This window comes from Mesocricetus auratus, unplaced genomic scaffold (genome assembly GCF_017639785.1).
Source record: "Mesocricetus auratus isolate SY011 unplaced genomic scaffold, BCM_Maur_2.0 Super-Scaffold_100007, whole genome shotgun sequence".
Classification (NCBI taxonomy): Eukaryota; Metazoa; Chordata; class Mammalia; order Rodentia; family Cricetidae; genus Mesocricetus; species Mesocricetus auratus.
In genome coordinates, this window is record NW_024429191.1 from 77,163,095 (window position 1) to 77,224,575 (window position 61,481).

A 61,481-nucleotide genomic window follows, 5' to 3' on the forward strand; every position below is an offset into this window, starting at 1 on the left:
ACTGAACCCAGGTCCTCTGGAAAAGCAACAGCCAATGCTCTTAACTGCTGATCCATCTCTCCAACCACATGCTCTATTTATTTGAGAGAGGGTTAAATGTGGAAGGGGACAGAAAAAGTAGTGAAAAAATAAGTATATGAAGTGACTTGGGATTGCTGAAGCTGAGGAAGAGCCGAGTGAAGGGAGAGACAATGAGTTGACACTGTGATGGTGGCTGGCCATGGGGCTGGCCTACTATAGGAGGGGCATCTCTCTCACAGCAGTAGGAAGGGCTGTGTGCTCTTTACTCAAAGATGCTGGGGAAACCTATTGTAACTAGTCTGATGTTGTGAGAGACATTGGTGTCCCCAAATCTCTCAGATAGTTTGTGTTATAAGGAGGCTGCAGACTCATGGGAGAAATTGATAAAGAAACCAATAACTAGAAATCAGTATGTGCTAGTGAAAAGTTGTGACAATCCAGAGGAGAAATCCCCATATAAAGCTGGATGGTTCCATATGCCCACTCAGTGTTCGAGGGAGAGAGACTAGCCAGGTGGTCAAGAGGGACATGGGGAGGAGGAGCAGGCAAATGTAGCCTTGGGGATAAATATCATATCACAGATCCCATTCATTTCATGTTATTTACATACACACACACAGGCACACACACACTCACTCACGCATATGTAATATATACAGGTACACAGGTTAACTCACACATGTTACATATACTACTACACACATACACACACAAACTCATGAACCTACAACAGGCACACATTGCACACACACATGAACTCACGCACATTCTGCTATGATCCTACGCTAGGTAGAGAAGTGGCAGCTGGAGGTGTTGGGTGGTTTGAGAATCCTATATTGTCATCTTCCGTGGTGGGAATTTAGGTCTTTCATATCTTCAACAGATAAAATAAGAAAGAGCAATGGAAATACCTGTTTTCTTAAATACAGCGTTAAAGCTTATCTTTTGACAATTTCATGGGTATTCTATGTATTTTGACCATCTCTATATCCAATTCTTTTCACTCCTCCAACATATTCCCCTTCCTGACTTCATCTCCTCCTCCTGAGTCTCACCCGTGTACCCCTATGTGTATGGTTGTGCACTGGAGCATGGATGATTTACAAGTGGCTACACCCCTAAGGACACACGTGAAAGGGCTGGTGAGGGCACACTTTTTTTTTTTTTGGTTTTTGAGACAGGTTCCTCTGTCCACCTGCCTCTGCCTCCCGAGTGCTGGGATTAAAGGTGCGAGCCACCAACGCCCAGCTTGAGGGCACACTTTTATGAGCAGTGAGGCCTAGCTCTGACAGTAAAGGACATTTGGATGATAGCTGGGAAGGAAGAGCCATGAAGTCTGGGGTCAGAGAAGTTCCTGGTGCAAAGTCTGGAGTATGAGTGTGTGGGTGCAGCACCCTGGCCCATTGCTGGAGCTAAGGGGAAGTAGGTGGGGTGGGAGAGGAGGAAGGCAGAAGCAGGAACTGCAGGCAGGTGTGTCCTATAACAGCTGTGGAGTTTATTCTGCGTGACCTTAGAACCTATTAACCTTTGTCCATGAAGAAATTCACCAGCCCAGAGACCACGCATGATAGGTGCAGGTTTAAAATCCACAGACTAAGTAATGCACCCCCTTTTCAAATATATCATTAAAAAATTTCAGCCATTGAAAGGCGTACAGTGGTATCAGTGGCAAAATACACACAGACTTGAAAGAAAATGAAAACTAAAGGGCGAGTAGCGATGACTTTGGGTGAGAACACAATGCCTCCCAAGTCTAGGCAGGATTTTAGATCTGCTCCCTAGATAGGAATTCCTGACTGGTGCTGGTTTTTGGTAAAGCAGGAGACTCGGGAAACCTAGCTGCTTTTCCTTCTTGTACCTGCTGTGCACAAATCTCTTCCGTCTGGCCCCTGATCATTAGAATTTCTTGGCAACACTGGGCACTGGCTCACATCTACTAATCCTAATACCTGGGAGGCTGAGGCAGGAAGATAGTATGTTTGAGGTCAATTTGGGCTATGTAGAGAGGCTTTGTCTAAAGAAATTCTTAGTTCTTCAAAAAGGCATTAATCAGAATTTATTATTAATTTTATTGTTTGATAATTCCATAATGTACTTGGATTACTCTCTCTAAATTTTCTTATACACCTTCCATCCCTACCAACAATACCTCCTATCCCTACCAGTCATTTTCAAGCTTTATGGTTTTGTATTTTAGTTCAACCAGGATCATGTTTGTAACCCTTGGAAGGAAAGTACCCACTGGGCACACTGATAGGTACACAACTGAAGGCAGTGATTTCTCTCCTCCCCAAACTAACAGGAGCATGCAGTTCAACAGTGAGGGGAAGGACCTCCCTCACCCAGTCCCTCCTCCATCCATGCTTGACTGTTTCCAGGTCTAGTGCAAGCATCCATAGCTGCTAGGAGCTCATGACTGCAGTGGCTGAGTCATACTCAGAAGCTAACATTCTGCAGCTCTTTTCTCTATCTTCTGGCTTTTAGGTCCTCTCTACCCCCTCTCCTGAGTCTTGGAATGGGTGGTGGACGTGTCTTGATTAGGGCTGAGCACTCGTTTGTCACTTATTCTCAGCATCTCGTGCATCCGTGAGTTTCTGCATTTCCTATTGTTTACTAGGAAGAAAGGTTTCTCCGATTTTTGTCTATGGACATAAATATAGATATAAATATAAATATAAATATAAAACATAGATATTTAGGTGTTAACTCAATACTGATGGGGAAGTCCTTCTGTGTATATGTTTGTCTTATTGGTTGATAAATAAAGCACTGTTGGCCAATAGGGGAAGCAAGATAGATGGGACTAGGAGTCAAGGAGGATTCTGGGAAATGTAGCCAAGAGTAGAGAGTTGTCATGTGATCCCAGGAAGAGAGAACACATCAGGATGGCGCCCTTGGAAAGATAAGTCCTTATAGAAATATACATATTAGTAGTCATGGGTTAATACTTAAGACACAACTAGCCAATAAGAAGCTCTGGGTATTGGCTGATAACACTGTAACTAACAGAGTCTCTGTGTGTTATTTGGGGTTGATGGAGCTCTAGGATCAGGCTGGCGGGAAGAATCTCATTACACAATACCATCAATTTAGCTAAGTGACAGCCTTCTGTTCCTTCCTAGGACCTAAATTCTCCCCTTCCATGGATGGGTTTTTGGCCAGATTTACAGAACCAGGCAGGAATTATTGTCTATGTAGCAGATCTAAAATCCCGTGAAAGAACAGTGGATTATCCTCTTAACAGCCATGTACTATTGAGCTTGTCTACCCTTCTACTTGGCAGATTAGTCTCTTGAACTGCAGGGCTCACAGTCGAGTCAGAGCATTGATTTCTCCCCTAGTAGCAAAGTATCCCTGGGGACTAGGAAAGTAACAAGTGGGGAGGAAGCTTGCAGCTTAGTTTCAGATGATTTCTCTGCATCATGCATCCTTTCTGTGTGGTGTATTCTGCAATAAGGCAACCAAGAAGAACGGTAAAAAGCATATACTGTTTTGGTGGTCTCTGAGATCTCCTTGATCAACAACTTATACAGAAATATTCCATCATTGGCATTGGGGCTTTTGTTGAGTATCCCAGAGAAATTTAAAAAAAAAATCAAGGAGACATTAATGGTAAATACTCTGACTTGGTCATTATGTATTAAATACACATTCTGTACACAAGAAATGTGTACAATTGAAATCATAAGAAAAAAGAGTCTATAAGAAAAAAGGTTTATGTCAGTTACATAACGTTCACTTCAATTAAAAAATAATCAGTCTCTCCAGGTGTCACGATGCACATTTGTAACCCTAGAATTTGGAGATGGAGGCAGGAGGGTTTAGAACTAAAGGCTATCTGGGGTCACACGGAGAGACGTTGTCTCAATAAACCCAACCCCCAAGTCAGTAACACTGGGTTAAAGGAAGGATGAGCAGAGACAAAAGGAGGTGGAGGAGAATAATGGCACAGGCCACGTCTGCCAGATGTCACAAGAGATTGTCATTTAATATTGGTGTAGCTTTCACAGTCCTTACAAGAACGCCTTGTCAAGTCTTCCCTCCCATTGAAGGTCCGATCTTGTGTCCCCTGAGTCATTTTATGGCACACTGATCCTGGTGTGAGGGTGTGCTGGACAACAACATAATGTCTATGCTTCCTTTGTGAATGGACTGGAGCCTTTTATGAACAGCTTTACCTGGCTCCGTGCTTCTTAGGTTCTGCCACAGGAAGTTGGAGGATGGACCTTTGTCCACGTAGGTGTTGACTGAGTAAGAGTATAAAGTGTAATAACCGGCGAAGGCGTATTGGTGATGCCCCTTCATCTTACAAATGGAATACTACCGGCTTCTAAAGGAACACAGCTTGGCACTTTCAGAGTGTACCCCATAATTACAGGCTAGCTAAAGATTGGGTTAATATTTTACATTACAATAAAGGGGCTCTAGAGGGTCTTGGAGTACTATGGAGCCTGTGAACACAGAGTCAAAGGTGTGTGTGTGTGTGTGTGTGAGAGAGAGAGGGGGGGGTGGGAGGGAGGGAGGGAGATGAGGGAGGGAGAGAGGGGAGGTAAGGGAGGTAGGGAGGGAGGTGAGGAGCTTTATTGATTTGTCTTAAAGAAGTCTCCCTCCCCAATAAAAGTCTTTTCTCTGGAGCTGGGGAGATGGTTTAGTGGTCGTGTTTGCTTCGCAAGCATGAGGACCCGAGTTCTATCTCCAGCACCCATCTTTAAAAATCAAGTTATGGTGTTACGTGCATGTACTCCCACCAGTGCTTTGGGTGTGGAGACAGGCCCATCCCTTTGGCTTGCTGGCCAACCAGCCTAGCCTAATGGCAAGCTGTATGCCAGTAAGAGATGCCAACTCAAACAAAAAGGAGCCTGAGGAATGACGCTCTCCATGTGCATACACATATACATGTATGTGTATTCTCCAACATCCTGGTATCTGCGCACACACACACACACATTGCACACACACAAAAGAAAAGAAAATCTTTTCTGTTTTTGTGATAGCTGTTACCAATTAAAATCTATCTTGCCAAAGTCCCAGCAGGGAGAAGGGGAAGTGAGTACAAGTTCTAACCAAGAAGCTATTTGTAATTGATACTTGTAGGCAGTGGAAAAAGTCAGTTTTCTCCAATGGAGTGATACTGGGTATACCAAGCACACTCCAGGGCAGGGCTCATGCTCAGGTGTAGTTGGCCAACACAAAGTCAGTGCCATGGTATTTTTATTTTTATTTTATCTATTTACTTACCAATTTATTTATTTACCTACTTTAAGAGAGAAAGGACATAATGTTGGCAGAGTAGGGAGGCAGGAAGGTCTGGGATATTTTGGGAGAGCACAAAACAATATGGTCAAAATACATTGTATGAAAAAGCCAAACACACACAGAAAAAAAAATGTGTCTTATGCACACACACACAAATAAAATGTGTCTTGTTAAGCTCCTTTCTTTAGATAAGACATTTGATTGCTTGTTTTTGTGGACAAAACACAAAACAATGATTCATATCAGATTTGTTTTGGGAAAGAATAGATCTTGGAACAAGAGACTAAGGGCCCCGCTGTTTCTGTGAATCCTTTGGGCTTTCAAGTCCTAAGTCCTGGTTTTGATATGTGCTTAGCTCTGGCTCCCTCTGCTGGCTCCACGCTTCTCTGCTTTGCTTTGGTAGCTGGTAGGTCTCAGTCCTCGGATTCCCTTCTCTTGCAGCCTTATGTTACACTATCCTTAGACTCATTAGGAATCCCTCACCCATTGATTCTCAGCTGTCAACCACACGGGATTCTCTTGGGTAGTTCAGTGAGATGCTTCAGGCTGAAGTCATGCCAGTCACGGACTGTCTGCTACTTCTGCATAGGACGATGAATTTAGTCAGTTTTCAGACCTGAGGAAGGAGGAACCATGCTACTTTGTGGCCCAGAACCCAGGAACTGTGGTCTTAAGTCACTGTAGACATTTTAAACAAACACATCACAGTATTGGATCCATTCAAGGCATGGATTCCATTTCTCCTCCCCATCTTGTCCTCTGATTAGTCTAGGCTAGCCTCCAACATCAGGCCAAGCTTATTAAGAGTGTGAGCTATTGCTGTCCTCTTTTCATTATCTTAGTGTTGCAATTTAAATGTTTCCTGGGATGGACAGTCCTCTGAAAACGGGCCAATGGGAATATGTTTGATGTAGGCCACTAGGATCATGAAAGCCAGAGACACATGGATTTTGTTGCAGAGCTCAGGCACACGGATGAGCCCAAGTCTTAGTTTTCCTTTTCAGCAATATTGGTTTTTGGGTTCTCCCACTTTGAAATCAGAAGTCCCTGTAGTGCTGTTTAAGGACTGTGCCTATTCTCACTAGGCCTCAGAGGCCACTGACCTGTGTAGCACACTCACCATAGAGTCCTTATAGCTCCAGGCACCTGTGTTTCATCTCTGCCTGTTAGCAAACATCTTTGTTCTGTTTGCTCTCAGAGAGTGAAGGAACAGTAAGAGCATGGCTTTAAACTTTCCTTTCCAGGGCCGGGTGGCAGTGGCGTGTGCCTTTAATCCCAGCACCCAGCACTGGGGAGGCAAAGACAGGAGATCTCAGTGAGTTCAAGGTCAGTCAACTCCCCAAAAAGAGTTTCATGAGTTACTCATGCAAGAAGAAAATAAACCCATGGAGCTGAATGGACCAGTGTGCATGCGTGCGTGCGTGTATGTGTGTGTAAGTGACTGCAAGTTGCTGGCTTATTCTCCAGTCAGATGGGTTCAGAGGATACCCTTTACACATTGTGAGTCCAGAGGTTCTGTGTCTCATACCCTTTGCTTTCAGGCACTGTGTCCACCAGGGAATAAGGGAAGCCTGCGCCTGACTTCACGCCTTCTCACTGTCCTGTGCTGTGCTTTGTTGATGAACTAACTATTCTGAGTGGAGCCTTATGAAATTGTCCTCATTATGGCTCAAGGGGATGGACTATTTGCCAAATCATAGGGTTCCATTCATTTTGGCAAAGACCTTTGGCCAGAATTTCAGTTCAAATGTATTTTTTCATTGTCATAGGACTTTATGTTTCATGAGGTGGTGCCATGCTGGCTTGAACGATATAACAGGAGGCCTGGTGATGCCCTGGTGGCCATTCTTCACCATCATGCAATGGTACAAGATGCTTAAATTTATTTTTTAAAATTTATTTATTTAATTTAAAAACAATCTTATTTTATGTAGCAATCCCAGTCCCCTCTCCTTCCCATCCTCCCCCAAGGATCCCTCCATTTCACCCCCATCTACTCCCCAGGGAAGTTGAGGCCTTCCATGGGGGATCATCAAAATCTGTCACATCATTTGGGGGAGGCCCTCCTCCGTGTATCTGGGCTTAGAGATTATCCCTCCATGGAAAGTGGTCTCCCAAAGTCCATTTGTGCACTAGGGATATATACTGGTTCCACTGTCAGAGGTCCCATAGACTGCCCAATTGGCACCCACATTCAGAGGGCTTGGCTATGTTCAATGCTGGTTCCCTAGCTTTACAACTGAGGTACTTTTGCTTTCACTTGGTCAGGTCAGCTGTTTCTGTGGATTTCTTCAGCATGGTCTTGACTCCTTTGCTTATCCCTCCTCCCTCTCCACAACTAGGTGTGTCTGCTTCTGCTTCCATCAGTTACTGGATGAAGGCTCTAGGATGCTATTTAAGGTAGTCATCAATCTCATAGGGGAAGGGAATTTAAGGTAGCCTCTCCACTATTGCTTAGATTCTTAGTTGGGGTCATCCTTGTGGATCTTTGGACATTTCTTTAAATGGATTTTTGGATTTTTCTTTAAATCTATAATGGCTCTCTCTATTAAGGTATCTCTTTTCTTGCTGTCCTTTGTTCTTTCCCGGACTCAATTTTCCTGATCCCTCATGTCCTCCTCTCCCTCCTCGTTTTTCCTACTTCTCTCCTTTGCTGCCCCCACCCCGCCCTGTGCTCCCAATTTGTTCAGAAACTCTTGTCTCTTTCCTCTTCTCAGGGGGACCATGTATGTGTCTCTTACGGTCCTCCTTGTTTCCTAGCTTCTCTGGAAGTGTGGATTGTAGGCTGGTAGTCCTTTGTTCTATGTCTGATACAAGATGCTTAATTTTCAATTCAGTGTAATCCCTTGGGTAGAGAATGTGTTTTATGGTCTTTTATGTGATGACATAGATACTGATCTTCAAATTTGCAATTTGATTGAAAAGATGTGCACTGCCTCTGTAACCAGCAGGGGTCACTCTTACTCTTTCTCTCTAACAGAGGCTAACCTGAATCAACCCCTTGCAGGCTCCTGGGTGAAAAACAAATCCAGTTTCTGACTCACCTCTTAACCTTTTAACTCTGCTCAAATTAACGTCTTGCGAAAAAAACCATGATGAGCAACAGTTGACCATGCATCCGGAAAAGAGTCGGAGGAACTGCAAGTTTGAAAAGAAAACTGTAAACGACCTCTTTTGACTTATTTAAATCTTTTTGTCACCTGTCAGCAGCAGGGATGGGAAGTGGAGTGAAGAGACCGGATCAGACGTTTTTCAATCTTTTAAGTGATTGCACCAATTCTAAACCCTTCAGGTTGTTTGGAAAGCACCTTTGCTCCATTTAGTAGGCTGTGAATGATCAAAGCCCTCCCTGCTTTACTAAGAGATGGTCCACTTTTCCCAGGGCCTAATTATTCCTGATACAATTTTAATCCAGTTTGTCCTGTTCTTCCATCCACAGCAGAAGTCAGGTATCTTTTTTCTGCAAAAGTTAAGGCCTGGTGGTAATTTTTCTTTTACATATGTATATATATATATATATATATATATATATATATATATATATACATATATATGTGTGTGTGTGTACGTACATACATACATACATACATTTGAAACAGCATTTAACTCTGTAGCTCAATCTGGCCTGGAACTCACAATGTCACTTTGTAGCCCAGGCTAGCCTCGGATTCATAGTGATTCTTATGTCTCAGCCTCCTGAAGACAGGGATTGTAGGCATGAGCCACCACACCTGGTCCCTGGTGGTAAATACTATTTAAAAATCTCTGGGGTCAAAGAAACAGTGCTGTAACTAGACCTTTGCAGGACCTGTCAGGGATAATTTGTAGACAAATGGGTGTCACTGCATCTTAACAAACTTTATGACTATTTTGGCCACTCTCTGACCTATGGATGTTCAAACCAGTTAGTATCTTCTATCTAGCTATTAATTTGCTCTCATTGTAAGTGGAAACTCTGTGTGCTGGAGAGATGGCTCAGAGGTTAAGAGCACAGGCTGCTCTTCCAGAGGTCCTGAGTTCAGTGCCCAGTAACCACATGGTGGCTCCCAACCATCTGTAATGTAAATGGAAACTCTGTTCTAATTGAGAAGCTAGTGATCAGATCCCTCTAGTTCAGCCCTTGTCCTGGTGCCAAGTTCCCCTTATAACACCCCATCAAGAGTCATTCCTTGGCTTAGCAGTCACTGAGCTCTGTCTTCCTTACATGAAGGCACGAAGGACGATAAAGGTCCTTGAGCACAGGAAGCCTTAGGAGCCAGTGCTGCTGGGGTTGTGAACTTGTAATCTTCTCATTCGTCACATCATTTATCCACTTTGGAGAAGAAAGATGCTGCAGTATAAAAAAAACAGGCACTGACTGGCCTGAAATATCCCTGGAAAATCTGGTGTGAGATTTCTCTAGGAGTCTGGTCCAAGAACAGTTTTTTCCCATTTTTAAATTTAAATGAGAAAAAGCTTGTTTTACATGTCAATCCCAGTTCCCTTTCTCTCCCCTTCTCCTTTGTCCCCTACCAATGCCCTCTTCCAACCCCTTTCAGCTCCACAGGGAGAGTGAGGCCTTCCATGGGGGATTGCCAAAGTCTGTCATATCATTTGGAGCAGGGCCTAGGAACCACCCCCCAACCCTGTGTCTAGGCTGAAAGAGTATCCCTCTATGTGAGTGGGCTCCCAAAGTCCATTCGTACACAAGGAATAAATACTGATCCACTATCAGAGGCCCCATAGATTTCCCAGACCTCCAAACTGACATCCATGTTCAGGTCTGGAACAGCCCTATGCTGGTTTCCCAGCTATCAGTCAAGGGTCCATGAGCTCCCCCTTGTTCAGGTCAGCTGTTTCTGTGGGTTTCTCCAGCCTGGTCTTGACCCCTTTGCTCATCACTCCTCCCTCTCTGCAACTGGAGTCCAGGAGTTCAACTCAGTGTTTAACTGTGGGTATCTGCTTCTGAATGATCAGCTACTAGATGAAGGCTCTAGGGTGGCATATAAAGTAGTCATCAATCTCATTATCAGAGAAGGACATTTAAGGTAGCCTCTCCACTATTGCTTAGATTCTTAGTTGAGTCATCCTTGTAGATCTCTGGACATTTTCCTAGTGCCAGGTTTCTCTTTAAACCTATAATTTCTCCCTTTATAATGGTATCTCTTTTCTTTTGCCTTTTGATCTGTTGAAAGAAGCACATGAACCCTGGATGCCTCTGAGACATAAATGCCAGGTGGAAATGTTCTCTGACAAAGGGGTCTTACAGGGAGCTAGCACTTAGAGAAGAAGTGGCTGTTGGGGTCCTGGGGAACCTTTCTGTGCACTGCTTAACTTCGGTGAACCTGCCTTTCTTTTGCACTCTGCCTCCAAGCAGCCTGTTTCTTTTCCAGTTGAGTGGGAAACTAGCCACAGCAATGGTCGCCTGCATTTTAGATCTCTCTTTCCCCCCTTTGGGAACTTCTCAATTCCCTCTCTGATGTTGGCAGCAGCACGTTGTACATTCCTTCCCTTCTAGGGAGAAGGACACTGTCTTGGGGCTGACTATAGAGGGAAGAAAATGAGAAGTAACCAAGAGAAAGAAAAACTCTGAAGGCAGCAGATGAGATTTTTGTCTCCTTTGGTGATTTCATGCAAATATCAGACTATTGAAAGTACCAAGGTCAGGAAGAGAGTATCCTAGGGGCCCTTGATCCCATCCTCTGCTATAGGACCCCAGAAACATGTCACCAGATCACTGAATTTTTTTTTGAAGGAAAGTTAGTGACTTTATTTTGTATAAATGAGAGATAGCACGCAATTTAGGTTTAAGCACTGTTATTTAGAAAGAGAGATCCCTAAAATAAAGGACAGAGCATACCCAAGTATGGTGTGACCCTCTCAGGAGAGTCAGTCTTAGGTGTCTTTACAATGGCTATATAATGTGACAATACGGAATAAAAATGAAGCCAAGTTTTAGAGTTACAAAAAGAGATAGGAGTTGGTTTGTTTATGTCCTTTATCTCAAGGGATTTTATTTTATAAATGGAATTGTAAGGTAGTTTTATGCCACATTGTTGCTGAATTTTCTTGTCCTGCCATGTCCTGCTGCTTCAGCCCCAAATAAACACACAGATGCTGTATTAGTTATAAAACTGTTGGCCAATATCTAGGGCTTCTTACTGGCTAGCTCTGTATTAATTATTAACCCATTTATATTAATCTAAGTATTTTCGCATGGTCTTGGCTTACCAGAGAATGCTGGGACCTGCTACTCCTTTGGTGGCTACATGGCGACCCTCCTGTTTTTTCTCTGCCTACCTTTCTCAGAATTCTCCTGGTCTCCTAGTCCCACCTATCTTCTTGCCTCTAATGGCTATTGGACGAACAGTCTTTTATTCATCAACCAATAAGAGAAAAACATACAAAACACCACATGTTGTTTGGGATAAGAGCAATGCTAACATAGTTAAAAACAAGGTTTTAAACAATCTGGCTTTTCATTTCCTTATTTGAAATTTGTTTTTTAAATTTCTGTTTGATATATCTTTAGGAAGACTAGAATTATCTCTGCATAAGTCGGGCATTATCAGTTTTTTTAAACATAATTATTTGGCATTTAATTTTTAAAATCTTTATTTATTTATTGTATTTTTAGAAACACTCTTATTTACATATCCATCCCCCCCAATTGCCTCGCCCTCCTATCCTCCCATGCTTCCCACTGACCCCCAACCCACCCACTCCCCACACCCCAGGGATAGTGAGACCCTCTACGGTGGATCATCAAAGTCCATCACATCATTTGGGGGAGGGCCCAGGCCCTCCTTTCCGTATCTGGGCTGTAATAGTATCCTTCCATAAGGAAAGTGCTCCCAAAGTCCATTTGTGACCTAGGAATAAACCCTGGCTCCATTGTTAGAGGTTCCATAGACTGCCTTGGCCTCCTAGCGGGCACCCACATTCAGAGGGCTTGGTTTGGTCCATTGCTGGTTCCCCCGCTTTACGACTAGGGTCTGCGTGCTCTCATTAGGTCAGGTCAACTGTTTCTGCGGGTATCTCCAGTTTTGTCTTCAGTTTTGTTCAAGGTTTTTTTTTTGGTGTGACTTTCAGCCAATGGGAAACGGGACTATATTTCAAGGGGGAGGGGCTTCTTTTCCTTCTCTTGTAACCTTAATTTGTCCTGTTTTTCCACCCTGTTTCTGACCATATCCAATTTTTATTTACTACTTAATTAGGTTTTAAAACAGCGGCTCTTGTGGTCTTGGAACAATAGCATCTTAAGCAGTATGCTAGGAAGGATCTGGCGCTAGTTCACCAGTAGCAGGTACTATGGAAAAAAAATGGTCCTTTCTAAAGGTTCAGACAGCTCTGAGTCCGACCTTTATATACTTCTGGTGGAGTCCTTCAGATCCCTACCAGGAAGACACGAAGGTGGACAGAGCCATAGGCTTCCAGCCCCATACTCCTACACTGTGAATCCCTTCACTTTGGTGTCTGTGGGTCCTTCTCACCGAGGCTTTGGACACTGGACGGGGTTTTCACTTGTTGGGAGGCACACGTTCCTGGCTCTGTTCGGCCATTGGGTGATGACTGAGCAGGAGCTGCTTGAAGATGTGGTTTTAGCCCTTTGCTGTGGTGGAGATGGTTAGCAGGCAGTGACTTGTTAACCAGGGGATTTATTCCCCTTTCTGTTCTACGTGGTGGGGCGTGGACTGACACTGTATACCTGCTGAGACAGTCTCTTTGTGTTGGATTAGAGTTAGATCTTGGGTCTTTCTTGGCTTCTGGCTGACTGGGATCCTGTGGGTAGGACGGAAGCACAAAGACTAGAATGTTGTCATCTACTCCCCATTCCTGGCCTATTGAGAAATTTCTAACCACAGGGAGAAGGATAGGAGAGCGAATGAGACGTGGCCATGGTGAGACGGCTCAGCCTCCCGCATCTGCAATAATAACTAGAGGCCCACATTCCAATATGGCTGCCAGCCTTAAAGTGTTCTACATTCCCAAAAGCTTAGCCCTGTAGGCAGCTTTTGTGTAAGTGTCATTCTTTTGCATTAAATACAAACTAGCCCGTTCTTTGAGTAAATGAAACAAACAAAGAAAAGTCCAAGCATTTTGCAAGAGTGAGTTTTCTTGGAATGGCCTTCTTTGCTCTGTCATCTGATTATTATTTTCTGAGGACACTAATAACAACCCAGAAGTGGTGTCTGCAAAGCCCACATTAAGGCAGCTTCCGTGGCAAACCTGCTCTTCCGGTGATGAGTGAAGCTTGCTAGAAAAACAAGCTGAGGCTCGCTGGGGGATGGTGCTACCTGGATGCCTGCATGTTTGGGAGGGGTGTGAGGTGGGAGGTGTGGAACTGGGTGCACAGTCACAGGTCACAGGTGGCCTTCTGCAGTTTTTGTTGAGGGTGGGAGAAAATTCAAGAGGGTGGAAAGAGCTTTATTGAACAGACATGGCTCGCTGTGTTTCCCCCAGCTTCAATCATGATATCGGCAGAAGTAGTGATTATTAGGATTACATCAAGATGGTGGGTGACAGGAATCGGGGACCAGTTTGTATTTTAAGAACTTCCTTATTCTGTCTTCCTTGTAGTAACTGGCTTTGTAGGAGGCATGAGGTGGGTGGGTAGTAACTGCTTCTCTGCAGACTCATCATTGCAAATGTACCTGTTCCAATTGCAAACTGTGTGTGTGTGTGTGTGTGTGTGTGTGTGTGTGTGTGTGTGTTGTACATGCACCAGTGTATACATCTGTGTGGAAGCCACAGGTCAACCTTGTGTGTCATTTCTCAAGCACTATACACTGTGTGTGTGTGCACGTGTGTATGTGTGTGTGTGCGTGCATTCATGTTCTCAGGTATTTGGGCACATGCACATATGAGAGTTTACATGGAGGCTAGAGATCAACATCAGGTGTCTCCCTTAGTTGCTGTCTGTATTATATACTTAAGCAGGGTGTCCTACAGAACCCAGAACTTGCTGATTCTAACCAGCTTGCCCCAGAGGTTTCCTGTCGGCTTCTGAACTCTGGGGTTACAGTTAGGTCATATCGTCTGCTATTTGTTTTTCTTATGTGAGTGTTGGCATCCAAACTCTGGTCCTCACACTTGCTTGGCAAGTGTTTCATCCATTGAGCCATCTCTTCGGTGCCCACCTTGTTTTTCAGGAGGCGACGTCTCTGACTGGAACCTGGGACTCACCACTAAGCCTCAGAGATCTAGTCTCTGCCTCCCCAGTACTGAAGGTAATAAGCATGGTGTTTGCCCAGCAGTGTTAAGTTGGATCTGAGGATTGAACTCTGGTCTTTATGATCGTATGACAAGCCTGAGTCATTTACCCAGTATCCAGTATAAACTTCCTGAAAACAGAAATATTACACCAGTAACAACTGTGAATGTAACCAGTCAAGCAGATTTAGCTTAATGTGGATTAGAACATGATTTCATAGTTTTTTAAAACTTAATTTTAGGGCAGGGGGCTAGCTCAGTGCTAAGAGCACTAATTGCTTTTTCAGAGGAGCTGGGCACCCACATAGTGTGGCTCATAACTGTCTGTAACTCCAGTGTCAAGGGATCAGACTCCCTCTTTGACTTCCATGGGTGCCAGGCATACACATGGTGCACAGACATGCATGTAGACAAAATACCCACACACATAATTAAATAATACAATGAAAAATTTATTTATTAATATTAGTTATCATTATAATGTATATGAAGCATGTATGATGTGTGCATGTGAGTGTGTATGAGCATGGGTACATGCCTGCCGTGGCAAATGTATGGATATTAGAGAACACCTTTTGTAGCACCTGGGGTCAAATTCAGGTATCAGGCTTGCATGGCAAGGGTTTATACTGAATGAATGCAACAGATTTAAGAGTTGTTTCTTTTTCTTTCCCCCTTGAGAACTTCAGCCAATTTGGCTTCCTGGATAAAGATACAATTCTGAAAAGAGCACAGGGAAATTCTTGTGAGCCAACAGCCTGCTGGGTGTACATTTTTAGTACTCAGTGTGCTGCCTGACCCAATAGACAACCAAAAACAAAGGTTTTCCATCCTCTCCACTACAAGTAAACTGTGCTGTGCTTTGCATCACACCCAGGGACAACTGGGACAAAGTGTTCAACCTCCTCAAATGCCAGACCTGTCTGCCCTCTGTGAGAACCTAATAAACACCCTCCTTCAAGGTCTGCCTTAACCAGGGCTCTGCAAGCTTTAGTTTGGCTTGAGCAAGACCGTGTTAATGGGATTCTAATGATGCCATCAATCCTGCTGTGTGTCTGTCCAGCTCAGCCTAAACTGCTGCTTTTGAAACTGGCTCATAGATGTAACATTCAGTGGTGGAGACCTGTCAGATGGTTAATGGATTGAGATCATCCATAACAATCCCTCAAAGTGTGGTGGCTGGACCATCAGCCTCAGCATCATCCTGGGCTTTGTTAGAAATGCAGACTCTCAGGCCCCACCCAGGGCTAATAGGGCACAATCTGCATCTTAATAAGCTCTCCAGGTTATAGGTATGTGCGTTAGGACTTGAGAAGTGATTGGTTTCCATGGCTGGTGGCTGGGTGGTGACTCGAAACCAGTGCTTCTTAAGCTGCTGGAGATGATGGATGCTAATCTTCATAATGTGTCTTTGTGATAAGATGCTGAGTAACATACTTCTGCCTAATGGCTGCTGTAAATATTTGGCACAACAGTGGTCTGTCATTATTGCTTCCTTCTCTTCATCTTTCTTGTCCCTTGGTGTTCTCTAAGGGTGTGGCAGAGAGGCTTCTACAAACTAGGAGTGGTGTGTGGTTCAACCTGGTAGATCTGTGGGCTTGACATTTGCCAACTTTCTGGGAGTAAATCTCTTGTGCAAACTGATATGATTTTAGGGGTGGTTTCAAGTGAAGAAACCCTGTCTGTAGACAGGGAATTGAATGGATGCTTCAAGTCTGGGGTAATGAGAAGGTCGCTCTCTGGTCCTAATTGTCATACTCACACATAAATGAGGTCAGGTCTAATTGTCCCTGGAAAAATGTGAGTTCTGCCTTCAAAACTGAAAACTCAGGCTTCTCACTCCTGGTTTTACACCTTTGATAAAAACATTTAGCATGTGTCCATTAAACTGTACCGTGCATAGTTAGCGTTTTCATAACTCTTCGGCAACCATTTTTAACTCTTGTGGCGTGAAGCAGAAACACGTTGGGTACAAATTCTGGATCCATCATTTTATATCTATATGATCACAGCCAAGTCAATGTGCTTCATCTGAGCCTCAGTTTTCTGAGCCTCAGTTTCACAAACTGAAAATTCAGATAATGAAATTGTGCATGGCTATGACCATGTTAAATGAAGTCATGGATGAAGGGCTCACAGGGTTTTAAAGGCTTGTGTGTGTGTGTGTGGAGTACACACGCTCACAATCGTCTGTGTTTGCGCACATATGTGCATGCAGGTGTGCTCATCTGTTTTATGTATGTACATGTGTGTAGAAGCTGGAAGACAACAGTGAGTTTTGTCCTCTGGAACACCATCCGTATCTTTCATGACAGGGTCTGTCATTGGCCTCTCTAATGAGGCTCAGATTAGCTACACACAGAGGCCCTGGGATCCCAGTTTCTTTTTCCCCAGTACTGCATTTACAAGCATGTGCCACCACACTTGGCATTTTTATATGGGTTCTGAACTCAGGCCCCTGTGCTTGCGTGGCCAGTGCTTTACCAAATGAGTCATCCTCCCTCTTCGTAAATAGTTATTTAAAAGTATTTTTCTAGTATGTGTATTTTTTATGTCACATTTATGAGTGCTATGTTGTGTACATGTGTCTTGAATCAGCATAGTCTTCAACAAATGACTCATAATTCCATCAGATGAATTCTCATTTAAAATTCTAAGAGGGATTGTGGTGAGTACTGGGTTGAGCAGACAGACATAGACACACAGACACACAGATGCAGGCACAGAGACTTTAGAGAAAACTAAGTGGAGTTAGCCAACCATTCCATTATGTCAGGGACATGCTCTTTTCATTTTTGTATGATCTCACAGAAAGTTCTGGAAATTTAATTTCTCCTTAGAAAGATTTGTCAGGTAGTGGTTATGAGAGCATAAAGGAGATGGGATGAGTCACATTCGGGGATGAATTCAGATATTCAGTCAAGTCAGAAAATCAACATGGCCAGGAAACATAAGCACTCCAGGGCGTATGTCCACACCAAAATCTTAAAGACCATAAGAGTCTAACATTTAAGGCAGGCCATTGTGAAAAGTCATGCCTAGAATGCAGGAGTTTTTAATGCCAAGGTATTAACAACGATTAACGTTGTAACTGGGAGCCTTTGATGGCCATGATCATCTTAACCTGGAATGGCACTGTCATCCAGGTGAAGGAGGGCCTTGGCTGCCTGTGTTGAAATGGGTCACCTTGCAAGGAAACCCCATCTGTGTGACACTGTGAGCATGCGTATTCATAGGGAAATGGTTAATATCTGTGGAATGAGGGCGGTAAGCACAGGCAAAAGGAATTGAAACTCCAAGATAAAGATCCACTTGCTCATCCCAGTATGCTCTGGGAGGAGCAGGGGTTCTCTCTCCTGTTCAGGCTGGAGTCTACACTGCTTGTCCCTTCATGTGACAAGGCAGAGAGGGCATCTATGAATACACAGAGCAAGTGGATTTATTCTTAGCAATCTCTTCAAAGCTTGGATGCTTCCCGTATGGCTTATTGAACCAAGACTGCTGGAAAGGGCCATTCAAGGGTTAAAGTGATGTAATTCTCAGCCTGAATGGGATGCAAATGGGCTTTTTGGCCTTAAGTCTGCTATTGGTACTGGGCAAATAATACTTTTGTATTTAAGATACTCTGCTTTATCTGTTGCTTTATTACTTCTAACTAAGAAAAAACTCAAACTTTACTGGCTTGAATGACTATTTTATTAGTTCTCAATCTAATTTTGTGCTGGGGCTATCTTGTTTGTCTCTGCTCTATGATGTTTGGGGTGTCATTTAATTGGTTGATATCTACCTGGAATAGGGGGGCCCTGACATATGCTGGGAACTCCCCAAGGCTTTTTGGCTGTTTCCTAAGAGACCTCTCTGTGAGGGTAGGTTTTAGTTTCCTAATCTCTTAAGCGGGAAGTCTTTTTTTTTTTAAAACTTGCTGAAGAGATGGTTTCCTTTGAGTTTCTTATTTGCCTAGGTTTTATTTTACTTTGGTTTGAAAACAAACAAACAAACAAACAAGCAGTAACAGAAATGAAGAGGCTGAAGCTTCAGCCATGTTTTATCACAGAAACTTATAATACCTTGGTCAAATACTTGATTACCTAGGTGGGAGTGTGTTTTTTGAGTCTGGGAAAACGCTTTTTGAAATCAAGTCTCATCTGTCTTGTGCCTTTGTCTTCGGCAGTGGTTTCTAGAAGTTTTTCCACTGAACTTTGTTAATGAACTCAAACCATAAGCTTTAAAGGTGATGCGAAGGGGGCTTTTACTTTTCTATTGTTTGTCACTAACTCATATGGAGCTTATTAGAAATTTATGAAATAGGAAACATACCAGGTAAAATAAACATGCAGTTTCTTGAAGTTGCTAAGGCAGCAGGCTTGCTTATTGTCTCCTTATAATCATGTGGCAAAGTGGAAAAGATACTGAGTCTACCATTCCAGATCTTCGTTTAGCTGGGGCAGAATGCTCCCCAAGACCTAGGATTTTCAAGTTTCCTCTGGAGAGCATGAGAACAGCCACTCTTGAGAGCTCTGGGGGGAAAAAAGCTGCCTAAGGTTCTTGTATCTGTAGCTTTCATAATTCTACTTCTTCTCCCTTGACTCGAGGGCAACGTCCTTCAGAATATGGCTGCTGCATTCCTGACCAATACATTTTTATGACGTAGTTTTTAAAGATTTGAAGTGGAGTCTCACTATGAAGCCCAGTTGGTCCTCCTGCCTCAGTCTTCTAAGCGCTAGGACTACTGTCCTAGCATGTGCCACCGCACCCTGAGGACATTTTGTGAAATTTAGTTGCCAGTTTCATTCATCCTTATTGGATTGAAAAATATCAAATGGATCTATGATATCAAATATCAACCATTTTATGATATTAAATTCCAAAATAATCCTTTCCACATCTCTGGATTAGGCAACTGTTTTTTCAGTTGGGCTGTGGTAGGAGCATAATAACTGTTATTTATTCCAAGTGTTTCTGGAATGAAAACAGTACAGTTTATTACCTCCTCCTTCATGTGGGTCGGGTATGTGTTTGTCCAAACCAAATGTAAACAGAAACTTCTCTAGTTGACAGCTTGCCTCAATACATAAGAATTAGTTGATTTGTAATCGGTATTTTGCAAGAGCTTTGGGATGATCTGAATTCAGGATAAAGGTTAGTCTATGTGACTTTCGAGCCCAAACTCATGCAACTGTCTGTCTATTTAGATGTTCATTTTTTTTCTCTACTTGCCTCTCAGTGAAAGAGTGAATTCTTCACTGATGACTATCCTTCCAGTTTGCTTGGGATTGGGGAATTTTTTCTGGGAAATCTGGGGTACCTGGGCTACTTTAACTGATAGCGTTAAAATGAATAAGATTGTAGGTCACTACCTGAAGATTATTTACAGTTTCCAAATCACATATAAATTATGATTGTTAGGTTAGTGATTGTTTTCTGAGTTTGGCTTTTGTAAGTTTTACTCTGCTTCGGCATGTCCCTTTCTCCCAGGAACTCATTTTTCTGTTGGTACTGGGGATTGAACCTGAACACAGTCAAACTATAAACACAAAGTTAAACTTTTACAGCTGGTCTCATGAAGTAGTTAAATTGGTAATTTTTTAATCCTAGTGCCGTGGCTAGCTTCTTTTATTTATTGTTTTTTCCCTATATAGATTATTAGATTTTGGGGGGGTAAATTAAAGATCAGAAACACTAATTGTTGCATTAAAGGGAAAATGAAATCAGGTTTAACATATTCTCAGTTTAGAAATCATCAGTCAATCCTTTCAAAGAGGCTATCAAGGGTTTGAACGATAGCAAGTACCCGGGTCCAGTTCCCAGCACCCATATGGCAGCCCGCAGACATCTGTAACTCCAGTTCTCGGAGATATGACACTCTCTGGCCTCCTCAGTCCCTGTATGCACGTAATGTCAGATATACTTGCAGATGTAACAGCCATACACATCTAAAAAGTTTCAGAAGAGTGTGAAGACAGTAATAAAATGAGATGCTGCAAATGGGCCAGACAAATCCATCTCATCCACTTTCAGCTTAACGAGTGACTGCTGGAGAAACCATGAGACATATACCTCCACCCAGAAGTACCAGCCCAGCCAGCGTTCAGGTCAACACCTTCACCTCTCTGAGTCTCAGCTGTCTGTTTGTAAAACAGATGACTTTGCCCATCCCATGCTTGCCATCTCTTAAGTTGCTGATATCTTATTCATTCTGTGTTCCCACCTTCTGATGATGTCTTCACAGATAAATGGTTTTCTAGCTCTTTTTCCCCAGCAGAGCCCCTAGGAACCAGTCATGCAACAATGGCTTACTCTCCTAGAACATGAGAATAGGGCCAGGTCATCATTCTGGTAGGTTAGGCACCAGCCATGAACCCCGGAGGTCTCTGGGTCTTAACATTTACAATTTGGGTCTTAGCTTTCTGTGTTATGGCATATCCACCGCAAAAATCTTAACTTTTGCTTTCATTTCACACACAGCTACTTTCTTACATACATTTGGCTACCTCAGGGGAGCTTTCAGAGATTCCTTCCTCTATGTCCCCCACTCCTTTTTCTGCTAGCAGGGTCTAGGGGGCCTCAAGAACCACACCTTATGCCTGGGTTGCATAGCTTCCTGGTGACCATTCTGCCAAGTGCCTGGCTACCGGGGACACATCTGACATTTGAAGATTCCTCTGAATCTTTCATGGAAGTGCTCCACAACATCTCAGTAGAAAGACACTGAGGCCCTGTCTTGCCTGATGACGTAAGAAATGATGGGATGCAACCTGCATGGAGGTTTATTGGCTACAAACCAGATGCGCATTGATGGGTCCCTGGGAGAGCAGGAGAGAAGAGCTTTAATTCACATACTTCTTCTTTGACTCAAATATTCCAGCAATGTATTAAGAGCATCGTGGGAGGTCTGGTGTGATCATTACAGGGAAAAGTTTCTGAATCCAAAAACTGCAGGGATTGCCAGTGAGACTCACCCATTAGCGTCTAGGCAAGGGCTTTCCACTGGGGAACATGGCTTTTACAATAGCCAGAGACTTAGTGGCCTCACACATGCTTTTGGATCTCATTCACTTGAGAAAGAACTATTCTTCCATTGATGGTCTCTTGAGTGATGGCCTTGATCGTTGACGTTGCAGACCCTGAGGAAAAGAGTACCGAAGAGGTCACTGCCAGGCTTCCCCCACCATGTGAACTGTGCTGTGTTCAATTCCATGCTCCCAGCCCCTGCAGGCTTCCTGTGTTTTGTAAAATGCTCACCAAGCTGTATGGTGGGCTCTGCTGCAGTGGGAAAGGGTCTTAGCATGGAGGAAATCCCCACTTCCTCCAGAAAACAAAGGCCTCTGAACGTGGCCAGTTTCTGGAGCTCTGGAGCCTGGTGCAGAAGCTGATGTCTTCCTACTCATGAGGACTATGTGGCTCTTTGTCACAGACTGTGAGTTTACAGAGCACTGCATGTCATCTAAGACATCTTGTTTTAAGTTCTAGATGCATGGCACGGATGGATGAGAAGCCAGGGATGCTTACTGTTTTAAAGACATCATCTTTTATTTGAGTAAGTGCATTGCTGATATATTAATAAACTGGTTCTAGATCATAGAGAAGAATGGAAACCACTAATATAGGTATAAGGGGAAATATAAAAACCAAGCCGTTTGCACAGTACACAATAGATAGTACATCAAGTACTGGGCTACCCTAAGGGGAGTTTTGTGTCATCTGTCCAGTTTTGCAGAAACAGGGAAGTTAGGACAGATGCTCTGGAATGGTTAGCTCAATTCAGATTCTCTGAATCTGTAATGCCTTAGAATAATTTTACAAAAAAATGAATCAGTAAGTGGTGCATAATCTCTGCTGTGGTGTGCTAAACTGATCTGTCATATATTCATGGTAATCTGACAAAATATGGTTCTTGAGTCAAAGGTGTGAGAATATTGAGTCGGACAAGTAAAAGCTTTGGTTTCTTCTTTCTCTTTCCTGTCTCCTTTCTTTCTTGCAAAAGCTCTTGCTCTGTCTTTGGCGAACTGCATGTCAGCATGTCTGCTTGACAGGGGTATAGTGTCGAATTTCCAACTTCATCTGGCCTCAGAACATATCTGTCATGATTCTTTACTCAAATCTCTTGGAAATCCCTCCTGTTCAACAAAGTCAGGTTTGGGAAAGATGTGATGTAGTTTCCTAGGAGTCTGACTTTATTATTCAAGAGAGACTATCGACCACCTCTTTAATCTATGTTATCTTGCAAAGAGATTGCATGTGCAAACTGAGCCTCTCTTATTCAAAACTCCTAAGTTCCAAATGCTCCAAATTCTTAAGCTTTTTGAGTATTGGCATGATGCTGTGAGGGAGACATTATACACTTCAAGATTTTACTTTATAAAAGTTATTTAAGATATCACCATATATATTATATGTGGTTTTTATTTAGGCTACATATGTAAGAAACATAACTGAATTTCATCCTCAAGATATCTCATCATGTTCATGAAAATATATAATAAAAACACCGTCTTCAAACCCCTAACTCATTTATCCCTAAATTATTTGAATAAGAACTACTCAGTTAGTGCTCTACTGCTAAATTAACCAGGGCCTGCTTTGCTCTGTGGTACCAAATTTGTTAATTTAATTGAAAAATTCTCTCTGGTCATCTGAGAGGAAAACAAAAATTGAGTTCAGGACATCTGGGAGCAGGGTAAGGATTATGGCTAATATGGGATGGATAGACAGGCTGGTTAGCTAAAACAATAGTGTCACACAACAAAACAGGTTCTCGTTTACCTTTCATTCTCGACCCAGATTCATCCGTTGTCCTATGAAGGCAAGAGAGAAACACGGAGAGTCACTTTAGCAACCTTCAGCCCTTCTTCTGCCCCTTTGCTTGTGTGTAACTTTTCAGTTATTTAGGGAGGACTGGCAGATGCAAGATCATGAGTTTGTGAAGGCTAACTGGATCTCTCGGAAGAAAGGACCACCTCCTAGACGTTTTAGAGTCAGAGAATTCTCCCAAGTCTTCCTATCCCTCCTTTCAGCACCCTGTAGGTTTCCCTTTTATCAACATCCCTTCCAGAGTCAGGGTCTCAAGTTTGAACCCCCGAGATACTCAGACTTGTCATACTTCGACCCAACCACATTTTATTTATATACTTTGATTAAAAAAAACAAACTTCATGGCTATTATTCCCTGGGATGGTCAGAAATATCAGTTTGTAAATCTTGACGTTCTTACAGATCTTTCTCTACTGTTAGTTTAAAACATTTCCCCTGACCTTTGTTTTTGTTTTTGAACTCAAACTGAGTGCCCTCTATTGGAGAAACATAATAGTCAAACTTTTATCTTTCCCCCTTCCCTGTTTTGAGCCAAACCTTCACACACAGGGAGACCAACCTTTTAGCTCAGACTTAATGAGAGACCTGATTGAGGAATATTCCAGAGAAAATTAGCCTTTCTCTCTTGCCACTATGGTTAAGAGTCTAGGGACACATGAATTCGCATGCATAGGGGTATCATGTCTAGAATGTTCCAGCCACTACTGCCTCACCCTTCAATGTTTCCCTCCAGGAGTTGGCGGTAGGTGGCAATTTCTTTTTCTAGGTGGGTCTTGATGCCCAGCAGTACTTTGTGTTCATTGTTCTGACGCTCCAGGTCTTGGCGAAGCTGCATCAGCTCCTCTTCATGGTGGGAGATGATTTGCTGCATGTCCTGGAGTCGGCAGGAGTACCGAGTCTGGATCTCTGTCAGTGTGTTTTCCAAAGCAGATTTCTGAAAGAGGGAATGGTAGCCCATTCGTTGGTTCACTGGAGGCCTCGGCAGCACGGGCTGGTTCAGTGTTAGCTTCCCCCTGCCTCTCTTCTAGGTGTCTTAGGGAGAAACAGGCTGACTTACAGAGTTGGGACTTGGGGTTGGTGCTGGGTCTTCTGATGCCGTGTTTTGGGCATAAAGCCATCGTGCCAGGGAGCTCTTGACAACTTTACTGCATCCTCCTAGCACTGCTGGGTTACTCTACACACTGGGGATCGAGCACAAGCTGCCTGGCTCTGAACCAGTCCTAACGTTTCCATTTTATCTCGGGTTTGATGAAAAACTCCAGGAGGGAGAGAGGCTGCATCATCAGAAAATGATTTCATATAGGTGTGCCATGTGCAGTAGGAAATGCATGATTACAGATGAGCAATGAGTAACTTTTTCAGATAACTATGCCCATAACCACTATCCCACTATAATATTGGACATTCCCAATATTTAAAAATGACTTAGATTCTGATCTTAAATTCAAATGATAACTGAGTGTCCAGCTGTTCAGTGGATTTAGTCCTGGTCTCTAAACAACACTGACAGGTAGTCATTTTTTGAGGAAATTCTGAAACTTCAAAATAAAGCATTTCAGCTAGGGTTGAGATCAAGTCCTCACATTGTATGAACTTGCCACCTGCTTTTCCATACCATACAACTTTAATTTGAAGGAGGAAAAAGTGCTGATTGTATTAGCTATTCATTCTGGAATGGTGGCTTAGTTTTCAGGGCCCTCTTATTAGTGCTGCCTGCTTGCCAAACTGCATTACTCTAGTTCAGGCATGCTCTCATTGTCCCAGAGACCCATTTCATTTCTTCTCTTTTGTCCTCATGCCTCATCTTCTATGCCCCCTCTCAGCCCTCTGTCTCACTGAGGAACGGAAGCAATCCGGGGAGACCCCCCCGCCTATATCCTTCATGGACTTGATCTGTGTCTGGGTCCCCGATGCCCTCCAATGACATGAGCTGTCTTTTGCCGTCACCTCCATTGCCTCCTACCTTGACCATCATTTTTCTTTCTACTTGTTTCTACCTTTACTTTCTGTCTTAAACCTGTACCCACCCTCAGCCACTATCCAGCTTCTCTGAAAGAGCAGGCTACACAGGTTGCTCCAAGTTTCCTCTCCAAGACAGTTCACAGAACCCCACACAGGCTCCATTGTGACCTGACCCCATCATCCGCTTCCCTTCCTCCTCCCTCCCTGCCCTTATTTCCTCTCCCCTTCTCTCGTGTTTTTTCCCCTTTGTTCCTGGATGCTACACAGGGCATCTTTGTGCCTTCTGGCTTTGGCATTTGCTGTTCCCTCTACCTGGAGCTCCCCCCTCCTCTCCAACCCACAGCCACCTTAAAGCATCTCCTCATCTCTCTCTGCCTTGTGCTTGCTGCGCTCAAGATGACAGCCCTTCCCTCATGCCTTCCTTTCTCTGTTCAGACCTTCCCACCTGACACACATCTGTTTTGATGATTTGCACCATTGTGGTTTGTCATCCTCACTGGTCCCTAAGTTCTCAGTGCTAAGCACAGTGCCAGACAGGGGAGCACATGAATACAGGTACCAGGGCCTTATTGACTCCAGGACTATTGTGAAGTAGAGTAGTTGAAATACATTGAACACTGCAGCGCAACACACTGTGATCATTTCAGTGGCCATTGCTTTCACCTTGACAGTGAATATTCTTACGAGAGAAAGGGTCCTCATTACACAGCCTGGGATGATGTTCAATTAGTGATCTTCATTCTGCAATCCCCCAAGTGGTGGGATGATAGACATGCATCTCCATGCCTGGCTGACAGTGCACATTTTAATGTCTGATCACTATCAATAATTCATAAAACAAGGTTATTTGCCATGCATTCTTGCAACACAAATGAATTAATTATGCCTTTTAAAATGCACGGAATAGCAGCACTCAGGAGCTGCACTGATGGATGATCAGAAGGATGAGTAGGTATGAAGGGAATCACATGATAGATTATTCTCAACAAGCTCAGCATTTGTACACAGCTTCTTACCAAACCACAATGAAGACAGAAATGGCTTAGACTCATGAACATATGCAGGATAGTGGGTGATATGTCACATGCATAATGAACAGAACAGTACATTGGAGTCAGCCAGGGCTAAATTTGCCACCTATCATGCTAGTGCCAGAATTTCTTTCAATTGGAGTTTGGGGGGCATACTGGTTATAAGTGGACAGAGGACCGATAGACAACATGGGGAGGGGTGTGTCTAGCATCCATCATCCTGAAATCACACAGCTTCACCACCAGTGACTTACTGGTTGTGTGACCTTTGCCAAATTCATTCACTGTCTGTAGCTTTGGTTTCCTTTCTTTAGAATGAGAGGGCTAAGACCTACCTGGGAAGGTCAATATGATGATCGACAACATTGGACGTAACAAGCTACTCACTCAAAGTCTAGCTGTGTTTTTACACTGTACACACATTTCTTCGCATTCTTATCATGTACAATCAGAACGGAAAGTGGAGAATGAGAGAAGTCCCAAGGGGACTGGGGTGCTGGGGACAGGGGACAAGGTCAAAGAATGCTTTGAGGAGACTGTACAGAGTCCAGGATATCTCTAGCTCAACTTACCCGCCTGTGCTGTGCCTGCAGGTCAATCTCTAGGGCCTGGAATGTTCGCCTCAGTCCATGGATATCACTTTGGTTACCCTGTACAGATGCCGGACTGGCCAGCTCCTGAGACATGGCTGCTGACTGTGAAGCAAACATAAGCAGAGGCATTGGTATTGTGACATATGGCAATAGAAGAGTTGGGATGTCCGGTCACTTTCCTTTTACCTGCTCTCTAAACCAGGTGTCCAACTCTTGATGTTTCTTCTTTATTATTAGCTCATATTCCTGCCTCATGTCATCCAAGACCGTAATCAGATCTTCCCCTGGAGTCGTGTCCACCTTCACACTGACCTTGAAGTCACTTGGCAAGTGATTCTTCTCCATTTCCTGTTTAATGACAGAGAAAGACAGTGAAGTGGCCTGTGACAGTCAGTTGTGTTGACTGGCACTGGCACATGGTTCCATTTGTGTGGTTGCTACTCTCACTGGTGTGGCAGTTTCATACTTACTATGAGTTGACTAACCTTCGTGCACATACCCTCTAAAACTTTATAACATAAAGGCTATAACATAATACATGCACTATGGTTTGGGTATAAAGTGTCCCCTCCCAAAGGGCCATGTGCTGAGGACTTAGTTCTCAGACAATAGCATTTTCTTCGTTGGTTGGGAAGTTTCAGGAGGTGGGAATTTGCTGGCGCGTCCTTGTGAGTGGGTCCATGGAGAGATCTTGTTCCTGGCCTCTTACTGTCTGTCTATTTCTTGTAAGGCATGGATTGAAGAAACTCTTTTGTCCTATACTTCAGTTGCTGTGACACACACTCAAGTGCATTGGCCAAGTAGCCCTGGGTTGGGCCTCTGAAAATGAATAAAAATCAATTCTCCGCTTAAGGTATCCCCATCAGAGTCATAGCAATGAGAAATAGCATATTCAGAAAACACCTGGGAACTTGTAGAGGGGTTTCCTCATCTAATGAAGGACAGAAAGGAGTAAGACAGAGAAGCAGAGAGAGAAGAGATAGAGGGAGAAAGAGGGAGGGGAGACAGAAGGAAAGAGGAGAGGGAGAAGGGGCAAGAGGGAGATGGGTTTGCCTAAAATGTTTTTCTGCCCTTTGGCTGGTCTCAGAGACTTGAAATGAGTGACAGGTAATTCCATAAGTCAGTTACAGGCCCTGTAGCTTAGGATTCTTGAGTTTTGAGTTTTAGCAGCCTCTTTATACCATTGTCCTTGTTTTCCACACATCAGGCCAATGAGGAAAGCTTGGTCTTACATGTCTACTCTCTATCTTTGTCTGTGTTTCTTTCTTTGTATGTGTTCATATATGTGTGAAGTACATGTACCCGTGTGTACATGCATGTGGAGGCCAGAGGTTGCCCTTCACTTTAGTTTTGAGTTTCTCACTGAACATAAAACTCTCCAATCTGGCAATATGGGCTGGCCAGTGACCCCCAGGTATCCCGTCTCTGCTTCTGCTGGTGCTGGGGTTACAGGTGCATGCCACCACACCAGGGTTTCTATGTTTTCTGAATTAATGCCATTTGCATCTTCAGCAAGAGTTGTACTGACTGAACTTTCTTCCAGTCCCACTTATTATCTTTTTGTATCTTTATGTGTATACTGTGCACACATGTGTGTAACCATGTTAGCATGTATGCATGCGCATTCATGTTCATGGGTATGGTGGCTCAAGGTTGGTGTTATCTGTCTTCCTTCATTGTTATCCACCTATTTAATTTTATTGAGGCAGGGTCTCTTTCTGGACCCAGCTTGCACTCATTTGCTTAGTGTTAGCCAGCCAGCTTTTATTGCCTCCCAAGTTGGGGGATTACAGGAAGCACCGCATATGCTTTGTGGGCTCTGGGGGTCCAAACTGTGGTCCTTACGATTAAATAGCAAGCACTATACCTACTGAGGCATCTTCCCAGACCTGATTCTCAATGTATTATACTAACAAGTTGGGGAAATCAGGGTGTGAAAACAAATTATTGTTGTTGTTGTTGCCAGTCACCGTTAATTATTATTGTACTTGGCTATGTTTAACATCTAAGCAGATAACCTTAAAATTAGAAAAAAGATGTTCCTGTGGATTCTTATGAGGGACACTGGGACTGGCAATCAGGTGGTGGCCCCTTCTGCTGCTATGGGATTTCTGGTTCCCAGGAGCCCAGGGCAGTCCCACCTCCCACCTGCTCATGGCGTTTCTTCATGAGGATGAGCTCTTTCCTCATTCCCTCCACCTCCTGTTCCAGGTCTGTCGTGATGATGGTCAGATTGTCCAAGGTCTTTCGGAGGCTCTCAACTTCAATTTCCAAGTCTTGCTTCAAGGAGTGTTCATTTTCATACCTTTGTCGAGAGGGGGGTTAAGCACACTTTTATGGAAGGCCATGGGCTTTGCTGGAGTCCACTTGGACTTAGAGAGGGCTCTGTTATTTTTCAGGTGTAGGTGAGAGGCTGGCTGATACACGCTGGACATCATTAGCACAATGATACATTGACACAGGACATATTCAGGGATATAGAGCATTTGTTTCACGCTATGCTTGTCTGTGTTGGTGACTCAATACTGACTTTTAAATGCAGTACGAAAGAGAACACGCACAGACCTATGCCTATCACCCAGGTCCATTACTCATGAGTATTTTGCATGTTTGATCATCTGGATTCATTGTTGAAATTGTTTTTTTTAATGGTAGCTGGTTGTTGATTTATTTTTGACATGAGGTCTTTTTATGTAGCCCAGGATGCTCTCAAACTCAACATATATCCCAGGCTGCTCTTAAGCACTCCATCCTGCTGCCTCCAGCTTCCCAAGAGCTGAGATTACAAGTGTGCACCAATATACACAGCTCATTTCTGAAAATGTACAAAGCAAATTATAGACATTATGGCATTTTAACCCTAAATATCACAGAGTACATCTAATACAAATAGGTATTTTTTCTAAATTAGTACAACGAAATTACCATTCCTAAATGAAAAGTTTTTAATAGCCCCTAATTCTTAACTCATATTCAAATCTTCACATGCTATCATGTGCACTTTGTGCCTGGCTTATTTAAATTGCACATGACTCTTGTAGTGCCTTTTAATTATAATCCAGTAAGATTTTGACAGCTAGTTCCAGCTGGCTGAGCTTTCCTTCTGTGGAACTCTATGAAGAAGGGACTTACTTGAGGCTGAAGTCATCCACTGCCATCCTGGCATTGTCGATGAGCACAACAATTTGAGCATTGGCCATCTTACTGTCCACTATCTGTAAAATAGGTACAGAGAATTATTGCATCTGGACAGATCCACCCATGACCGCTGCATGTCTGAGCTCCAGGTTCCTCTGCCTGCAATTTGCATTACATACAACAATCTTTTTCTTCTTAGAAAACATTATTTGTGTGTGTGTGTGTGTGTGTGTGTGTGTGTGTGTGTGTATGTGTGTGTGTTTGTGTGCGGGCACATAACTTTAGAGCACTGTGTGTGTGCAGGAGCCCTAGGTAATCAGAGGGTCACCTGATGTGGGTCCTGTGAACCAAACCCAGGTCCTCTGAAAGAGCATTCAGTGCTCTTAACTGCTGAGACATCCCAGTCAACTTGCTTTTCTGCAGCAGAATGGTGAGAATCAAGTCACATGCGCTAGGTGAAAAATACAGAAAGAATGCATCTGCTGTTGGTTTCACTGCTTTCCATACGCTAAACTCCCTCCCCTTCTTCCCTTCTTTTCTTTATTATTATTGCTACTACTATCACTATTTAACCCACTAAGCCCAATTAGTGCTGTCCACTCCCCCATAACTTTCTTCAAGCAGTCTCTAACTGCCACTGACTCCTCAGCTAGGGGTGGGGCCTCATGGTTCCCTGCTCCTGGAGTTTTTAACTGGCTTCATCTTGCCCATGTCCTGTGAAGGTACCATAGCTGCTGTGAGTTCCTCTATGCTAAAGCTGTGCTCGTGCCCAGAAGACAGCACTCCACAGCGCTCCTCTCCATCCTCTGGCTTTTCTGTTCTTTCTGCCTGCTCCTCTTCCATGTTCCCTATGCCTGGGGGAGCAGGGCAGATAGAATGTAAATGACCCATCTACAGCTGGACACTCATGGTTGTTTATTCTCAGCCATTTCCACAGTTAAGAGTCTCTGCTAACTGGTCCCCATGGCAATAAAAAGCTTTTCTTACCAAGGCTGAGATCAGCACAAGTTTATGTAGAGCTTTGACAGGCTGGGGTTGATGTGATGGCTGGAAGAGGGAGACAGGGAAAGGAAGGGCCGTGCCCCATGGCAATGCCTCTTCTACCTGTATATTATTGTGAACATGACTTAGTGAAAATGCTTACATCTTTGAGTCTGAAAATGTTAGAGTCTGAGTTATGAGACTTTTCTTTTTAAAAGAAAGTGGTGTGTGTGTGTGTGTGTGTGTGTGTGTGTGTGTGTGTGGTGTGCACATTCATGTGCTTCAAAAGGACAGAGGAGGACCTCAAGCCTCCTGCTATGTTCCTTCCTCCCTTATTCTTTTGAGACAGGGTTTCTTACTGAACCTGGACTTGGGATGATGACCAACACCTCCCAGCAAATCCTCCTGTCTCCCATTTCTCCCTACTAGTTCAGGGGTTACAGGTACGCATGGTTACTTCTGCCTTTTGACATGAATGTTGAGAATCCAAACTCATGTCCTCATGCCTGCACAGCAATTGCTCTCACCCACTGAGCCAGAGCCATCCCCCCCCACCCCCACCCCCAGCTTCTGAGGTTTTTTTTCCTGATTGTGGCTTTAGGGTAAGATTTCCTAAAGTATAGGTGTGTGTAATTCTTTGTAGTGACACATTCACACTTCCAGTGTGAGAACTAATTTGAAGTATGTTTCAAATAGTCTTCATATAAAGCAATTATTATTATTATTATTATTATTATTATTATTATTTTCCCAATGTGACTAGAACCACATATGTAAACTTCAGGAAAACATATGCCTTTGTAATACATTTGTGATGAGAGTGCCTCTATTGCAGATATTAAAACACTGAGTGAATTCTTTACCATAGAATGGTGCTGCTTAAGAAGCTTCCACAATGTTAAAACCTCCAGCTAAAGATGTTCACTAGATATTTACGTAAGTTTTATTTACATTAAAAAGGCATAGTGGAGCTGTTTGTCTGAGCAGTTGGGCCCACATCTGATGTGGGGAAATGGAGTCACATTCTCATTGTCCAAAGGTAGAACAGTACTTTTGGATGGAGTATTGCGACAGAGTAGAAACTGTAGCATTTCTTTGGCCTGGCTTCCTTCCCGATCAGGCCGCATAGTTGGGCAGTCACTCCACCCTTGTGCTTCGGTCTCATCATTGTTCAATGAGGGGTTTGTGTTAGAAACAGGGAACCTCAGAGATCCTTGCTTCAAGCTTTTGCAATGCAGCTGGAGTCACAGAACCTTGTGGCATTCCCATTGTATTTGTACAGCTAATTCCTTTATTTAGAGAGGATTTTTCTTAGGGCAAACCTCTTCCTTAATACAAAGGTGCCTTTTGAAATGTCAGTCACATTTAAGGCTTCACCAAGGACTTGGAATTTGGTCCTGTGAATGCACAATAGCAGCCTTCACACATAGGGGAGGGCTGGGCCTGGAACTCAAAAGCAGGGCTGGGATCCCACCTTTGCCCATTAGCTGGCCGAGCACAGCTGAATCTCAGTGTCTGCATCTGTAAAATGATGACAACAATACCAATGGCTACTCACCAATGCACTGCGAGGGTTAGAAGATAGTAAATGAGATAATACTGCGCACATACCTGTCACACTACAGGGACTCTGGAAGGTTCATTGAACTTTGGCCCGAAAGTGAAAACTGCAGGTACATCCTAGCTTTTTTATGGTATTTTATGGTGCTGTTTTATGATTTTTTTTATCAGCATTCTCCCTACTAGACTTCTTATTCTTGATATTATTTGCTCATGCCAAATAAAAGTAGCTCCCTTCCCAACTCTGAGTACTTTCTTCCTTGCGTACCGAATGACTGACTATTCGCCCACACTCCTGGGCTGGCTGACATCCCCTCATTAACAGCCCCACAGTGCACACATCAAAACTGAGGAGCAAAAATACCCCGTCAACTTATTGGCTTTTCCAAGTTATAGTGATCCATTGAGAAGCCACCATCAGGTATGTAATTCCTCCCCAGCCAGCATTCTCGTGGTCCTTGAGAGTGAGGCCTTAGAGCGTACTTAGCACAAAGCTCACGTAGTTTTGCAGAGTGCTTGCCTGGCATAGGTTCAATACCCAGTACTGCATAAATAGAGCATGAAGGCACATTCTTGCTATCTCAGTACAGGAGAGGTGAAGTCAGGAGGATCAGAAGTTCAAGGTCATCCTTGGGTACACAGTGAGTTCAAGGTCAGTCTGGGGCTATGTGAGATCAACTCTTTTCCTATCTACATATGCATGTGTATATATACATATTTATGCATTCATGCCTGAGCGCCTGTATATGCAACGTGTGCACCCAGAAGCCTGAAGAGAACTGAGAGGCCATTGGATCCCCTGGGACTAATATTACAGGTGGTTGTGAGCCATTTTGTGTGGTCTGGGAACTGCATTTAGGTCCTCTGCAAGAGCAGTAAATCCTCTTTACCATAGAGCATCTCTCCTGCGCCCACGCCTCATATTTGAAACTTCTCACTGTTTGGTTTTACTTAATATGGTATTATAATACAGCCACCATTTCTGAGACATCCTCCAGAGTCATAGATGGATGGGGATGGATTGAGAAACAGTGTATGAGGCATAGATTTTAAGCTGCATGTTGTAATAATAACCTAGATTCTCCCCAAGGCCCTGAGTTCACTCTTTGAAAAATATCTAGCTAGTGTATTAGCACAGTATCATTGCCCCAAGGTATGTAATCTCCTACCCAGTAAAGGCAAATGGATAATTTGGCCATATTTCCAAGTGTCATATGCTGAAAATCATCAGGGAGTTTTATGAGTGATATTCCTATTGCTATGTCCAATTCTGTATTTCAAAATGTTTGGAATCACTTTTGAACTACATTGCTAACAGACACATTGAGTAGCATTTGGCATTACAGAATGAGGGTAAAATGGTGTATTTATTCAGAGTATTTCATCAGGACCCAGGGAGAGGATAGTCCCAGGTCACTGTGGTACCTCTTAGAACCTCATCTGCAAATAGGGCAGTCAGGAAAGACAGACAACCTCGACCTCCAAGAGTGATACTCTTCCAGACCAGAGAAGGTCAAACATCCAAAGTACAAGTCTAGAAAAGCATGGACCTTGAGCTATTTGGCCTCAGAATCCAGAGTTCTGGCCCTGTAGAGAATGGTCTAGCTGCCCGTCCACATAGTTGAAGCCACTCATTCTTTTTTTCCAAGTCTGTTCTAAGGAATTTAGAAATACAAATAGAAAAAGTATTCAGTTTCAGTCTCGTGGTTTGGAAGTTAGGGATAAAAATATTTGAATCCCTAGAGTTATGAGAATTAAATGATACGGGTTGAACTATGTGTGGCATGAACAGTCCTGCCAACCTACTGCCTTATTCTTGTGAGCACACAGGCATTTCATCTTTGCATGACGCTGGCGAATTGGCGCCATGCTGAAGTGGAAGCCGGGTCACTGAAAGAGACCCAAGGGGAAGCCCCACCTCTGCCTTTGGCTGGTACCTTTGGGGGTTATTTCACATTTTTGGACTTCAGTGAAACGGAAGTTCATGTTCGAGTTCATGTGATAATATAGATCAGTCCCACCATTGCAGCAAGCCTTTCTCATAGATATGTACATTTGACACCCCTCCCCACACTACTTGGCATACAGGAAGTAACCAATAATGGTTTCCTTCCTTTTCCTGCCTCTCCCTACTTCTCTCTCTTATTAGTATACGTACTATTGGATCAGGTGTCGTCTGGGATTTCTTTTGGGATTCATGCTCCCAGCTCTCCATTTGCAGACATCATCTTTTCCCTCCATTCTAAGACCAAAGCAACTTCATTAAATGAAAAACACGGTGTGGATGTTGAGTCACCTTGTTTTTTTTTCACAAAGACAACTGTGCACTCTGTAGTTAAGGCAATTACACACTCAGTTATTAGGCTGATTATTCAATAATTAGGGGTCATTACAAGGACAGATTTATATTATCTTGATTGGTCCTTCCTACATTCAAGCAAAGATGGTCGAGTGTTGTGAAATAATATGGTATTAATATTGGAAGCCTGTGATGCCCTTTCCAGGGTAGGCTAAGTCATAAATTCACAGGGTTTTCCTGGAACTCCTTCATACAAAGGGGTGGTTTATAGCTTTAGGAACATAACTGTGAGATTGTTGTCCTCCCTCTAAGTGTATTCAGGCACCCTAGAAGGTCGGACCTTAGCTTTTTAGATGGTTGGTTGAACGGTGTGTGTGTGTGTGTGTGTGTGTGTGTTTAAGCATATCTCCATAGTCTATCCCAACTCTCCAAGTTTTAAATCTATCCTCATTTTATCACTTTCCCCCTCTAGCAATATGCCATTCTTAGAAGTGTGAGCAACTTTATCTTCTAGTAGCTTCTAGAAAAATAGCTCGGGATGCCAAAATGGTATATCTGCCAAAATGGTGGCATGTGACAGCATTTTAGGCATGATCTGCACAATAGTATAATTCAGTCTTGTGTGGATAGAGAGTCACACTGTCACTGACTCTGAGGTGGAGTAGAACTGATTTGATGAAAAAGTAAATTCTCTCCTGTGCTTTGTGTACCGAGGGTGCACCCTGCATACCAGCCCTTATCATGTCCCTGACTTTGTTGGATCTAAAGTGATACTACACAGCACCTGGGTGCCTGACATTTTTAGGGCTTATAACTTTTTTTTTGTTTTAAAGCATGCAGGACACCAGGCAGTTTTGCCTTCAAGAAAATAGTCTATAATAATTCTGAAATGTTTGCTGCCTTCACTTCCCACATCATTTGTAGAGAGAAAACGAATATTACAAACAAGTTTCCCCAAGTCCACACTTAAGGTATAACAGTAAGATTTACATGAGCAATATTTGAGACTTGGGTTCTTTTGCTATTTCCCCAGGAATTGTCATGTCCCCCCACCCTCCAGTATGGCGGTGCCATGGCCAGCCTCAGGTCTCTCAGCTTCTTACCTGCTCCTGCAGGCGGCTGATGTTTTCCTCATATTGGGAATAATCTTTTTTGTTGCCAGGTTCTCTCTCCTGGTGCCACTGCAGGATACGACTTTCCAGCTTTGAATTGGCCTCCTCCAGAGCCCGTACCTTCTCCAGGTAGGTGGCCAGGCGATCGTTGAGGTTCTGCATGGTGGCCTTGCCATTTCCACCTAGCAGGGGACTGCCTCTCCCAGACCCCCACAATCCTCCAGGAGGCAGGCAGCCTGGTGTGGTGAAAGAAAGGGAGATGTGGACACCCCCTGCGCCTCCATGGACGCTAGGCGTCCTGGGGAAGCTCCCAGGGCGACCCCAGCGGCCTCCGAGGCTGTGGACAGAGGCTGAGTAGGTCTGGTTAAAGCTGTGGCTGGAGTTCATGGTTCCATCTGTGTATGGAGCAGGGCTAGACGCTCTGACACCACAGGACTGAGCTGCCCCAGACTGCCCGGGATGGTTTTATGCCCTTTGCTGTGGGAGTTTCCCTCTCTGACAACTGTACCGACAAGATCCTATCATTGTGCAATGTGTGTTTCCTCTCGGACAACCCTGAGGTGCCCCTGGGCCAACACACTTTGCTGTTGTTGTTTAGAACCACATGAACATGCCAGTTACCTCCTCCCTCCCAGTGGTAATGTGGAGGCGTGGCCCACGACATCAGGTGGCTAGCATGCCATCTCAGGTGTCTTTCTAATCTTGCAGTGGAATTTTTCCAAAGTACACTCACCCAAAAAAGGTCAGATTGAAGTCCACAGTAAGACTATTTTGTGTGGTACAGATTTTCTTTTTAAAAACTAAACACACACACACACACCCACACACACACACACACACAAACAAACACCCCACTCCAGATAAACTCTACATCCAGGGTAAAAAAAAAAAGACTTACAAGGTGAGAGCCAGAACAAACCAGAATCTCAGGTCCTAGAAGAAATCTCTTCCTGTGCAGAAGGAAATAGAGAGGGCACTGAATATCTGATTCCTTTGTGGCTCTTGCTGTTTGATGGAAAGTAATTTCAAAGGAATCGCTCTTCAGAACAAACCCTCAATTACAGTTGTAATTAATTAATGAATGACTGGTCTTCCGCTTCCAGGATGCCTTTCATCCCTGCACACCTGAAAACCAAACAACCCAGCCTGTCCCTAGGATGTCCCTGGGCTCCAGAGAGGAGTACAGCTTTGCTAATTGCCCGGCAGCCCTGTCTCTGTTTTTGGTTGAGTTCGCCGACCATTGGCTTGAGTGTGACCTACAGCAGGCAACTATGGAAACAGGAAGCCTGCCGTGAATGTTTGACATGCTGGATGCATCTTTCTGCCAAGGTAAAGGTTGGGAATGAAGAGGATATAGACTTGAGCAAGTCCTTAGTGCTGGTTATTGGCAACTCTAATTAAAGAGGACTAGGAAACAAAATGTTGGGGTCTATGGAGACGGTTCAGTGGGTTAGGGACCTCGCTGTGCCAATATGAGGACCAGAGTTCAAATCTCCAGCATTTATGTGAAAAGCCAGGTGTGGTGTTGCCCTTGTAACCTTGCCATTGTTGGAGTGGGTACAGAGACAGGAGGATCACCGGGGCTCGGTGGCCACAAGTCCATCTCTAGGTTCAGTGAGAGACCCTGTCTCAGTGGCATAAGGTGAAGAGTGACAGAATGGGACACCCACTGTCCTTCACTGTCTTTTGGTGAGCTCATTCTCCCACCACACACACAAACACGTACCATGTGTGACACATACACGCAAAACAAAAAATAAAATGTCAGTTATCAGAAGAGACCTTAGTGTTACTATGCAATGCCACTAATTGCACAGATAAGGGAAAATGAGGCCCGAAGGGGACATGGGGAGGATGAATTGTGAGTTACTGTGAATTGTGAGTTGTGAGCCACAGCAGGATTCTCTCTGCCACATAGCACTGTTTTCAGTCATGAAGAGGTCCTGTACAGCTCTTCTTCCATAATGGTAATGGACCTTCTCAGCCTCATAGACACTGATAATGCTTACAGCAACATTTGGTTGTTTCTAGGGAAAGGTTATAATTTGTCATCATTGTGCATGTGCATCTGTGTGTGGGAGGGTACTAAGTGTGGAGCCCAGAAGCAGTGGTCGGCAAATGCTTTATGACTGACCTCCACCCCCAGTCCAATACCCAGGTGTAACACAATTTGTTGATAAAGGGCCAGGGGCTCATAGAGATGAGTGATTCAGAGTTATTTGCACAGACAGTGTAATTGAGTGTGTGACATTGGCTCTTCCTTGGAAAGGTGGGTACAAAGGTTATTTCCTTCAATTATCATTTTTGAGTTCTCTGGAATGGATTTGATGCCCTACTGGGAGGGAATGACCTCATCTAGATGCCATATGAATGAGTCCCTCATCTTCTGTGGAAGCTGGAGCTGCTTCTTGGGGTTAATGAGGGTCGTTCTTAACTCTTTTCAAACTTGAGGCAGGGTCTCATGTAGCTAAAGCTGCCCTTAAACTTGCCATGTAGCTGAGGAGGTCCTGGAACTTCTGATTCTCTTGTTTCCACTTCTTGAGTGCTGGCGTTAACAAGCATGGGATTCTGCTGCTGTCTTTATATTGTGCTAGGAGCTGATCTCAGAGTTTCTTACATGGAAACAAGCCCTGTACCAGCCAAGCCAGGTCCTCAGCCCTCTCACTGCTGACTACACTGCCTAACGCATTTGCTATATGTCTCTGCGGCCTTCTGGGACCTCAGCCTTCTGGGACTGCAGCCTTCAGGGTTAGGTCTTCCTCCTTCTAAGTATCACAGCCCGGTCGGAACATTGCAACACTGAAGAGTCTCATAAATGGTGCTGTTTCCTAAACTCAGTATTTACGTTTTCTAGACTTGGAGTCTTAACTCAGGGCTCCCATGCCATTATCTCCTATTCCTGTGAGTAGTACAAGACACAGAACTTGGGTGGAAAAGGCCAATCCCATTCCAATGATAAATTAAACCATTGAAACACACCAGCTGTGCCCTTTCTGCCCCTGGATTAAAAAACTGAGCAAAGAATGTTTCCTGGAGGCCCCTTATTTCACCATAAAAATGCTGGAAAGCTGTAATTGTGATGGAAGCAAGCCCAGTGGTCCTTAGAAGGAGAGCTTATGACCACTTATGTCTCCAGTGAGAATAAAGAAGAAAGGCGGTGCTTTGCTTCCAATGTCCCTGCCAAAACTCACACTGGAATTTAATCTGCACTGTGCAGCATGGAGAGGTGGGACCAGGTGAGGCATTTAAGATGATTAGATAGCAGCAGCTCTGCCTTCATGGATGGATTAGTCTATGTATATTAATGGGCTAGTAGATTATCTTGAGAGTGAATCTGTTGTAAAGTGCGGTCTGGCTCCATCTCCAGGATGGGTGTCCCTCTCCACATGATAGCCTGTCCTGCATTAGGACTCTGCTGACAGTCCCACAGGCAGGAAGAGCCTCACCAAATACATGACCTCTAAATTGTTAGAAAGGAACCTCTCAGCTGCTTGGTTATAACAATAGAAAAAAGACTAAGAGATATACAGAGAGGCAATTGAAATAGTGGAAGTGTTTTTGTTTGAACCTGAAATGTCCATGAAAGGTCAAAGTTTGAATATTCCCAACTGGTAGTGCTGTTCTGGAAGGCTGGGAGACCTTTAGGTGGTAGGCAATAGCTAACAGAAGGAGGTTACTGGGAGAAAATATTTGAAAGTTACTCCTCTCCCCCATTTTCGTCCTGCTCTCTCCACTTCTTGATCTACCATTGAGCCTTTGCCGTAAGCTCCCAACACGATGAATCCCATTACACCTTCCTCACCTCGATGGACTAGACTTTCTGAAACCAAGGGCCAAATACATTTTTCCTTTCACATGTTGGTTTTCTGAGGTACTTGGTCACACTGATACCGCAATCACCGATACAAGTGAGCAAACTCCAGAGATTGTACGGCAGTAGGTCATGTTCTGATGAACACAGAAAGCTCTTAGTCTTTGGTTTTGACTCAGGCTTGTAGTTGTCTATGGGTTCTGTTGATATAGACCGAACCTCTGGAAGGAGAAAAAACAACCCCGCTTCCAGTTCAGTACAAGGTCCAGGCTGCACCCTGAAATTCTTTCACAAGAATCTGTATGGAACTGATCCCATCCCCAATCATCCCAGGTGTGTCTGAGGAGGCATGACTTACTAGCCTCTACTGTCTCATTTTCATCAGAGTGTGTGGGTTCTGATTTGTCAGAATTAACCTTGAACAAAATTATTTTTGCATTCCGTAGCTGGAACAGGGTGGGGAAACTCAATGGTGTAATTTGAGAGGCCAGAGGAGAGACAGTCTTTTGTAGTTTACCATACAGTAAATTTCCTTGTAACTTGTATGGAGAATCTATTGGATTAATGATGCCTTTGGTTTTGGGCCTGTAAAAATGACATGTGGTCATTACAAAAATTCAGTTAGCATGTGAAAGTACAAGATAGAAGATTAGAAAACACTCTAATTTCCCTACACAGAGGCATCCTTTTGGACAAGCCTGACCAACCTCTTTCAGACACTCTCTAGCTATATCATTTGCAAGACACAGATGGCTAGAATTATTCTGGGAAAATGACATGATCTTAAGCTATTTTTAAATAACCCAGGATGACCTTTGTCCTGCTTTCCCAGCAGATGTCCAGTATTTTGTCATTTTGTTCAGAGGACAAGCCAGCACCTGTAACATGGTTTCAAGAATTTTTGGTAGTTCCACTTATTCACGACTGTAATTACCCCCTCTGCGTGACCTTCTAGATAAAATTATTTGTAATTTTCACATTTGTTTCATCTTTCTGTCATGAAAAGGAACAGAGTGTTTTGTTGCAGAGCCTGGGTGATGAGGAAATGGTGGAGCTTGTACATGGTGTCTCAGGAGCTGCCATGCCCAGAGCACATTTTCTTTGTGCCTCTTAAAAGCAACCATTCCAGCTGGCAGTGGTGGTGCGAGCCTTTAATTCCAGCACTTGGGAGGCAGTGAGTTCTGGGCCAGCCTGATCTACAAATTGAGTTCCAGGACAGCCAGGACTATCCCACAGAGAAACCTTGTCTCTAAAAACCAAAAAGAAAAAAATTATTCCTTAAATGAAGCATTTCAGGACACCCTTCTCTTTATAGTGTCAGACTGGGTACAATGATTATAAAACTTATTTTTATTAGGTATGACATTCCAGGACAGAGAACAGTAGAACTCCAGACAAAATTCCTATGCCATTATCCTATGCTTGAAAGGGCTACATTAAAAAAAATAGAGAAGTAAAGTATAGTAACCATGATGATGGTGATAATATTGTGATTACTAAACTAGGGGCAAATGAAACCGATTTCCTTCTACTTCTGTTTGTCTAGGTAAAAGGAGACAATAGGTAGAAGTGAAGCATTCAGTATGGTATTTCAGACTTGGGTGGGTAGAGTTGGCTCAAGAGTTGCTTCCGAATGGTTTAGGTATGTAGTAGTGAGTAGACAAGGAAAAACAAAACAAAAACCAACCATGCTCGAGCAAAGGCATTTTAAGATCACAGAAGGAAGTTTTATGAAGTGGTAAGAATGATATAATCATGCTAGGAACTTGTTCTAATTTGATGTGTGCATATGTGTGATATATATTTATGTTTACATGTGTGTGCATGTGAAGACCAGAGATTGACATCAGATATCTTCCTTGACTACTTTCTCCCCCCTATATATTGAAACAGAGTTTCAGTTACTCTCCAAATCCCTGATGTGGCTAGCATACCTAGCCTGCTTGCCCTGGAGAGTTCCCATCTTTGCCGTTCAAGTGCTGGGATCACAGACAAGCTTGTCATGCTCTCTTGTCATTTACATGGGTGCTGGGTATTAAACTTAGGTTCTCATGCTTGTGTAGAAAGGGCTTCACTCTCTGAACCATCTCCCTAGTCCCTTAATTGTGTCTTCAAAAACAAGAAATAATTTGATGCTTATTTATAGGATATTGGTACTCATAGGTCACATAGTGGACTGGGCCTTACAAATAACCACCAACAAATAGCATCTGGAACCCTAAGAGGAGAGACAAGAATCTGGAAGAGGTAAAGATAACAGAATTGAGGAAGAGAACATAAATGTTAATGCAGTGGGATCGTACACACAGTATCCAGATTAGCAGGCATTGAGGTCCGAGAATGTGTCCTGGGCAATTTGGACACATGAAAATGTGACTGAAAGGCATGTTTGCTACACATGCCACATGGCAAACCACTGCCTAGTTATCCCACCACTTAGCAAGGCACTGCCTGACTCATCTTTAATTCCCCATTGTCCGCAGCATGTGGCGGGAATGACTGCAGAGGTTGCACTAAGAAGCATCTAAAGCAGTGGTAGATTGTGGAGAAATCTTCATGAGACAAAACAGGCAGCGAAGAAAGCCGACTATGGGCCAGTGAGGTTACCAGGGTGCATGCTGTCTGATGGCCTGGTGACAGAAGGTCCCAGTCTCCCCAAATTTTGGTTTAGTTTTAAAAACATGATCACCAGACCCTTGTAGTTCTTGTAAGCTAGCAAATAGATCTAGTTGTTTTAGTAGATTTAAGTTTGGTTTTTCTGGAGAGAATACCTCACTGAGAGTGTCGTGTATTTCCTGTTGTTCACGGGGAACAAAATGATGATGTCACTTTCGTGTGATCACTAATTCTTCAGTTCTTGTAGTTCCTCATTCATTTAGGAAAAAAATTCCCAAGTGACAAATTATTTCACTATGTTAAGCAGAGATTTTAAACTTGGCATTCAGCAACTCGACTATAAAAAGTCAGTAAAAACCTTGGACATTGCATGTAAGTTTTTCTTCCCTTGTTTTTATTCTTTAATTTTTCCTGACGAGGTGGAGTGTTTGCTGGCATCTGCCTTTTGTCTTTTTTATTGAATGGGCTCTCACTGTGTAATCCAGGCTGTCCTTGAACCCAGAGGTCCTCCTTCCTCAGCCTCTTAGGGGTTGGGATCACAACACGACTTTGATTCTCCAAAGGAAAAGATGCCAAGGAGAAGTTAGAATTCACTGATGTAGAGATTTTAGTGTTTTCTCCCCTATGTTGTCCTTTAGTTACCAACTAAATACTGAGGATTTTCAGGAATCTCATGTTTTGTAGGAATATGCTACTGGGCCACATGTTTATGTTTCATGTGCTCATTTTTTTTAGTAAAATGAGCATGAAGAGGAAGGACCATTGTGAGACAAGTCCAGAAGGGCAAGGGTGTTTGCTTTGAAGTTGCAATTGGATTCCTCATTCCCAATGCATTTCCCCCTTCTAGTTAGTTTCCCCGACTATGTGACCTGTCCTATAAGGGTCTGGCCCTGGGTACTTAGCACCACCTTCTCACTTTATATTTCTAGCTTAGAATTGCTGGTTTTCGTGAAGACACAGAAATTTAGTGTCATCACCAACATAAAAAGCCACCCTTTCCTGGTTGTCAAGATCTTATCACCTGATGGTGACTTTGCCACTATCTTCTGGGCAACATATCTGTCATTTCATATATGGGCCTACGCCAAGGAAAAGCGGTCTGGCCTATCAGGATTGTATGTCCCTTGTCATTTTTCACTCCATGAAAGAAGGCCTATGTCATCCTGCTCCTTCCCAGCTGACTCCAAACCTTTCAGAGAAGTTGCAACTGTGTAAGTTTTTTGAGAGGAGTGGTGAGACGCCATGCCCTAAGCCTGGCTTTAGAAACATAGAGTCCTTTTGCCCTACTTTGACATGGCGCCAGCCTGTTGAGGTGATGTGTTCATTGCAGGTGACATAAGAACAGCAGATGTCCACCAGTGGGTGGGGTGGGCTATTGCAAGACCGAAGCGATTTCACTCTTCTCCTTCTCTTTCTTCTCTCCTTAATCCGGCGAGCATGGCAGCTAAACCACAAATCTCTTCTACAAAGGCTGCTGTCATGATTAATCCCTGAGCTAGCCAGCTTGTTAGCTTCAAGCCTCATTGGGTATTACTTTCTGTTTCTATTGCCACATGAGGAGACACTTTGAGTGTCCCCGGTGTTGGTTGGCTGTCGCATTACCTCATGCAATTTGCCTGCAATCTTGTTCTCATAGGCTTTTCCTCTGGCCCAGAGGTTCTTGTTGTGATAGAGCCCATGTGACCTGGGGAGAATTCCTGCTTGTCTCCTCATAGCAGATTCTATCCCTGGTTGACACTTTGGGGACCTGAAATGCAGCCATTTGTTTGGTTGACTCTGTAAAACTTCGCTTTTTTTAAAAAAATAAAAGGCTTCATTAATTCATTCTCTCACTCACTCACTCACTCACTCACACACTCCCTCCCTCCCTCCCTCCCTCACACTCACTCACACTCCCTCACTCACACACTCACACTCATTCACTCACTCACTCACTCATTCACTCACTCCCTCACTCACACTCACTCACACACTCATACTCACTCACTCACTCACACACACTCACTCACACACTCACTCACTCACTCACTCACTCACAAACTCACTCACACTCACACACTCACTCACACTCCCTCACACACTCACTCACACTCCCTCACTCACACACTCACACTCATTCACTCACTCTCACACTCACACACTCACTCACTCACACTCACTCACACTCCCTCACTCACACACTCACACTCATTCACTCACTCACTCACTCATTCACTTACTCCCTCACTCACACTCACTCACACACTCACTCACTCACTCACTCACTCACACACACACTCACTCACACACACTCATTCACTCACTCACACACTCACTCACTCTCACACTCACACACTCACTCACTCACACTCACACACTCACTCCCTCACCATCACTCACACTCACTCACACTCCCTCACACACTCACTCACACTCCCTCACTCACACACTCACACTCATTCACTCACTCACACTCACTCACTCACACTCACTCTCACACTCACACACTCACTCACTCACACTCACACACTCACTCCCTCACCCTCACTCACACTCACTCACACACTCACTCACTCGCTCACTCATCCCACAGGTGTTGCCTGTGCTGAGTTACTAGAGAAGAGAGAACAGAGAAGAAAACAAATCTGGATGACACCAGGGACACCTCTAGATGCTGTTTTGGCACACTGCCTACTGCGGCTCCTGTGTTCATGGGAATTAGCTAGCAAAAGAAGAGCAGCCACCTACAGTGGCTGATTCCAGGCTCTTGCGTCTCTGTGGTGTGTTTTGCTCTTCAGCATCAGAGTCGTGGAAAATCAGAAAGCTCCCAGGAAGCAATGGTGAGCCATGGTCACGTCGACAGCTCCCTGTGCCTCATGAACAAGAGTGCGTGGGGACAGTGGGGACAGTGAGGAGGGCACTTGGTGATTGACTCGTGACCCTTGGCAGCAGAACGACTTGGGGAAATCTACAGAGATGTTAGAGTGGCATCCTTAACCTCAATCACTGTCCTGTTATGACAAAGAAAACATTAAAACAAAATTCAGTTTATGGCTTTTATGGTGCCATAGTGTGTGCAAGTTGAACTCTAAAGAGCATCATGCAATACATGCATTCATCAGATTGGCTGTAAAGTTAGATACATGTGCTAATCAGTATGCCTTTCGATGGGAATATCCAGATATTCCACTTTTGCTGGAGGTTCTGGGCTTGTTTTATGGGTAAGTAACTATATAACCAGTTATTTTAAATAACTCATTTAAAATGTTTTTAGTAGATGACTTAAAACAGTGAGAAGAGAGGGCCTTGGTTTAGATTGTCTTTTGAGACAGTGGTGAAGGGCCCAGTGCCTGCCTGACCACATGACCTTAGGCTTTGTACATCATCCCTGTGTATGGAGGCCTGGTGTGTGTTCACAGTGCCTTCGCAGATTCGCTTCCAGGTGCCAGCCGTCTCTTCTGAGCAGCTGCGGTCCCTGTGCTTTGCTGAGTATAAGCTGTCAGCCACAGCTCAGCCTTTAGGCTTACTTTTCCCCTCCTTGTTCTTTCTTTAGCTAGGAAAGTTTGCTTTTCTGTTCTTTCAGTTTCACCCCCCATTTAAAAAAAATCACCTTGCTGCACCTCCTTGTTCTTTTTCTTTTTAGCCTTTTTAATTTGGCTTTTTAAAAATTAGAAACAAGCTTGCTTCACATGTCAATCCCTGCTCCCTCTCCCTCCCCTCCTCCTCTACTCCACACCAACAGCCCCAACCCTCTACCCAATTCCCACTTGACTCTCCAGGGAGGGTGAGGCCCTTCATGGGAGATCTCCAAAGTCTGTCATATCATCTGGGGCAGGGCCTAGGCCCTCCCCCCATGTGTCCAGGCTGAGAGAGCATCCCTCCATGTGGAATGGGCTCCCAAAATCCATTCGGATGCCAGGGATAAATACTGATCTAGTACCCAAGGCCCCAAAGATTGTCAAGGCCTCTTTACTGATACCCATGTTCAGTGGGTCTGAATCAGTCCCATGCTGGTCTCTCAGCCATCAGTCTGGGGTCCATGAGCTCCCCCTTGTTCAGGTCAGCTGTTTCTGTAGGTTTCACCCACCCAGTAATGACCCCTTTGCTCATCACTCCTCCCTGTCTGCAACTGATTTCTAGGAGTTTAGTTCAGTGTTTAGCTGTGGGTGTCTCCCTCTGCTTCCATCAACCACTGGATGAAGGCTGTAGGATGGCATACAAGGTAGTCGTCAATCTCATTATTGAGGAAGGGCATTTAAGGTAGCCTCTCCACTGTTGCTTAGATTGCCAGTTGGTGTCATCCTTGTAGATCTCTGGAAATCTCACTAGTGCCAAATCTCTCCTCAAACCTATAATGACTCTTTCTATTATGGTATCTCTCATCCTGCTCTCCTCTATTCTTAGCCCAACTCAAACTTCCTGCTCTCCCATGTCCTCCTCTCCCCTTCTCTTCTCCCCCCCACTTTTCCCCAGCACCCTGTCCTCCCCCCCTATGATCCCAACCCCCTCAGGAGATCCTGTTCTGTTCCCCTTCTCTGGAGTACCATGCATATCTTTTTTAGGGTCCTTTCTGTTTCCCATACTCTCTGGCAGTAGGATTGTAGACTGGCATCCCTCTGCTTCATGTCTAAAATCCATATATGAATGAGCACATACTATGATTGTCTTTTTGTGACTGGGTTACTTCACTCAGGATTTGCCTGCAAATTTCAAGACTCCGTTGTTTTTTCTGCAGAGTAGTACTCCACTGTGTAAATGTACCACCTTTTCTCTATCCACTCTTCAGTTGAGGGGCATCTAGGTTGCTTCCAGGTACTGGCTATTACAAATAATGCTTCTATGAACATAGTGGAATAGATGTCCTTACTGTATGAATGCGCATCTTTTTGGCATATTCCTAAGAGTAGAATTGCTGGATCTTGTGGTAGACCGATTCCATTTTCCCGAGGAATCTCCATGCTGATTTCCAAAGTGGCTGTACGAGTTGGCACTCCCACCAGCAGTGGAGGAGTGTTCCCCTTTCTCCACATCCTCTCCAGCATAAACTGTTATTGGTGTTTTTGATTTTAGCAATTCTGACAGGAGTGAGATGGTATCTCAGAGTTGTTGTGATTTGCATTTCCCTAATGGTTAAGGACTTTCTTAAGTGCCTCTCAGTCATTTTAGACTCCTCTATTGAGAATTCTCTATTTAGTTCTGTACCCCACTTTTTAATTGGACCCTTTGATGTTTTGGAGACTTGCTTCTTGAGTTCTTTGTGAATTTTGGAGATCAGCCCTCTGTCAGATGTGGCACTAGTGAATATCTTTTTCCACTCTGTGGGCTGCCTTTTTGTCTTTCTGACTGTGTCCTTTGCCTTACAGAAACTTCTCAGTTTTAGGAGGCCCCATTTATTAATTGTTGATCTCAGTATCTGTTCTACTGGAGTTATGTTCAGGAATCGGTCTCCTGTACCAATTCGTTCAAGGGTACCTCTAACTTTCTCTTCTAAGAGGTTCAGTGTGGCTGGATTTATGTTGAGGTCTTTGATTCATTTGGACTTAAGTTTTGTGCATGACGATAGACATGGATCTATCTGCAGTCTTCTACATGCCAGCATCCAGTTATGCCAGCACCATTTGTTGAAGATGCTTTCTTTTTTCCATTATATAATTTTAGTTTCTTTGTCAAAAATCAAGTGTTTGTAAGAGTGTGGGTTAATATCAGGGTTTTCAATTCGATTCCATTGGTCTACCTGTTTTGTGCCAATCCCAAGCTATTTTTAGGACTATTGCTCTATAGTAGAGCTTGAAGTCAGGGATGGTGATGCTTCCATAAGTTCCTTTATTGTACAGGGTTGTTTTGGCTATGCTGGTCTTTTGTTTTTCCATATAAAGTTGATTATTGTTCTTTCAAGGTCTGTGAAGAATTGTGCCGGTATTTTCATGGGGATTGCATTGAATTTGAATCTGTAGATTGCTTTTGTCAAGATTGCCATTTTTACTATCTTGTTCCTACCTATCCAAGAGCATGGGAGATCTTTCCATTTTCTTGTATCTTCTTTAATTTATTTCTTTAAAGATTCAAAGTTCTTGCTATACAGGTCTTTCCCTTGTTTGGTTAGCGTTACCCCAATACATTTTATGTTGTTTATGCCTATTGTAAAGGGTGATGCTTCTCTGATTTCTTTCTCAGCCCATTTATTGTCTGTATATTAGAGTTACTGACTTTTTTGAGTTAATATTGTAGCCTACCACTTTGCTAAAGGTGTTTATCAGCTGTAGGAGTTCCTGTGTAGAATATTTTGGGTCACTTATGCAAACTATCATACCATCTGCAAATAGTGAAGGTTTGACTTCTTCCTTTCCAATTTGTATCCCCCTTGATCTCCTTTTGTTGTTTTATTTGTCTAGCTAGAACTTCCAGTACAATATTGAAGAAGCATGGAGAGAGTGGACAGCCTTGTCTTGTTCCTGATTTTAGAGGAATTGCTTTGAGTTTCTCTCCATTTAGTTTGATGTTGTCTGTTGGTTTACTGTATATTACTTTTATTATGTTCAGGTATGTTCCTGTTATCCCTGATCTCTCCAGGACCTTAATCATGAAGGGTTTTTGGATTTTGTAAAAGGCCTTTTCAGCAGCAAGTGAGAAGATCATGTGGTTTTTCTTATGCATTTTGTTTATATGGTGGATTACATTGATGGATTTTCGTATGCTGAACCATCCCTGCATCTCTGGGATGAAAACTGCTTGATCATGGTGGATGATTTTTCTAATGTGTTCTTGGATTCAATTTGCTAGTATTTTATTGAGCATTCTTTGCATCAATGTGCATGAGGGATATTGGTTTGTAGTTCTCTTTCTTAGTTGTGTCTTTGTGTGGCTTGGGTACCAAGGTAATTTTGGCCTTGTAAAAAGAGTTTGGCAATGAACCTCTGCTTCTATTGTATGGGACACTTTGAGGAGTATTGGAATTAGTGCTTCTTTGAATTTCTGGTAGAATTCTGCACTGAAGCCATCTGGACCTGAACTTTTTTGGTTGGGGAACTTTTTTCCCCTCCCCTCCTCCTCCACCCCCCAATCCTCCCAAGCCCCCATTCCATCCCCCTTTCACTTCCCTTAGAGGGTAAGGCCTTTCATTGGGGATTTTCAAAGTCTGTCATATCATTATGGGCAGGACCTATGCCCTCCCCCATGTGTGCAGGCTGAGAGAGCATCCCTCCATGTGGAATGGGTTCCCAAAGTCCATCTGTATGCCAGGGGTAAATACTGATCTACTATCTGAGGTCCCATAGATTGCCGAAGCCTCCTCTCTGACACCCACATTCAGGGGGTCTGGATCAGTCCCATGCTGGCCTCTCAGTCATCAGTCTGGGGTCCATGAGTTCCCCCTTGTTTAGGTCAGCTGCCTCTGTGGGATTCACCAGCCAGGTCTTGATTCCATTGCTCATCACTCCTCTTTGCAACTGGGTTCCAGGAGTTCAATTTGGTTTTTAGCTGTGGGTGTCTGCCTCTGCTTCTGTCAGTCACTGGATGAAGGTTCTAGGATGGCATATAAGGTAGTCATCAATCTCATTATCAGGGGAGGGCATTTAAGCTATCCTTAGTGCCAGTTGGTGTCATTCTTGTAGATCTCTGAAAATCTCACTAGTGCCAGATCTCTCCTCAAACCTATAATGGCTCCCTCTATTATGGCATCTTTCATCTTTTATCCTGCTCTCTTCTATTCTTACCCTGACTCAACCTTCCTGTTCCCCCATTTCCTCTACACTTCTCTTCTCCCCCTCTCTTTCTCCCATCTCCCTCTCCTCAAACCTCCTTGCATGCTCCCAATCCCCTCAGGATATCTCATCCCGTTCCCCTCTCTGGGGTACCATGCATATCTCTCAGGGTCCTCCCTGTTTCCCAGACTCTCTGGCGGTGGGATTGTAGCCTGGCAATCCCCTGCTCCATGTCTAAAATCCATATATGAGTGAGTACATACCATATTTGTATTTTTGTGACTGGATTACCTCACTCAGAATGGTTTCTTCTAGTGCTATCCATTTGCCTGTGAATTTCAAGATTCCATTGTTTTTTTTTTCCAACTGAGTCGTATTCCATTGTGTAGATGTATCTCATTTTATCTATCCACTCTTCAGTGTTTGGGAGACTTTTGATGACTGTTTCTATTTCATTAGGGGTTATGTTTAAATTGCTTATCTGTTGTTGATTTAATTTTGGTAAGTGGTATCTATCCAGAAAATTGTTCATTTCCTTTAAATTTTTGAATTTTGTGGAGTACAGGTTTTCAAAGTATGACCTGAAGATTATCTGGATTTCCTCAGTGTCCTTTGTTATGTCCCCATTTTCATTTCTGATTTTGTTAATTTACATGCTCTTTCTCTGCCTTTTGGTTAGTTTGGATAAAGGTTTGTCTATCTTGTTGATTTTCTAGAAGTACCAACTCTTTGTTTCATTGATTCTTTGTATTGTTTTCCTAGTTTCTACTTTATTGATTTCAGACTTCATTTTGATTATTTCCTGTAGTCTACTCCTCTGGGGTGAGTTTGTATTTTTTTTTGTTCTAGATCTTTCAGTTGTGCTATTAAGTCTCTAGTGTGATTATTCTCCAGTTTCTTCATATGAGCACTTAGTGCTATGAACTAAATGTGTATTCCAGGCTGGCCTTTACCTTGTGATCCTCCAGCCTCTACCTTCTTCAGCAAATCCTACCTGCAATACAACCAGCTGTTCTTTCTTTAGCTTAGGAAGGTTTGCTTTTCTGTTTTTTCACTTTCATTTTTTCCCTTAAAAAATCACCTTGTTGCAACGCAGACAAGTAGAAAGGGTTGTTCCTTGGATTTAGAGTTGTCATTCAGTTATTGTCCCCAACCCCTACCCTGCAACCTTGACCTCCCTGGTCTCAGTGGTCTTATGTGAAAATGGGACAACCAATGATATTCACTGTCATCTATAGCATCATTGGGGGAGTGGATGAATTTATGTACACAGAGGTTCTTTGTAGTATGTACGGCGGCGGTGGTGGTGGTGGTGGTGGTGGTGGTGGTGGTGTGTGTGTGTGTGTGTGTGTGTGTGTGTGTATGACTTCATCACTGTATATATCAATATCCAGTAGTTTGTATCTTGGTGTTTTAGAGGTAATGCTAGGTGTGTGTGTGTGTGTGTGTGTGTGTGTGTGTGTGTGTGTGTGTGTGTATGTAGGCCAGAGGCTGATGTTGGGTGCCTTCCTCAGTCATATTCCATCTTAGTTTCTTGAGATGAGGCCTCTCACTGAATCTGGAGCTCACATTCCAGCAAGACTTGTAGGCAAGATAGCTCCAGGGATCTGTCTGCTGGTCTCCTCTTTGACCCCCCATCACATGCCTGGGATTACAGATGTGTGCTGATTTTACATGAATGCCAGTGATCCAAACTCAAGTCCTCATGCTTAGGCAGCAAGTATTTTATGGACTGAGTCATCTCCCCTGACTCTGGGAAAAAAATCTTATTCATAGTGTGCTTTAAACTTAGAGAATTCATTTTAGTGAATGTGGTGTCTATTGATTTATCATTTTCTTGATATAAATATCTTAAATATATTTTGGTGTATTTTATTCTCAACTTTACTATATTACCTATGTAGAGTTATTTATTTTCGTAGATAGGCACATTTTCCCCTTTGAGAAAGTTACCAGAACATTCTGTATGTTATTCCATGTTACAATAACTACAGCTTAGGGTAGGGTGGTGCACAGTAAACCTGTCTTACAGCTCTTCCTTGGGAACTTGGATTTTCCATTTGTCTTTTGATCAAGTGACAGCCATTCCCACATGCCTCTGTTAGGTTAACACTTTCCCTATAATTTCCTGCTTTTGTCATTCCTAAGTAGTTATGACCTTTCTCTCCCAGGGTTATAAGAGAGGTCAGGGGATAAAAGTAAAAAATGACCATGATATGGACTCATATCAGTAAGTTGTGCCTTTTCTTTTGCCCCAAGATTACAAAAGTTAGAGAATCAATTATTTCAAAGCATATATTGTGACCTGAAAGGAAGAGGCAGGTTTTGCACAATGCTTGGGAGTGCAAAGCCTGGAGTCCCATAGTCCTGGAATTGGATCTCAGTTCTGCCACTGTCCCAATGACTCTGATGAGTTATGCCTCATGTTCTCTGTCTGTAAAATGAGTAGTTGTTAGAAAAAGCACATGGAGAACACCTAACCTTTTGGCACACTGCAAATGCTCAATAAATGTTAATTGTTGTTGTTGTTGCCATAAAAAGTGACCTGGGAAGGTTGTGGAATATGTTTACACCTGCAAACTATTAGTTATGATATGGCCTTAAACATGTTTTACCCTTGTATTGGCTGTGTTCCCCGAGGCTTGAAAGACTGCATGGAAATTTGATTGGTCAGAGGACTTAAACACACATGTCTTCATCACTGTATATATAATATCCAGTTTAGGTGCTGGTGTTTTAGAACAATGGGGTCCCACCTCCCCTCCCCTCCCTTCTCCCTTCCCTTCTCCTTCCCTCTTCTCTGTGTTCGTTTCCTCTGATTTCTTCTATTCTCTTCCTCCTTCCCTTCCCCTCATTTGGTTTATTACAAGCGAGCGTTAAGTGCAGTAGGCAGACTATTACCCATTTCTAGATGTTCCCATCATAGTGCCCAGAACCTGTGAACAGGCTGTATGAAGCAGCAAAGGGGAATTAGAGTTATAGACAGAATTAAAGTTCTTAACCAACCGGTCTTAGAATCAGGAGATTATCTTCAATCATCTAGGTGGGTCCAACGTCATCTCTAATGTTGAGGGGGAAAGAAGAGCCACTCAGTGTCAGAGAAGGGCGTGAGAGAAAGGTAGTTCTCAGAGTGATGCGCTCTCTCATAGTGATGCACTCTCTCACTTTGACACTGGAAGGAGATTACAGGTCACGGATGGCTCCCAGCACCTAGAAGGTGGGAAAGGTAAGGAAGCGATTTCATTTCATAGATCTGCTGATATCTTGGTCTTGGCGCCTGGAAGCCCATGTTGGGCTCAAAACAGATAGCTGTAAAGTAATAAGTCAGTGTGGGTTTGAACCACTAAGTTCATGGTAACTTGCTTTAGCCTCAGTAGAGAATACAAAGTGTGTGTGTGTGTGTGTGTGTGTGTGTGTGTGTGTGTGCGCGTGTGTATGCGTGTGAGTGCTCACTCATGCACACATATATAAAAGGAACTCCAGTGATTATTTTTTTCTGAGAATTAATTAAAATGATTATATTTTCTTGTTTTTTAAAATAAAAATTTCAATACATGTGTTTAGTATGAATCTTTATTGATGTAACAGTACAGACGGTCATAGTGGCTTTACTTCCCAAATCCTAAGATATTCAAATTATAGGCCTTTAAAATATTTTAGAACATGTCTTTCTATAAGACATCACACAGTTGTGGAATTTCAAATCACAAATTTAATTCATTCTTATAGGAAAGGTTGAAATTCCACAGAATCATGGCTATTTCTGAACATCTTGGACACCCCAAGCACCACAGCCAGGACTTAAATGAATGTTATCTTTTCATTATGACCAAAGCTCATCTCCTCCCAGCCTCATCCTTTATTCACAGCTCTCCAAATCCTTTACGGACCTTCCTCTCAGACAGGGCCACCTGGGCCCTGGGTTTCTTCATCACTAATTGCTGTTTATTACACAGGCTTAGCATTAATATGAAGAGATGGCACTGTAATTGGGACAATGGACTAAGTCTCCATGACCTAGAGCTACTGGACATTCTGTCCTGATTGGGTGAGCCCCAGATGACTTCTCCCTGGCTCTCCCTACTCAGTGGCTACAGGGAACACAATTTTGCTTTTCCCATTGTTATATTCCTCTTGTCCCTGCCACCCAATTTGTACCTTTCTTAAGGTACATTCTATTACCATCCTATTACCCTGTGTCCTGTTAACTGTGAGATAAGACTGAACCAGTAAGTCCTCTACAGCTCTGAAAAACCACAATTGTTGATGAAACCACAAGTTGTGTTTTGGAAACATGGATGTCTGGAAGCTACTGTTTTAACCCTGTACTGGTCATGAAGGAGCTTGGAGATGAGTCCTCCTTTTTCTTCTAGTATGCCTACTGAAGAGCTCTCAGCTTTGTAGTTAGTGGAGCAGAGCCAGTATTCAAGCAGTAATCTACATGAGCCCAACAACCTGACTTCTACATTGAGAATGAGGAGATATGGCTGCTATCTAGTGCAGGTTTCTGGTGTCCAGGGAACAGTTCTTTGTTTGTTTTGCAGTAGTCTGTATCTGCTCTCAGGCTGTTGAGTTCAGTGTACTATTTTGTACCAGTGTCCAAGAACCAAAGGGATCCTCAGAAGCCAACTCACAACACCTTTCAAATGTCACAAGAGCTAGGGTGCAGTTCAGTAACATCCAAGGCAAAGCATCTGCAACTAATAGTTTCCATCCAGAGCTTGGAGCACCTTTTTCATTACAACTGAAAACAGATTCATTAATTAATTGGTAAAGAAGGAACCATAAGAGAGATTCCCCAGATCTTAAGGGACAAGGCTCGGAGTACTGCCCCAACTCTGTTTCAGTGTTCTTTGTTCTGCCTTATTCCTTTCTGGGTTGAACCACACGCACTGTTGAGCTGTGTGTGGAGGACTCACTTTCTTAGAATTTCATGGAAAACGTTTCTGGGACCTTCATGTCTTTGACTAATCTACAAGTATTACAGTATTGAACTTGAATAATCATGGACCCCACTTGATGCAGTGACCTACACAGCTTTGGGACTGACCTGACTAGGGTGATGGGAGAATGAAGCAAAGACAGATACACTTACGAAAAGGCTGGGAGCAGGTGGGTTGTGTACTCTGATGGAGGTGCACACTGAGCACGTTTAGTATATGCAGCTGAATTCGGAGGAGGTTCAGCTAATCTGGGTTGGGTAGATGGTCTTTGTAGGGGAGCATCCTCAGGCTTCAGTCATCCAGGAGGAGGAAGTTAGTTGATACTTTTTGTACAAACTGTCAACATTCTTCCCTGGACCAAGGCTTTGTAAGTTCCATGGATCTGAGACACTGGGGTCCTTGACATGGTTGTGTGCATGTCAGCATCACACATTCACTCAGAACTTCATCCGCTTTCCACAATTGGACATTTGGAGCATAGAAGACATGGATTTGCTTAAATATTGGCTTTACAATGTAATAGACCCAAGACATTGGGAAGGTTAGTTGACTTCTTTAAGCCTTGGTTCAGTTGTTAGTAGAGCAAATAATGATAATATTACAGGGAAGTCAAGAGAATTAAGTGAGATAATTCATGGGAAGTTCTTGGCATAACATCTGAGGTATAATTTTCAATCAAGTTTTAATTGATAAAAGTATTTGCCATGTACTTTCTATTCTTGGCCTTAAGAGGCACACAGGTTAGGATTTTGGTTGTATGTTAGCTGTCCCCTGTTAACTCTGAAGGTTTTGCAGAATTCCTCCTACTGATTTCCCTCTAACCATATATCCTGATTTCAGGGAACCCAGGGACCATAAAGAACAAGGATACCCAATACTGTGCATTGCCCTGCTATTTCTCATTTCCACAGCACTGTATGATCTTGTACATACAGAGCTGACTTCACACTTGTCTCCTCCCCTTTTCCAGAAGAAGGGGCCATCTTCTTACAGTTGATCGACAGGGAATATAGTCCTTTCCAACTGAATTCCATAACATTCTGCAACAGTTGGACCTGTGCTCCATTTGTCTTTGGACAATTCCATAGTTCCACTTTCTATTAGAAGGAGGTGCTTGGGATGGCTTTGGACAATTTGTTAATTTGGTTAAGTGAAATAACTTGTTAGTGCTAGTGTGATTGTTTTACCAATGGAATGTAAGTTCCTCAAGACATCATAAGGACAGCTTCCTAACAGTGTTATGGGGTGTCTGTCATGCTCTAAGTGTTTTGCATACACTAAGTAATGTCATCATCTCAACACTATGAAATACATACTATTACTAGCCCCATTACACAGATGAGGAAGTGGAATGAGAGCAGTCAAGTAACTCCTATGGAATCTCCCAGCTGGGGAATCAGATCCAGCTTCAAGCGTCTCTGTTTCTTTGTTGTTTGGTTTTTGAGACAGGGTCTCACTGTGTAGACCAGGCTAGCCTTGAACTTAGAGATCCTTCTGCCTCTGCCTTTTGAGTTCTAGGATCAAAGGTCTGTTGCCACCATGACTGGCTAATATTTCTTCTTAATCAGCCTGTGGTTTTGCTAATGCCTCACTTCTGGATTTTTCTAGAGCACTTGTTTGTCTTAGTTTCCTTTGCTTCTTCAGGTTATAGATTCCTCTTGGATAGGCTGTAGTTTTATTTGCCTTTCTCCAGGAGACCTCTCTTCAGCCAAGGTTACACTAGAATGTTGGGCCGTAACAGTGAAGGGGAAGGGCATAGTTATCTTTTTTTCTAGTGGGTCAGTGGAAATGTAAGCCAATCAATAATCCTCTTTGATGTGCAGCTAGGAATCTTGTATGCTTACCTACGGTTCGGAATATATAGTTCTCTATGACCAAGGATGAAGTTTCAGAGAAATTCAGCCTCTTCCCAAATTTTCTAGGTCAGTAGGTTAAATGGCTTCTCCAGGGACCTCAGAATCCCGAATGTAGAATAACATTCTCCAGGGTGACTCCCAAGGTACCTGCTGGTTCCACTAGGCCACCGTATGGAGCTATGTTATCAGATTTTGCTTCTGATTTAAAAGGAAGGGCCTCTTCTTGATTTTTTCTTCTGGGAAAGACACAGGGAAAGGAGCTCCTGACCTGCTTTCAGAGCTCACTAGCTTAGAGAGTTTCTTCAGGTAATACCAGTATATCTGCCTCGGTTGCTACATCATGTCTGACAGAGAAGGTTAGGGAGTGGAGAAAATGGAGAAGGAAAAGGAAAGGGAACAGAGTATGAGAAGGACAATAAAAGAAAACTTGGTCAGAAACTTTGCTTCTGTGCCATCTTATTGAGATGTTTGAAAAATTAGCATTTTCTATGTCATTCTTAAGTGCCTGCAAATGGTAACCTATGGCTTAAAGGCATTGCCTAAGAAAAACCCTCCAAGCATGATGCTCAGCCTAAAAGGATCATTCCAATTAAAACAAGCCTTTGCCATATTGCCAAACAGGGCTGCTCCCATTTGACTAGGTGCGTGGGTAGTTCCCACAAAGCTGTGAATCCCGCATGAACACATTGGCCAGGTATTTCCAGCCAGTCAAATAGGTGAAGGATTCATTTCCTATAAAAGACATTTGATTACAGTGTTGAAACAATTAACACATTCCAGGCTTGCCTGTGATGATGCCAACCCAGGGCTCTGTGTTATAGATGCTGATTGACTCAGACTATGAATTCCTCCTAAAACGAGTGTGTGTGTGTGTGTGTGTGTGTGTGTGTGTGTGTATGTGTGTTTGTGTGTGAGAGAGAGACTCTTCCCTTTGTTTCTGAACCTTATTCTCCTCATTCCTTTATATGGAGAGGGCATTTGCTTTTAAAATCCTTTTTCATTAAAAAACCATTTTAAATAAAATGAGTAGATTAGGATAAATGGAGCCAAGAAATAGGCTCATTTCTGTCTAGATCAGGCTACATTTCCCATTGTTTGCTACATGGGAATCATGGGAGCTCATAGTAAGACACCACAGTAACTAGTTGCTAAAAACCATATAGAGATACCATTTACAGCCTTTAAATGATACCTGAAGGAGGGGTTTGGAGATGTTGTTTCTGGCATCATGTCCTGTTTATAGATAGATGACTGTACACAACAGGGTGAGTCACACCACAGCAAGATGTGTCTGTGATCTTTTGTAAGAAAAGCCAAAACAAGGACATTAGATTTGAAGCATCTGTGATGAACACTCAAAAACAAATGGAGAAAAGGCAAATGGTACTCTGGGACTGGACCAGAGGTCAACGTCTCATAGTTGGTTCAAGGTTGATTTCATTAGATCTCCTGTTTGGCTCTTACAGCTATGTTGATGTGTTGGGATGCGAAATGGAAGAAAGAGTTGGATTTTCTCATTGGCCAATTGCTTTTCCCTCTGGACCCTAGACTCTCTGTGATATGAAGAAAGCAATGAACTGCTGTCAAAATACCTTTCTAATGTTGGAGCTCACCCAGCCCATGACATAAAGCAGACAGCTGGGGCTGATGACACAAGGCTCCTAATGGTTCCTCATTAGATGCAGCAAGTCATGGGAATGGAACTCTGATGAACTGAAAGGGCATCGGTGCTATTGTGTGTTTTTGCTCTGGGAGAGTACATAATATATAACAGAATATGGGAATTTAAGTTACTTAGAATTCAATCTCATCATGGTGTGGTAATGAGTGCTAACTTCTGCAATCAGTACTTTCTTCAAGGTTTAAGTGGGATTGTTATTAGCAGTTATTTTACGGTGGTTGTGTGATCACCAAACACTTGATAATGTATTGACTCTTATTGGTTAACACTGGCTTAGAGTCGGGCAGATAGACATGTGAAAGAGGTGCTGTCCATGAATGTGCTCATGTATAGGGCTAACGCCAGAGTCTAAAAGAAAAGGTCTAAAAAAGGGGGTGAATGGAGATGATTAGTGCATGGTGTCTGCATATGTAGAAAGATCACAGAGGATCCTCATTAATGCACAGTTATTGTGTTAACTTAAAAAGATGGAGAAAGGCACACGCATATGTGTGTGTGTGTGTGTGTGTTCTTGTGTATGCACTGATGCATCAGAGGAGTGACGTCAGGTGTCTTCTTTTATTTCTCTCTGTTTCAGTTTTTTAGAAGACAATGCTTCTCACTGAACCTGTAGTTTACCGATTGGCGAGGCTGGCTAGCCACAAGCTCCAGCAATCCTCCCGTCTTTGCCTTTCCAGCCCTGGGAATATAGACAACTGCACCTGGCTTTGTGTGTTGGTTCTGTGGTTCCCAACTCAGGTTCTCATACTGCTGACCTACTGCTGAAGTATGTGAAAAACAAACAACAGACACACACCTACCCTGCCCCATGGCTGTATAGGGGATACCTATTTAGCGCTCTAGAAAAATCCAGACTTCACACTGCCTTTTTTTGCCATAGGTACACAAAATCCTGAAGATTTTTTTACATGCTTTTATACAAAGGAGGCAGTCAAATATTTTAGGTCTTGGAGGTGCTGTATTCTGTCTTTATTATGCAGGTCATGATATTTTATTTTTAGCATGGGTGGTATGGGAGGTATTTTGGTTAGAGCAGGAGAAAGATGCCTTTTTTTTCATAAACAGAGAATGTCATTACTTCATCAGTCCAAGGTTAGAGGTTCCTAAACTCTGGATTCAGATGGAATCAAATCCCAGAGGAAGGTGAGTAGCTCTCACCTGTTGCCAAATGGTTTTCAAGTTAGTGTTGATGATGTGTACCAGACAGGATCTTCCTGGCCTAGCACTGAGTCAAACTAAAAGGAAACCACCATGGATGGAAACGACACATATCTAGGTTCTAACTTAGAGACTACAAACTCATTTCTGTCTAGCACTATACGTCATTTATAAAGCCTGGTCTCTATCATTAGCTCATTGGAGCCTTCCACCATATGCCAGGCAGGACCAATGCTGTTCGCTTTTACTCAAGGTCACACACAGACTGGGGGGAGGCTGCTCATGGTTTCTGAGCATCAGTTCTTTATTCTTTCCATATTTCCATTTTGCATTCTGAGATGATGTGCAGGGAGGTGCCGAAAGGACCTACTCTGCATATTGCAATGAGAAATTAACATCAGAAGAGCTTCTTCTGGGAATTCTGCATTCTGCCTGCTTGGTGTAAGCCACTGCTTGCCTGGAGGAAGCACATGGCTGAGCCGTGAGTCCAGCAAGGCAAGTGTCTTTGATGTGAGCATCAATGGGCATCTGATACATACTCTTAAGAATTCAAAAATGCTTTATTAACATAATTGTGGGTATAATCACAAAAAATGCTCTTTTTAAATTCCCCCCTCAACTGAACATTGTTAAAACTTCCAAATCATGCCTGGATAACTAAATTTACAGAGAAAGAATTTTAAAATAAAACAATGATAAAAGAAAATAAGGTCTAGGCTGTAGCTAGTTGCAGAACGTGCATAATGATCAAGTACAGAGTGGGTTCCACGTGATCTTCACAACAGCCCTGTTAAGTAGGCATGGTCTTCATTGAACAAACAAGGGAATTGATTTGTCAAAGGCCAGATGCTCTGTGCAGGGTCACAATAGGAAATAGACAGGTTTAGGACATGGGGTCTTTGGACTCTACATTTTGTGTTTGATTTAGGTTTTTTTGTTTATTGTTTGTTTTTTCACTTTTTTCTTTTTCTAACACCTCTGAAAAGCTTCAATACTTTTTTCAAAGAATGACTTGCTTACTCTGGCCTTGCTCTAAAAGTTGTGACACTGGCTGGTGCAGAATGGTGGCTGCTGGCATTCGGAGTGGCTGCTTGTTTGCAAGTAGAGATTACCCACTAATGCTCTTTTGGAAGATTTGTGGTTGGTAGTTTCATCTCTCTCTGATGAATAGACTGAAGCAGGAATCTAAGCTATTTTGTCATTGTTACCCATCAGGTCTTGAGAAATCCAGCTCTATGCCCCTTGTCAAACAAGCAGATCAAAGTCTCATACCCTAAGGGATAGAAAGAGAAATAGCCAACATTTAATGAAAGGACCCAGGCTATTGCTTCAAAATGACTCCATGGAGAGAGCTCTAGAGTCATCCCACACAGCTAGTCATAATTCTTAAAGATACTCAGAGAAGAAACTTGTGGTTCCTACAATTTCGGAGACTATGGATATCTGCCACAGGTGAGGGCATAGTATATCCTCCCTAACACACAGGAGGCTGAGGCAGGGCAATGGCAAGTTTAAGTCCCACCTGGGATACAGAGTGAGTTCAAGGTCGACCTTGGCAATTTAGTAAGACAGAGCCTGAAAATAAAACATGAAAATAAGGGTGGGGAAAGAGTATAGAACATGCAGGAAAACCCCAGTACCCTCAAAGTTATCTTTTGGTGAAGGGGATATGTACTAGGACAGATAAACAATGGTCGAGGCAGCAAAGGTCAGTGCGATCCAGGCTTGCCATTGTTTCCTTCCTGGAAACCAGATGTCTGGGGTCTTCCTTATTTATTCTG

The 61,481-nt window shown here is 43.3% G+C and overlaps 1 protein-coding gene across 1 annotated transcript; it reads right to left on the minus strand.

Annotated features, from left to right (window-relative positions):
• Window positions 1-21,218: 21,218 nt before the first annotated feature.
• Window positions 21,219-36,422, minus strand: Krt23 (keratin 23). The gene is made up of 8 exons (XM_005075982.4): window positions 35,948-36,422; window positions 29,999-30,081; window positions 29,015-29,171; window positions 27,053-27,214; window positions 26,846-26,968; window positions 23,994-24,214; window positions 23,233-23,264; window positions 21,219-21,593 (listed from the first exon to the last, which is right to left on the minus strand). Exons 1-8 carry the CDS (start codon window positions 36,341-36,343, stop codon window positions 21,499-21,501), a joined length of 1,269 nt encoding a protein of 422 aa, XP_005076039.1. The 5' UTR covers window positions 36,344-36,422; the 3' UTR covers window positions 21,219-21,498.
• Window positions 36,423-61,481: the final 25,059 nt, after the last annotated feature.

What these genes read in the sequence shown, in the direction of transcription:
- Krt23 (XM_005075982.4), bottom strand. Translation starts at nt 36,343, where the DNA reads ATGAACTCCAGCCACAGCTTTAACCAGACCTACTCAGCCTCTGTCCAC. An exon ending in GTGGATGACTTCAGCCTCAA is followed by an intron (nt 29,172 to 29,998) that starts GTAAGTCCCTTC and finishes CTCTCGACAAAG; the next exon opens with GTATGAAAATGAACACTCCT. An exon ending in ATCTGGGTCGAGAATGAAAG is followed by an intron (nt 21,594 to 23,232) that starts GTAAACGAGAAC and finishes TCTTTTCCTCAG; the next exon opens with GGTCTGCAACGTCAACGATC.